Source organism: Helicoverpa armigera, chromosome 2 (assembly GCF_030705265.1).
Source record: "Helicoverpa armigera isolate CAAS_96S chromosome 2, ASM3070526v1, whole genome shotgun sequence".
NCBI lineage: Eukaryota > Metazoa > Arthropoda > Insecta > Lepidoptera > Noctuidae > Helicoverpa > Helicoverpa armigera.
Window position 1 is genome coordinate 11,541,513 of NC_087121.1, and position 72,089 is coordinate 11,613,601.

Consider the following 72,089-nt stretch of genomic DNA (forward strand, 5'->3'; position numbering starts at 1 on the left):
GTTATCAATTAATATGTAAAATCATTTGTGAGACATTGTAATAGTTACTTGGTAGCTTATATTTTCTATTAAATTCTTTCCTTTTTAAGTAGTTTTAATAAAAATAACGCTCAATATAACAGTTAATGGGACATAACCACCTGCTTAACGTATTTATAATGTGTATGTTTATATGCACACATCTAACACTGTCAAAACAAATTAAACTTACGCGACTTAATTATAGAGGTGCGCACGAGTGGATCGTAACTGTATTATAATGATATGTATGAACTATTGTTACGGTATTTTAATTTTTATAACTAGGACTTGTTCTTAAGTTTTAAAGGAGTTGTTTCACGTAAAGCGTAGATTAAGTTTCGAAGACTATATCACACAAATAAGTAGCGTTGGTAAGTTTTGTAAAATTAAAAAACACATAATGTAATGATGGGAAATAAAATACAAAATATCTATGTTTCATTCAATTGTTCAGAATATCTGAACAAAACATTGATGACAAAAAACATTATTTAAAAATTCAACCATGCTTGATGCTACTTTATAAGCAACTAGAAATGTTAAATTAACAAATTGGTGTGAATTCCGCACGACACAACATTGTGGCGTGGTGCATTTTAATTTCCAAAGCGTTGGCTAGTTCGAGTCTTTGTCGTTTGCGATGTGACTCCATCCCATACTAGGTTAGTTTAGGGTCACCATCGGAAGAAAGTTTAAGATTAAAAAGTTTTTGATCCTATGCAATCTAGACACACGGCAGTGTGTCCGCCAAGTTCGAGCAAAAAAGGCGACACACCGGCCGTGGGTTATATTACACGAACCATTTCGGGCCAAATTCGACCCCCCTGTAACTCAAAATCTATTTTATTTACGCATATCAAATTTCTAGTATCTGTTGAGACCCCACTCTCTTATCTAAAATACAAAATTTCATTAATATACCTATTGTAGGTCTTGAGATATTGACGTCAGAAAATCGCTATTTTTACTATACACTGATTCACTGATTCACTTATTCACTTATTCACTGACTCACTCATCAAAAACCTAGACCACTTCCAATGGTCGTATTGACTTGAAATTTGGCATGGAGGTAGGTCTTTATGTCAAGGTAAAGGGAAAAATCTGAAAATGGCCAAGTGTGAGTCGGTTTCAAAATAATGAAGGTGTTTTATACCCGGTGTAAATTTATACCCCTAAGGAACTAAAACGAACTAAATTTATCTATATTTATATAATATATCTTCGAATGGTACAAAGGTTTGTATTTAGTCAAAGTAAAGTAAAAATCTGAAAACGGCCAAGTGTGAATCACTTTCGAAAATAACGAATGTGTAACTTTGATCCACGAACATAATATATGATAACATGTCATGTCAGTCAGTTGGTAAATCTAGTCATAGTTAATCTAGTTCATTTCTTTGTAAGAAACATAGTGCATATTAAAAAATCTAAAAGATAGTATAAATGAGACATTTCTTTAACTAACTTCATCATAAGAAAAAAATAAAATAAACAACCTTACAAAAATAAATGAAATACCACCCAAAACAAAAATGTGAAAGACTGCCAAGTTCGATAATATGGGAATGCTTCGCCTATAAAAGAAGTGAGATCTGAATAAGTACCAAGTTCCATACACATACCTCAGTTAAAAATAGTTACTTTTTAATGATGATTACTTGGCAAGTTTTAATAGAAAATTAAATACTTGATTCATTGCGTTTAGTAGGTTTATAACAAGGTGTATGAAAACTTGCCAAGTAACATCATTAAAAAGTAACTATTTTTAACTGAGGTATGTGTATGGAACTTGGTACTTATTCAGATCTCACTTCTTTTATAGGCGAAGCATTCCCATATTATCGAACTTGGCAGTCTTTCACATTTTTGTTTTGGGTGGTTTTGATTAACTAAAATATATGTCAGTAGTAGTAGTCTGCAAATGCTGTGTAAGTCAGTAATTTGGTTTTGAATTGATATAATTAAATTTAGGTATCCAATTTGATATATCATATTTATCAAAAACATTTATATTATATGTACCTACGTAATTAAACAGACCCTATTCTCCTATATAATTTTAATTACTAACCTAGAAAAATACCGTTCACAAGTTAATTAAAGCTGAAGCTTTTACTACTAACTTGACCTTTAATAACTGCGTACATAAACATTAATTCACAGCTATATTCTCGTGTCAGCCCTAACAGTGACATTTCACACCTCGTAACAACGTCACATCGTCTGCTCTCTGTCAATTAGCTAGCTTTGGGCTATGAATACTCAATTACGTAGCCTTAAAGGGGTAGAACAGGGCAATATCCAATTATATTCACAATAGACTTGTGTTCGATTGTGCTCCGTCACACGATTGGGTAGGTAATAAGGATCTTTGCATATCACGGGTTTGTTAAAAGTAAATAAAATTGTGCACTAAAATAGTTTTAGTATGAGAAGGTAAGGGGTATATGAAGCTGTGAAGTGTGCGTTTTTTTATTCTTACTTATTTTATAAATCCAAATCTAATTATTTTTATAGAAAACACTTAGTTTTGACGACGATAAAACACAACATTTCAATCCATCTTTGCTTTCTATGTGTTTTTGCTGGGAACAAGTGGCGCAACGAACTCCCCAGCAACACATGTCTGTCTGTAGGATATTTTTATTCACGTTATTGCTTACGATTTGTCGTACGTATTTGTCAGTTGACTACATATATCTAAATTAAAAGTTAAAAACGTCTGTATTTTTATTGTACATACAGTCTGTGCAAATAAATAATTACATATTTTATAAAATTGGCCGCTTGTAACTCAATAATTCTAATTAGAAAGTAAAACCTCAATAATTTCTGATTAACTAAAGATAAACATCAATTACAATTTAATTATTCAGCACAATTAACCGTTTCCTTATTAAAACTTCGATTCAAGTACGTGTCTAACCTATGTACAATCGCAAACATTAATGGTTTATCCACTTACTACTTTTCCTTTAGCCGTATAGTGCAATCTGTAATAAAAAAAACAATGATCGAATAAAGGTATGGATTTGTTATTGACAACATATTGGGAATATACCTCTGTACTTTATAAATATCGAGTGAATGTTTTGGATTTAGAGCCGATTTTTCAATAGCCAGAAAACTTATCTGAGGAATAAATATGGCGGTTTGACACATTTTCAAAATGTCAAACATAGTCTTCCGATAAAAGTTATCTATCGAATGAAAAATCGGCCTTTAGTTGAGTAATTTCACGAATTTATTAAGCGACAAAATTACAAAGATACCAAAGTAGCTCAATCATCAACGTCCCCGACAGTACATAGGAACATTCCTAGTAAGTACATACTTAGACTTATCTAATCCGAATCTAGCGAAGCGCAGGCGCAGCTTAATAGTATTGTTTAATTGTATTCGCGAGGCTGTAAAGAATACTTATCGCGATCGACTGAACTTTATATGATATCTACTAATGCGAAATCGTGTGTGTTTGTCTGTCTATGAATTAAATAGCGAGTTAAACTGTGGGCGTTATTTTAATGGGTTGGTGATTATAATTATCTTATTAAGTATGGTATTATTATATTTTATTAAATGTACTGTTTAAATTATAATAACTGGAGGAATTTTGACATTGTTACTTATTTTGATTTGTCAAATAGAGAATTCTTTGCGCGTTTGTACGTAGGTATATACATAGTCCTACTTAATCGACTTTTCAGAAAAGGAAACTCACAAGGAAAAAAATAAAAATAACAACACTTAATTTAAATACATATAAGTGGATTGACTATACCTACCTTTGCAGGGTTTTAAGTTATTATCCGTATTTTCATTGAAAAGCATCGTAAATAAGGAGTAATATCAAGCAAAACCTGGTGACCTAACACTAGTACACAACATTTGAATGATACAAAGACTACAATGGATATTGTGCTTAGATTGATGCGTGCGTGTCGGCTGCTTATTTATTGTGCTATAGCTTATTGAAGCTTGGACACTTCAGCGCCACTGGGTGTATGGTCATTGTAGATTTTAAAAGCATTTCGAGAAGAAAGCATTTAGATTCTTTTTGATACCTAGATTTATTTTGTCGAAGAGTACGAGAGTCCGCAGTTAGAGGTGTTTTAATAGATAGATAGTTGTTAATTTAAAATCAATCAAAGCTTAAGAGTAGTAGTAGTAAAGCTTAAGGCTGTCAAAAGGTGTAAGTATTGTAGTTATTTCCGCTCGTTCCACTCACAGTTATTTAAGTAGATACAGCATCAAAACGCATTTTAATACCAAGCACCAGGATTTAGTACCATGTAATAACCAAGAGTATTACTAACCCACTTAAAATAAAAAATGGCATCTAATTCCTACCAGGACACTAACGTGCATTACATTAGCACGAGACCTTTTATAACCTCAATATTTCTATTCCCGCCATTTCATATGTCAAAGTCAAAGCTAGGCTTAGGAAATTATAGCGAACAGCCTCTTCGCCTGACTTAATCTGTGGTCTGACAGTTTATAAGTACCGCTTAATTTGCTAAGACAAACCCTTAAAGGGGGCGGGACGTTGGTCATCCATCATTGTAAGGCGGGAGCGATCCGCTTTGGGAGATTGTGGGAAAAGGGAGGGATGGCTGGCGATTTTTTGGCTTGGAACTTTTCTCTGAGTATCATCACAGGAACAAATAATATAGATGAAATATAATATTAACATGTTACAGCACGTTAACACTAGCGGATTTTCACATTCCAAGCGACAAGGATCTGTCATGCGGTTTCACGTGTCATCGTATGATTCGTTTGGAAAAACTGAGCGGAAAATCCGCTAGTGTGAAAGCGCTCTCAGTATATGTAGCTTTGTAGGATCGTATAATCTAGTCTTAAAAACCAGAAGCAGGTTTATTTAACGAGGAAATTACAAGAAATAGTTTTAACATGAAAATCAACTAAGATTAGTCAAGAACGCGGCAAAATCGTGTTCTGTCAAACTATAACATGTCTTGACACCATGACGTTCGAAAAAAGAATCCTTCAAGCAAAGGTGCGCGGCTGAATGGCGAGGTGTCTATGGTCGCTCGTTCCTGCTGCCCTCTTCGTAACTACTGGCAGCTAACACTAGATTATTTTCTGTTTTTTTCTTGTAACCGATCAACACTTGAAAATAAGCAATTACTTATTATCTGGTTGCTGGTCGTGCTCGCTTGGAACAAGAATGATCTGCGGTTCCAATAACTGACAATTAACATTCTTGCCTCAAATACAGGAACCGAAATCACATCCCTCCCTCCGCAAAGTTGGCATACGCTCCACTCACCTAAATTAGACCACATAATTGGTATCGTCTTCTATCAATAACACATTGATACCATAAAATGGAGTTCTGATAACATCATTAAGTACCGCAGGTTTATTCAGTGATTATAAATCATGTTCTTGTGAAGCGTGTTATGGATAACGATTGCTATCGGTTTGTATGTATAGTTTACGTAATGATAGAGGGATAAGCTTTCTTTTAACGTAGCAATTTTTTTGTAGATGGAGACAAGTGGTTTTTGGTTTTAGATACTTTGGTTTTTGGAGGTTTCTTAGTAATTAATTGTATTATATTTTGTTAGAAAAAAAAAACTATTATAGATGAAATAATATAATGTATTTTATAACATTTACCTACCTACCTTTTGTATACGTTGAAAGTTTTGTAAGGATTTACACATTCTTTAACCTTTTAACACTAGAGCTGTAATTTTGGTTTAACGCATTTAAATGCAGGATGTAGGACATAACTTAGCAAAGTTATATAAAGAAAAAAATACTTATAGAACTTCAACTAATAACAAACGACTAGCCCACAATCTATCTATCGCAAGCGCACCAAAGCGCACCTCTTATGTCCGACCGAAGCAATCGCGTTTACTTTTCTAAAGCCTATCATTAACTCCATCGCTTGATATTTAATCAGGATTCCATCAAAATTGACCACTTGATCACTTAAGTCGGAGGCAACCAGTTATTTTCACAATTTTCACACCTACCGCAGTCGGTAATTTAAAGACATAACTTTGACGAGATTGGGTAGTGAATGCTGCTATAAATATCGGTTTTGTATCGAGTCGCCGTTTCGAGATGAATTTAGATGTAAATATAATTTTATTAGTTGACTAGACATGTTTAGATAGAAGCTAGAGCAAAGTACTCGCTATGAATAGAATCTCATTCTAGTTCATCCGTGTGTACCTACAATTCTCTTCAAATATATATTGTGTGTCTTTCTGAAGCCTGAATAGGAAGACTTAGCGAATAGCAAAACATGAGATCTTTCTACTCTTTATAATACTTCATATTTTTCAATACAACAAATAGTAAATCGAATAAAATTAATCTTTAGTACCAACAGTTATTGCTATAATAGTCTTTAGGATAGCCCGGGGCAGTCCAGCTTTTACCTCACTGACAGCCTTATAAATTGTATTTTATCACGGCATAAGCTATCCTTCCATCGTGGTGGCCTAGTGGGAAAAGAACCAACCTCTCAAGTCTGAGTATGCGGGTTCCATTCCAGGTCAGGCACCAATGCAGCTTTTCTAAGTTTGTATTGTACTTTCTAAGTATGTCTTAGACACCAATGACTGTTTCGGAGGGCACGTTCAACTGTAGGTCCCGGCTGTTATTTAACATCCTTGGCAGTAAGTCTGACACCAGTCTTACTTAAGGGGTATTGGGTTGCCCAGGTAACTGGGTTGCGGAGGTCAGACAGGCAGTCTCTCCTTCTAAAACACTGGTACTCAGCTAAATAAGGTTAGACTGGAAGCCGACCCCAACATAGTTGGGAAAATTCTCTCGAGATGATGAAGCTTTTCTTCCGTACAAACTTAAGGTCTGTAAGCCTATTTTGGTATCAAAAAGATCGTGACAATTAAACTCCATGTATGTACTAGTTTTGTATTTCATTTGTAAGCTTTTAATTATGTGGCCCATTATTTCAGTTTTCATGTTTATCAAAACATTACATCTTAGTGTATTGCATATGTAAGCAACTTACAAGCCATTTACATGTAAAACAGACTATTAAGTAGGGTTGGTGATTGTTGCTTTCAGAAAGATATCGAGACTGTATGGTTAATTTCAATAATTTTATATCTAATAGTTTAAGGAATTCGGAAGCTTACTTTTTGTATGGCCAGAATATTTAATTCTCAGGAAATAAATGATAATCTACATTACGAGTCCTTAATTCCTTGTACCAAAATAATGCTTTAGGTAGTCATACTAATTGTTCTTAAATAAATATTTCTTTGTAGGACACGAGACCACATGGAAGTCCTAGAGTTTTAGAGCCCCAAATTCGTATCTGGGTACTGAGAAGCTGTAATAAAAATATTTTCAATTGATGACAGCCCTACGATCGTAGTACAGTCACGCCGGTGGTCTGCGGGTCCACGAACACATTTACACGCGCGCCCCCTAACACACGCCTGTTATAACAATCGCAATCAAACTGTACTTGCCTTATCATGGCGGATTTCAAACTGAAATTCTTCGCCTAACTAGAATAATATAACAGTCTCTCAGTCTAGACGAGCTATATAATATGTATTGCAGTTACTCAGTTGTTGAAGCAGCATGAAATCCAAAATTTCAAGATAAGAATAAAATGATTTAAAACTACAACTTGAAGTACTAGTAGATTCGTTTAACTCTCGTTCAATGTGTTTCGTGCTCTCTATCCGTGTTTAGCTATAATTATCTAAAACAAATAATTTTACTGAACTTATAATACTGAGAAACAAAAATGGTTTGTATAGATTAAGAACTTTTTGCAACCTGTCATTTATTACTTTGTTTTCTTACCTGCCAGTGTCACATCGAGATCATGTCATTGAAAAGTTTATAGCAAAAAGTTGATAATCCACATTTTTTGTCTGTATTATCGTTTTAATGTCATTAAATTGACGTTTGGATACGTTAAGAATGTATTCTTTATTGAGTGTGTTATCTTTTATGGACTGAGTTGATAAAATTAAAATATAATTTTTATCAATGCGCAATTAGTTCGTAAAAGGTGTAAACTTATTTTTTAGTTAGTCATAGAAAACTGCTGCTAGGAAGAACTTTTACATCAATGAAATAAAGTCCCCGGATGATTCCATATGTACACAAAACTCATTATATTTATATTGTTGACGTATGGTAATTTGCAACCAATTTATATGATACTAGCTGTTGCCCGCAACTTCGTACGCGGATCCTGTCCCTTATGCCAGCGACTACGAGGTCAGCAAAATCAAAGATCTGAATAGTCTGATATTGAATTTTAAGGGACCGAAGAGAAACGTTCTATATACTTAATTTTTGTACTTCAACAGCAAAAGCACAGCAGACTAAACAAAACGCTGAGAACTGAACCGCAATAGACGTGACCATAGGGATAAAAATAGTGATTCTAATTAGTCCGCATTTGTGTGTGGCAAAAATATTACACAAGTATTATTACGTAAAAAAACATTAAATAGCTGACAAAGTCGTGGTGACTTAGTGGAAGTCGTGGTGGTTTAGTGGGTAGAGAACCAATCTCTCAAGTATGAGCGTGCGTCTTTGATTCCAGGTCTGGCAAGTGCCTGCCAATGCAACTTTTCTAAGTTCATATGTACTTTCTACGTATATTTTGGATACCAATGACCGTCATTTGGAGGAGATGTTAAACTGTAGGTTCCGGCTGTCATTGAACATTCTTGGCTGTCGTTATGGGTAGTCAGAAGCCAGTACTTCTTACCAAGGGGTGTTGGGTTGAACGGGTAACCGGGTCGTGGAGGTCAGATAGGCAGTCGCTCCTTGTAAAACACTGGTACTCAGTTGCATCGTGACTGGAAGTCGACCCTAACATAATTGGGACAAAGGCTCTTGAGATAATAACGACAATAATAATGAGATATAGGTACCGCAGGACATCTGAGGCTGGGAGACGGGGAGTAGCGACCCCACGGGGCTATATATACTGAGTTCTCCAGGGAGAGTATACTGTCCCCCGTCTCCGGCCGGTCGGAGTGAATCATGACGGGGGTAGGTCTCACGCCTCTGGCTTGGCTTGGCCGTCCAGAGTGGAGTCGCTAGAGCAGGATTAGTAGCCCTACTCGGAGGGTAGGTAGGCCTCATGGTAAGCACAGGGAGCGCGTAATCTGCGTTTAAAGTCCACCGAGGTATCCTCACATTTTAGCACAAAACCGGGGATTGTCTTTTTTTAACGACGTCTACCGGGGATTGTCCTTGGGTTCATTTCTATAGTGTATAAAGGGATAATCGTCGGTTTTGTGTCACCATTTCATTAAAGTTGTCTCAAAAGGGCTTCAGCGAGTTGGCTTCGGCCCCACGTTTGCCTCCCAAAAATTCGGAACTCTATAGTCCCGAGGTCTGAAAGAGACATACAATATAATAATGAGATATAACGCAACAAAGTCGGAGAGTGGGGCTCGTGACGCCACGTCTAGGTATGTAAAATTTGTACTAAGCAGTGAATTCAAGCGTTGTTGTATCTTCGTTATTATTTGTTTGTGAGAGAGAGAAAAGAAAAATACGTGTCTAAAAGACGGACTAATTACTTTTTTGATTCACCATACCTATTTCATAACATTCATTTCTATACATTTCAAGTGTAGTATTGCTCTTGAAGTTCCACATCAGGTGTTCCAGATTTTCGATGTTTATAGATACGTCAATAGAGAGTGCATCAGATTGAACCACTTTTGCTAAAACGTCATATCTTCATATACTATAGTCTAGCTGGGCTCCTGGAGTTCCACATCAGGTGTAGGTGTGGTTCAATTTTTATAAGTCAACAGAGAGTGCTTATCAGATTGAACAACTTTTGCTAAAACGTCATACCTCTATATGCTATAGTCTAGCTGGGCCCCTGGAGTTCCACATCAGGTGTTTTAGATCTTCAATTTGTGTAAGTCAATAGAAAGTGCTTATCAAATTGAACAACTTTTGCTAAAACGTCATACCTGTATATGGTATAGAGAAGCTGGGCTCTTGGGGTTCCACATCAGGTGTTCCAGATCTTAAAATTTATTATCTCAGCTGAAAATGCTCATCACATGAAACAATTTTTGCCATGGCACCATTTTTGTATCTCTTATAGTTTTGTTGGTCTGTTGAAGTTCTGCATCAGGTCTTCAAGTTTCGAAGATAAATTATAGCCTATATGTTGACCAGGCTTAATACTGATACAACAAAGAAAAAATCATTGAAATCCGTTCAGTAGTTCGGAAGATTAGCGTGTACAAATCTAAGAAGATGTATACAAACTTTCATCCCCTATTTTATCCCCTTAGGGATGGAATTTATCAAAATCCTTTCTTAAGGGTTGCCTACGCCATAGTAGCTTTATGCATGCAAAGTCTCAGTTCGATCGGTTTAAAATTGACAAAGTTTCATACAAACTTTCATCCCCTATTTTATCCCTTTGGGGGTAGAATTGATCAAAATCCTTTCTTAGCGGATGCCTACGTCATAACATCTACCTGCATGCCAAATTTCAGCCCGATCCGTCCAGTGGTTTCAGCTGTGCGTTGATAGATCACTATGTCAGTCAGTCAGTCAGTCACCTTTGAGTTTTATATATTTAGATTTCGTTTGATGATAGAAGCATGAGATAGTTCGCTTATGAACCGAGTAAAACTATAAAGAACAGCTAGTAACTAACAGTAAAATAATAAAAGCTCCAGAAATAGAACACTAATTATAACAACACCGAAATGGATATTGAATAAGAAACAATTGCAAACACTTCTGAGAAATATCTTTACCGTTTAAATTAAAACTTCAATTACGGACATAAAAAATAGATACAAAACAAATACAATTACTTACCTATAATAATATCATAACAATGACTATGAAGAAACTGCATTGTTGACCTACAAGAAAATAATTTAAATTGTGTGTCGATAAAAAAATAATAAGTGCACATAAGAATGATACATGAATTAGATATTAAAACAAATAAATCGCCAATGTTTGTTGCAGTGTTAATTATATTTTAGATGAACTATAACATATTATTTTTGATAAGCTAGCATCGGAATTGCATTTAGATGATGCAGCTGTTTTTTGCGCAAACGCAGTATAAAAAGTTACATACAGTTATTAAAAAGATACATAAAAAAATAATACTTATGTACTTATAAAATCCCTTTTTGAAGACCCGATTACTTAGTCAATCTGCTAGAAGATACTATATTTATTGAACTCCGAAAGAAGAAGACAATCAAGTTCCCGATTTGTACGTAGATGACTTATCTCTTAAACCCGAAATCTACACTTTTGTTTGGACCTTAAATCCCTTAAAATAAACCAGGAAAATTATGGATAAAGTCCTAAACACATCGATATATTGCATGACAAATGCACAATACACATCTTCCATTCTAGAATAAGAACTGTACGTACATAAATAACAAAACACAAACAAATCCTGAACACGTTTATATTCTGTGCACGTACAATCCGCAATCACGCAAAACTTTATTAACTCTTCAATATCCATTTCCAATAGAAGCAATCTTGGGCCATTACTATTCTTTATAGACATAGTTAAAGGCATAAATTACAGCCCATATATTATCTCAGAATGGCTAATGTAAACGAGGATCAGGCCTCGTGCACGGATCGGAAGCTATGACAATGCCAAACAATTTATTTTAATGGGCATTTATTAAGTTGGTTGTATAAAATCGTTGGTAACTCGGCGGGTGGCTGCATGCTTAGATTATCTGTGTCATGCGCCGCGCGGCTGAGATGCGTATCGGGTGTATTCGGCTTTATTCGGCCCGTATCGGCAGCGATGACAATGGCGAACAAATGCGATCACGTTCGCTCGTACGTTGTCTAATATATGATTTTGATGTTGCGATTTGAATATTGATTTTAGTTCTTAATGATTGTTTAGAATTGAATTTCTCTGCTTAGATTTAAATGGAGCAGAATCTGTTGTCCATTTATGAAAACTATCTTGATCATCCGAAATAGGTTGCTTCTATCTTGGACAAATATTTTCGCAGTCTTTGGTCATTCCTGTCTCCAAAAAGAGTTTAGTTCGTTGCCATGGCAACCAGGGTTGGGCATGACGTGACCTGTCGTTATAGCAAGTCTCAAGTAAACTGGTTCCTCTGATACACTAAAGGACGGATAAGATAGCCAGGAATGTTCTGAACTTGGGAGTTAAGTCAAGAGCTTAGTTTGGAAGCGGATGCTGTTAAAACTTCCGATTATACCCATTATAGGTAACAAAGAGATCCTGTGTGGAAGTATAATTTGGTTATACGGGATAAACAAAACTAATCTTTGTAGGGACTGCTGTGAAGAGGCCAGTTAGAGTGAAATTATGCGATAGGTAGATTTGAAATTGTGGATTTAGGAACACTTTAGAAAAGAAAAAACTTAAAAACAGGAAGGCTTTATATTTAATTTTCAATCATTATTCTGAAATTAACTGAAAAGTACAAAAGGATACATCATGTTTCGTATTAGGGAGGACCGAAGTAAGAAAATGACAGGATCAGAAATGGATCCAAAGGAACTTAATATCAGTGCTCTCATCTGGACAAGCCCCTAGAACCATTTCGTAGCGCCACACTTCGTATTAGGAGCTAAACTGCAGATTTAACACTTTTTGCTTGATGGATATTTGCACACTGTTTTACAAACAGCAGTCATGAGCGCTTCACCATAATATTCATGTTTTATTACAAAGCCTACATGGATGTAGCCCCTGCTTTCTTTATTTCCACCTGTAATAAAATTAAAGTATCTGTTTGTAATGTCTCAGAAAAATCTTTAAATAGGTACTTACTATTGAAATGTTTGTCATGTCTTTTTGTTCATCTTGCTGTCGCAAAATACCTGCATTAATGAATTAGGCAAAATATAATAAAGAAAACTCAAGGTTCCTTAACTAGATAGTGACTTATTCTTCATCAAATGACAAAAACCTATTTTTTTTTATGGTAATTTGTCAAGATTCTCCGACACCATCCCGCGACCCCCTACCACTTGCGCCGCACCAAACCAACAGCAATTTAGAGCCGATACGAAGCGTTAGTCTGTCCGAACTGGTGCTAACTCATGCAAGGCGAGCAATAACGCCGCATAACTCAAGGACACAAAGGTTTGACGTGATAAACGTTCTAGTTCATTCACTGGCTTCGGTATCGCGAGGCTTTTGTTCCGCATTTGTTCTTAAGCAAATGGTAGGGGATATTGGATTTTGATGGCGGGTGATAGGATATCATTTGGTTAGGTAGTGGTGCTTTGGTTATAAAAATTGCATAATTTAAGATCATTTTTGATAAATGGGATCTAGAAGGGGGATGTTTTACTAAAAGGGGATAAAACTCTAAAACAATTTCGTGAAAATTGCGAACCTTAAATGATATAGAGGAAGTGACCCAAACAATGAATGGATTCAATTGTCAACTTGGCTAGAAAGACTTTTACCTGTAAGACAACACCAGACAGAAGAGAGAGGAAGGAGAAAACATGTTACCTCAAAGAAAATTGGAATAAAGGCAGAAGGATGGTAACGATGATATGAATTGTGCAGGAGGTCACTGGATAAAGAAAGACTCTTCTCAAATGTAAGCGATTTAGTCGACATAACTATTTGTTTACTGACCTTCCATATCTTCAGTTTGATCAAATACCTTACCTATTGTATACCACCTAATACTAGAACTGCCAAAAGCCATTGTCTGTCTTAATAAGTCTTGTGCATACAAACACTCATAGAAACAAACCCATACATTTTGGATCCAAAACAATGAAACCAACACACAAGACCAAAGAGTTCCTACTCCATATGACACGGCTGAACCACTTGACGTGCCAACAAAGCTTAACAAAGCCACAGTATAATAAGCCACAATAGACGCAGGACCACAAAACGACCGCCTGACCATAATTCGAGCCGCGATGTAAACATGCTACAATTTGCTACGTTTACCTATAACATGTTACAACTTGACCTTAAAGAGGTCCTGTTTTTGTCATGAGCGGAGCGGGTATAGTTTTTATTGACAAAGATATAGGTAACTGTTATTCATTTACACCCGACAAAGTTTAATTAGAGGTGCCACGGTAGATAAGAAAAACAACATAACTAAATGTTGTTAACGAATTTTTGTTCAATTCCTGCCTAATTAGTTTCAAGAATTGCAAAAAATGAAAAATTGAAAAAGCAAAACTTTCATAAATGTTGAGTAATTAGTTAAACTCGAAGGTCAGTGGTGTAAGAAATTATGATAGGTGACAATAACAAGTTATTTAGATACTACAGATTCTTCAGATGCAAAAAGTTATAAACGACTCATGCACACTCATGTACTGAGGGTGCAGTTTATTCAGTCTTAAATTGACATAAAATGTATGGACGCACCCGAGCGGTCGACGGGTCAACATCTCCCCGTGGAGAGGCGAAACACGTGTCGAGTATCCAAAGCCTCGAAAAACTGTCTCATGGGAATTAACGCTACATATTTTTCCACGCATAGTTACGCCTGATTCCATAATTTACCTTAAATTGACATTGATTTATCAATACATCGATACCGCTTATCGCAGTGCAGTGAAAATCTCCTAACTTCAAAATACTCCATCTCTTACTCTCTTCGCTCATACACTAAACTGTTACCCTTAAATCCATCGGTATTACCGGCGCACACTTCCCCATTACATGGCGGCGGTCCCCGCTGACGATTTGCGCGCATTTGCGCAGGAGTGTGGTAGCTATCGACCTCTGATGGCACGGGTTAGCGGCTGTGAGGGCTGATTGCCGGCCACTTAGTGAAATAGCTGTTTCTTTCATTGTGAGAAGGTTAACTTGAGCGGTTTGAAGAAAGTATTGGGTTTGGATGTGAATGAGCAGTCTTGGTTGTTGTAAGTGCTGATATCAAACTTTGCTGGTTACTTGAATGAATCAGGCTAGAAATTATGACTATTAATTTACACTTAATTTCTATAGATGCCCAGAGACTCAATAAAAAGAAAATGAGGTTTAGTATAAAGAAGAATAATTAACAGGACTAGAAAACTAAACAAGACTTTCAGACAAAAAGGGTCATTAAATCCAAAACTGAAAATCTTTCCTTCTTTGAAGGAACCCTCTTCGTATACAATATTGTTTCTCCATTCCAAGAATGATATAAAGATCCCACAAACCAACTACAATATAGACACAATATGAAATTCATACTTAATAAAGAACGAAATAATTTATGTACTGGATACATTTGCTGTACTGGATTGGTGAAGTAAAACACTGCTCGGTCGCTTTCTTCAGTTCTGTTTATTCTTTAAATGTTGCCTGCCGACTGCTTGAGCGGCTTACAATGGCTCTCATTTTATACAATTTTGGGCAAACTATTTCTAAAGCTCTGATTGGACGACCAATCAGAGCGCGTTAAATTAGACCAATAAAAAATATTTACAAATTTCTTGTTTCCACTCTTGCTTCTTATTGGCCCACGCGTTTTGGCGTGCGGTCTGGGCCCTAGTCTTCTTTATAAAGTGAATTTAACCTAGTCATTGTACAATTTTAAAGTATCTTACAAATGTTATTAGACTATCAAACAACAAACATTAAAACATTAAGATATAAATATTGAAACATAATCACTTCGATCGTATAATTATTCACGACACATATTGTTCCGCACTCGCGTAATTATTTTACGATTCGTATTGTCCCGCACATCACTCCCGCCGTGCGACTGAGTCGTATCTCATTCCGGTGCGGGTGCGTCGTCTGTTGACAGGGGCAGGATCACCAGCTTTCTCACCGGCCGACGCAGCACTCCTCCCTTGGTCTGCACGTCCACCGTCCGCACGACGTCGTCGGGGCCAGGATACGTCGCGACGACTCGTCCTCGTAGCCACACGTTGCGGGGCAGGTTCGGGTCGACGATCTGCACGAGGTCATTCACCTTGACCTCTTGACCCCGGCCGTGTGGCTCCCGCCGGTGTTGGAGCTCGGGAAGATACTCCTTTACCCAGCGGAGCCAGAAAACATCGGCGAGTCTCTGCGCGGCTCGCCAGCTGGATCGGAAAGCTGCGTCGCGCTCGGTGAATGTGCCTGGCTGTGGCACGCGCCCCGGGCCCCCTAATAAGAAGTGATTAGGGGTCAGGGCTTCTGGATCTTCTGCGTTGACGGAGACGTGTGTCAACGGGCGGCTGTTTACTGTGTACTCTACTTCGGCGAGTAGAGTGGCGAGTACTTCTTCGGTGGGGTGGCGCTCGTGCAGTGTTGCTGCGAGCGCGTTCTTCACGGAGCGCACCATGCGTTCCCAGGCGCCGCCCATAAACGGTGCTCCAGGCGGGATATAGCGCCAGGAAATGGTTTTCTTGGCTGCTTCCTCCGCTGTGGCTGCGTCGATTGTTTGTCGTAATTCTTTGTCAGCAGCTTTCAGGTTGGTGCCGTTATCCGACCAGATCTCGGTCGGACAACCTCGTCGCGCGATCATCCGCCTGACCGCCATCACTGCTGAGTCGGCACTGAGCGAGCCGGCAACTTCGAGGTGTATGGCTCGCGTCGTGAGACACGTGAAAATGGCCACGTATCTTTTTTGTCTGGCGCGTCCGACTGTCACGGAGAGGGGGCCGAAGTAGTCTACTCCGGTGAATGTAAAGGGTCGCTTATGGTGAGCTAAGCGACACGCTGGCAGGTCACCGGTTCTCGGGTACGGCGGCGTCTGTGTCTTCATGCGGCAGAAGAGGCACTGTTTGATAACTGTGCGTGTTATAGGACGCAACCGCAGCACCCAGTACTGTTGGCGGCACTCGTTAATGGTTGCTTCGACGCCGGCGTGATGAAGCTGTCGGTGAACTGCCTTTATCCATAATTTCACCGTCGGGTGCTCTCCGCTGACAACCAGTGGGCTTTTGACATTTTCCTTGATGTTTTCTGCTGCTCGGATACGGCTGCGTAGTCGGAGCGAGCCGTTGACGCACTCGACGCTGAGTTGGTGCAGGCGGCTTTCCTTGGCGATCGATTTCCCGCTGTTAAGACAATCGATTTCTTCTGTGAAGGTCTCTTCCTGTGTGGAGCGCATCAGAAGTTCTTCAGCTCTTATAAGGAGGTCAGCTGTTACAGGGCGTAGGTCGAGTGTCGATTGTTTCTTTGGTCTAGGCGCCTGTTGTTTTCCGTCGCAGTTCTAGTTCTCTTCCACGCAGGATCCGCTTCTTTGTTTTCTTGGTTCGTCGGTAGTTGACCTTTTGTGTAGTTGTCTTGCAGAGGTCGATGAACTGAAGCACGCGTGCGGTTGCGTACCGGAGGCGGTCCCAGTTGGAGAATTTCGTCGGGTCAGGCAGACTCTCGGCTAGTCTGTGTTTTCGTTTGTTGCTTATGTGATGCGTCCTTTCTTCACAGTTTTCTTCGAGCGTTGTAGGCGGTGCGGGTTCTGTAGGCCACGAGTCTTCCGGTAGGTATAGGAAGTCTGGCCCTTTGTACCACCGGTGATTTTTATCAAACGCGGCTGGCACGTCTCTTGTTGCGTCGTCGGCGGCATTTTGTTTTGTCGGTATCCAGCGCCAGTCATTGACCTTAGTACTGTCTTCTATTGCTGCGAGTCGGTGGGCCACGTACGGTTTATATGACCGTGACCCCGTTCTGATCCATGTGAGTACTGTTCGGCTGTCGGTCCAGAATACCTTACGGTCGGGTTTTTTCTCGTGTTCTTCGATTACGGCGTCGGCGAGTCGAGTACCCATGACTGCGGCTTGCAACTCCAGTCTGGGTATACTGGTGAGCTTCAGTGGCGCCACTTTCGCCTTGGCCATGATAAGGGATACGCCGATTTCTTCGTCGGAGGTCACTGCCCTCCAGTACAGGACAGCTGTATAGGCGGACTCGCTGGCGTCGCTAAATACATGGAGCTCGAGCGTGGAGGCGTCGCTGTATTTCAGGTAGCGTCGTGGTATGGTTACGTCGTGGAGACTTTTCAGCTGTCCCATCCATGACTCCCACTGCTCGGCCAGATCTTGATCTATGTAGTCGTCCCATGCAGTGCCTCGGCGCCAGACTTCTTGGAGCAGCTGTTTTGCCCGGATAGTGACAGGCGAAGCGAACCCCAGCGGATCGAAGAGCGACATCACGATACGCAAGGCTTCCCGTTTAGTTGGTCGTTTCCCTTCGACGAGTGCTGTAGGTATTCTGGCCATGTTCAAGTTGAAAGTCAGCTCGTCGGACTTCATTCTCCAGATGACACCCAGTACTCTTTCGGTCTGTTCTTTGGTTTTATACAGCTCCAGGTTCCCTGTTTGGGTTTCTTCTCCCAGGGCTTCCAGGAGTGGTGCTGAGTTAGACTTCCATTGCTTCAGCTCGAAGCTAGCCTTCTTGTGTACTTCACGCACACTAGTAGATATGCGTATGGCGTCTTCCAGGCTTCTAAAACTGTCTAGGTAGTCGTCGACGTAATGTTTATTTACAATAGCAGCTGCGGCCTCGGGGTGAGTGACCTCGTGTTGTTTGGCGTTCAAATTCTTCACATAAATCGCTGTTGACGGTGAACTTGACGCCCCGAATATCAGAGATGTCATTCGGTATTCTTCCGGAGGTTTATCGTCGCGGCGCTCCCCGCGCCATAAGTACCGCAGCGCGTCTCTATCTTCAGCTCGTAGTTTCACCTGCATAAACATTTCTTTGATGTCTGCTGTGACGCCGATGAGGTGTTGCCTGAAGCGCATGACGACGCCCGGTAGAGACTGAAGTAAATCCGGGCCTTTCAGTAGCATATCGTTGAGTGCTACACCTCTGGTTTTGGCGGCGGCGTCGTGAACTACTCGCAGTTTGTCTGGCTTCATGGGGTTGATGACCGCGAAGTGAGGCAGGTACCATGTTTTATCAGGAGTTTTCTCACGTGGCGCGGGCTCGGCGTAACCCTTCTCTATAAGGGCTTCCATTTGTTCGACGTATTTTTTCTTAAGGGCGGGTTCACGGTCGATCTTCTTCTCTATGTTGTAGAGCCTTTTCAGTGAGTTTTCATAGTTATCGGGTAACGTGATGTTTTCCTTCTTCCAGAGCAGGCCGGTTTGATAACGCGTGTCGTTGACCTTTTCTGTTTTCTGTTCCAGTATCTGAAGCGCTTTTTCCTCTGGATCTGATTTTGGTCTCTTCGGGTTAATGCAGAGGGCGTCGACTTCGAAGTACCTCTTGACCAGGCTTTCTAGGTCATCTTCTGCTTCTGTCACGTGAGAGACGAAGTCGATCTTCCGGCCGAGTGTTGTTGTTTGACTGCCGTGTAGTACCCATCCGAGTGGCGTGAGTGATGCCACCGGGTGGTTTTTGTCGCCTCTTCTTGTTTCTTCAGTGATCAGAAGATGCCAGTTGTCCTGGCCAATAAGTATGCGGGGCTTGGCGTTGGCGTACGCGAGGTGGTCTTTGATGTCAGATAAGTGCGGACATCTTTCCACCAACTCTTGAGGCACCCGCTGGGAGGACACTTGTAGGTTTCTTATTGTTCTCGCCTGTACTGTTTCTTCGCATTTATTTTTCCCCTTGAGGCCGATAGTAACTCTTCGTGACGCAGATTCGGCCGTCTTCATTTCATTTATAGTTTCTAGCTTCAGTGGATCGGATGGCCCTGTTGCACCGACGCTCGCCGCGACGTCATCGTCTACGAGCGTGACCGTTGACCCGTCGTCCATTAACGCGAACGTGTTGACGCTTCCCTTCGGTCCGTTCACCTGAACTGGCAGGATTTTCAGGTAAGACTGTTTCCTGACTGTCCACGCCGAGTTGATACTTTCAGTCTTCGATTCATTTTCTGTATTTTCAGTCTTTTCAGCTTGTTCTGACTTCTTGTCTTGATGAAGCAGTTTGTTGTGCGTGTACTTGCAGCCGTTGACCCCGCATGGCTGCGCACGACAGTGGTGAGTCTTGTTCCTATAACGCAGACATCTGAAGCAGAGGCGTTTGGACTTTGCTGTATCCCATCTTGAATCAGTTTCCATCTTCTTGAAAGTTTCACACTCGGTTATGTTAGTGTGATTTGTTTCGTCGCACACGAAGCATTTCGGCGTGTAGCGTTTTTCTGTGACGTTGGTGACTTGTTGTGTTTTCTTCGTAGGCGCAGTCGTAGATAGTGCTGCCACCTGTTCGGGTAATGCGTAAGGCCCGCATAACTCAGCTTCTCTCTTGAGATATCTCTCCAGTTTGATGAGGCAGGGATCTTCTTTTGGTTGCGTCGACGAGAAGTCGTAATAACGGTACCGTAGCGTCGGTGTTAACTTGTCCACCAGTGTCTTCGCGAGTTCCGGGCTGTGCATGTAGTTGTAACAACCCAGTGTTTTCAGTGTTGCGACGACGTTAGAAATCTTCGTGGCGAATATACAGATGTCTCTCGGCGACTCGGAGAGGCGTGGCAGGCTTCGAAGTGTTTCCATTTCTAACATGGCGATGGATTCTGGTCTGCCAAATCTTGACTCCAATGTCTTCATAACTTCTGAAGGGTGCGTGTTTGTGATGAGCAACCCTTCAACTGCTTCTCTTGCTTTTCCTTTCAGATTTCTTCTTAATCTGTTGATGTTTTCGACGATGCTGAATGTTGACTCAGACTCGTAGTAGGCGGCGCGGAAAGGCAGCCACTCTTGATGTGACCCGCTGAATATAGGTAGTTCGATGAACTTCGGTCGCTGAGCCGCCTTGACAGCCTTGGTGATTGCTTCTGCTAAGAGGGTGAGGTCGGTTTGTCCTCCCGCCGGTACTCGATGAGTTTCTTCTGGCTGCGGGGGGACGTCGCGGACGACTGTCGGTTGCGGCGGAGGGCAGTGTGGCTCGTTGGCGATGGCTAAGACGGGACGGGCCACTTGATTGTCCAACCAGTTGTCGACGCGGGCGTTGACCTCGGAGTAGAGGAGTCTTGTTCCCCTCTTCATCTTCCTCTTCTGTATCTTCGGCTTCTAGTGCGGCCAGGCGGGCTGCTGCCAGCTCCACCTGAAGGCGTAGCAACTCTTCCTTGGCTTTGGAGATTTTCTTCGACTTGCTGTACGTTGAACCCCCCTCACCCCCTTTCTTGCTAGGGGGGCGGGGAAGCGGCGGATCAGCTGGCTTCTTGTTTTCGGCGGTGTTCTTGACGATTCGTTTGACTGTTGAGGCGTCACCTTCACGGCGACTTTTCGACGTGGCAGCGGCAGGCGGCTTCATCAGCTGTTTCGATGCGGTGAGCGTAGTCGCGACGGAGGGCGGCTTGGCGGCCGCGGCGGGGGGGGCGGTGGCAGCCGGTGCGGGAGGCACGGCGGCGGCTGCTGTGGCGGCGGCGGCGGTCGAGACGCTGGCGGCGGAGGTCACAGTGGTAGGGTCGGTCGTCCCAGAGGCTGTCGTTTCTTCGGAGTCCTCCGTGGCAGTTGTCCTCGTCTGTGTCGTGGTGGCTTCCGTGCTGGTACCGGTCGCTGAAGTTTCTGTAGTTTCTGCGGGCGACGACGGTGCGGGCTGCGTGTTCGACGGCTTGCGGCCCCTCCCCTCGGAGCGTGTGACTGGCATCTTGCAGCTGACGAGCTTGACTTCGACGAGACGAGTTTCTTCACAATCCGGCTCGAAGGACCACTAATGTACTGGATACATTTGCTGTACTGGATTGGTGAAGTAAAACACTGCTCGGTCGCTTTCTTCAGTTCTGTTTATTCTTTAAATGTTGCCTGCCGACTGCTTGAGCGGCTTACAATGGCTCTCATTTTATACAATTTTGGGCAAACTATTTCTAAAGCTCTGATTGGACGACCAATCAGAGCGCGTTAAATTAGACCAATAAAAAATATTTACAAATTTCTTGTTTCCACTCTTGCTTCTTATTGGCCCACGCGTTTTGGCGTGCGGTCTGGGCCCTAGTCTTCTTTATAAAGTGAATTTAACCTAGTCATTGTACAATTTTAAAGTATCTTACAAATGTTATTAGACTATCAAACAACAAACATTAAAACATTAAGATATAAATATTGAAACATAATCACTTCGATCGTATAATTATTCACGACACATATTGTTCCGCACTCGCGTAATTATTTTACGATTCGTATTGTCCCGCACAATTTATGTGCAAAGTAATGCATCTTGCGCCGGTCGCCGCGGGCTCGCCGGTGATTTTACGCATTGTAATTCGTTCCCAGGCTGAGCTTATTGTTTTATATATTGTATGTACCTTTAAATGAAGGTTCAGCTTTGATGGTAGATGATGGCGAAAGGATTGGAGGTTAAAGCTTGTGCTGATCAAGTTGGGAGGATTAGATGATTTCCGCAACGCCAAAGATGGAGTTTAGAGAAGCTTTAGCTTTACCAGTTGTTCAGGGTGACTTTACTATCATAAATACAAACACTTCACATGAAAAGAGGTCATCTATGTAAAAATTAAGAAGGCTTCACAATATTTTCTGCTATCCCTTAATTGTGACATGACACTCTCAGATAAATTGGCTTTGATTGGCATTTCATCTTCATAACAAAAGGGGTTTATTTATTTCCCGACAACTAATAGGTAGTCTTTATTACATAAAACCACAATAAAGTTAGATTTCTTTATAAACAACAGTTCCCACAGCAACTAACCACATTATCACAGACACACATTACCGGACTGGTTTACCGCCACACTTTACCACCTAATCGAGGATGTATTGAGCACAATAAACAACAATTACAGCGAATAATGAATGTCCCACAAACGTCATTAGTCGTGTTAGTACAACGGCACTAATACAATAAATAATATAATGTTATAGGGGACGCGGATAGGTACCGACGGCTTCGGACGAGATATTGCTGGCTTGAGATCTACACGCTTTGTAGTGCCGCGAGCCTAGGGCTGCCATGAAGATGGTTTTGCGAAAAAATTGGCATGAACTCTGTTACAGATCTTTTATTTTTCGTGCATGCACTTTATATGTAAGAGCGCTCACACGCTTTCGTGAGATCTATAGTTACTTTGACTGTGTTGTATTTATTTTTCTGACCAGTGTCTGGTCATCTGACTATTTTAGCTGAAAGGTTATACGCACATTTAAGCTTGTTTAAAGACAAAACTTTAAATAGATATTATCATAGTATCAGTGTTGAGTTTTCCGCATTCATGTCAACAATTTCTCTGTAGGTATTAAACATGAAACAATTAGGTATTTTTAAAGATCGGAAATACATAAAAAGTTTTAATTGATCATTGATCAACACGAAAGTGAGCATTCGTAAACTACATCTACCACAGCAATTTAGTGATCCCCTATAAATTCTACAAAAAATCCTAATGAGAACAAACGTAAACCCTAACGACACAAAGTACAAAATAGCAGCTTGATTGAAGTGAGTTTATTGCATTAAATTCTCGCGGTGTCAGCCCTAATTCCGAGTGCATACGATACGGGACGAGCTTTGTTTTGTACTGCCACAGACTTGAGAACACGGCAGATAGGGATTGATATAATTTTATTGTGAATATCTTATATTGTCATAGTTTTTTCGGAGACTAAGGATTTATTTACGTGATGAAATGGGTATGAGATAATTATTTGCAAAAGCTGTTGACATTGCGATTTATTATTATCATAAATTAATTGATTTCAGGTCAGATTTTTAATTTATTTTGGTATCCCGCAGTACCTTTGGTTAGATGACTTTAGAATTCCTCCGATACTTTTAAAAAGCTATATCCTTACTCAAGTTCTTCAGCTACCATGACAGATTATACCATGACAGATATTTACGGAAGAATAAGCAATATTCAAGCTAGTAGCAGACCACAGTAATTAACAACCCAAGCAAACCAATCATTTTCGTCACCGCTAACCCTCCAGCTAACCAGCCACCTGTTATTATAATTCGGTCGTCTCTATCTAACCCTAACTCGCCGGCTGCCAGCTATAAATATATTTCGTAGTGCACGCACAACAATTAAATTATCATAGGGAAGTCACCGCACGCGACCCCAGAGTTATAGCGACGAGTGGATGCCGACAGACGTAAGGTAAAATAGCATAAGTGCAGAAACGAGAAAAATAATCGTGAGTTTTTTTATGTTGCAAAAGAATAGGTTGGAGTGTATGTTAGAGATGTGTGTGTTTTGAGAATGTTATGATTGATTAAAATGGTGAATTATGACGTCCAAATTAATAAGATGAGGTTAAGTTATCATTTTATGCTGAAAAGTTTGCTAAGTTGGTTACAAATTGACAGTAAGCTCCTGTTTTGCTCTGTGTTAAAGTAGTTATAGGTAAATATTTTATAAATGGATTATTTCTTTCAGAAACTAAAGACAGTTAATCAGAACTATATTTTTAACCAGTTAAGAAACCCTAAACTACAAACTAAATAAACTTATAACACAAACGCATATTACTTTACACATCTGAAATCTTTCCAAAATCCTCAATTTTCTGCAACATCTCTGAAGAATCATCATCTCATCAAGAACAGTCATAACTTTCCCCTTACAATTCAATCGACTCCCACTTTTTATAAAATTCTAAATCTTCAACTTACCCCCCACGAGGTCCGCCCCCCGTCGTCTGGGTGGTTGACGTCAATTACCAGAGTTATAGCAAGGACGGATCGTGAGTCGGGTCCTCGACGCGCTTGTTCATGCCCTAGCAGGAATGCTCTGCGTCTGCGCATTCGGAACGTATCGACCGATTCGGTTGATGGACATATCATAAAGTTTGTAATGTTTTCCGTGTTTGGTTACGGTTAGTTAGGTTTTGTGGGATTTGGATTGTTTCCTGGTGACCCCAAAAAGTACCAAACTGCTGAATTTCTCTTTTTAGGTCTAAGATAGCGACACAATTTTGATATCTTGTTGCTTTTGCGTCGTTTGTGTTAAATTAATGGTTTTTCTTTCTTTCTTTTCTTTCATATCGAGTATATGTTGTAACAAATTAATTATAACAATATACTTAAAGATAACTAAAATCAAATGAATAATAAAAACCTTACATTGTGATTGACATTAGTGTCCCTTATAAATTGTAGTAATAGTAAATTGCAATAACTTTAACCAGTTTATTTATCATTATTTTAAAACCAATTTAAATTCACCCAATAATTTCCATCAACAGAAATCAAACAGCCAAACAGATTTACACTAAATCTCGTGAACATAAACATATGTTCGACCCGGTAGCCATCTTAGTTCTTTGCCCAATCCGTGACGAATACGTAACAAGCGAGTCAAAGGTTAGCCCCGCCCACCTGCGCACGCACGTCTAGATGTGTCTAATGTTATGTGTGGAAAGTGAATTCTCTATGTATCGGTAAATATGGTAAATAGATGCTTTTGTGGGTATTTATTGGGTTGCATGTAGTAGGGACGGTATAACAATGTAGGATGCTGTATATTTTATTGGGATTTCTTAAAAATCTGTTTATTTTTATAAGCTTGAGACAAACTCTGCTACTACGTCAAATAAGGTCATGAGACCTATTATATTAATATACTACAGTATAAAGTTTAAAAAAATATTCAGATGGAAGGAAAAAAAAAGCAATGTTTAGGTATAAAATCTGCTTTTATGGATGAAGAATTAGAACAAAGAAGGCAAATTGATAGTGGCGTTGCAGAAAACTTACAATACCATTTGTAAACGAGCATTTTAATGTGCTGTACAGTCGACGACAAAACTGACTTGCTGATAATAGAAAACAATTGTATCTGTAAAATTAAAACGAGGTTAACCTATTGTTTCATTAGCAAATATGGGTATTTGTTTTTTATAATATATTCAAAATACGGATTACTTATATGAAACATATGTTAAATTATCCAGAAAAATGTTCATAAAGCAACTTAAGCTAAGTTGAGCTTGTACAAGACCCACCTAAGTAGGCACCTATATTTTAAAACCAATACATTACATTATCAATAGGTCCTCCGATAAAATCTATCTCGCTCTAATGTTTAGTCATAGCTCATACTCATATCCTAACTGCTAGTCATCCAATTACTAGCCATATTAATAACTCAGACTCTGATAACGTAAACTAGGTTGTTTAATAGCTTTAAGGTGATATTACACTTGACAAAATATACCTTTAATATCGTTACATCACAAGACCAAGATTTGATGATCAGTCAAGATATTTTTTTTTCAAAACCATTACAGTAAAAATCATGGTAAACATTTTCTACTGTTAATTAACTCTTATTATAAGGTAGATTAAATAACGTTAGTTTCAGAGATCTCGTAAAGATGAAGTTTGCCAAATTATGTAGTAAGTTACAAAGATATCTTATACATACACATAACACTTGAAGGAGAATGAATAATCATCTTTAAAGGATTGCTTTTACTTTGAAAATAAAAGTCCAGTAAGTAGCATCGCTTTTAAAATTTTAATCAAGTGTTATGCACATAAATCGACCAACATCTTTACCTAGTGTCCAATATCCCTTAGATAAGTCCATAGTGAGCAACTAGCAGTATTGACGCGGCTTAGCATACAACTTAGTTGTATTACATGAGTCTCAGATAACTCCCTGATATGTTTTATACGAGTATTTAATTATAGGGATTAAGAACATTTGGAGTTGTGGCCAGCTGGATAAACGGTAGGGATATATTGAATTGGATTAGATGCCAAATATGGTCTAGTTTCGTAAACCAGATGGTTAATATTTAGTTACAGGATCCGGGTAAAGGATAAAGGATTGTGTAAATGAGTGCGGAAGAATGCTTTGGCGATACCCGTGCCCTCGACAATAGGTAATAGAAGGCAACACTGGGTGGGTTTTTAGCCGGTAAGAGTCCGGCACACCCCCTCCACCGACCCTAGGTGGAGGGAAGTCCATGATGATATTCCCCCTGACAAAAAAAAAAATTGTGTAAATGACATCATTGTATTTTTTTTGATTCGTTTCTCTTTTGACAGAGAACTTAGTCCATTATGTATGGGATCAACCAAAGGTAGAAGAATATTCTGATAACAATTTAAAGTTTCTAACCTGTTCTAAAATGCTACAGATTGTAACACTAGAGGCCTAAGACTGGTGGCAAGATAATTGATAGAGATAAACGTACAGCAAGCGTAACATTCAGGTCTCTTAGATACAGATAGATAGGCACCTGTCTTACTATGACGAGAATCCTTTTACTTTTTTGATTTAAAGGAATGACTGGACGGTCATCTGATGTTAATTGATAGACTATATCGGAAGCCAGTTAGATGGAACTTTGATTGAACAGAAAATATACAAAAAAGAAAAAAAAAGGTTGCTGTTCCAAAAAGTTTAGACGTCAATAAAACGGCCAGTCACATAAGTTCTAAAATGGGTTTAAAAAAAGATACTAGGCTAGCCTTCTTCCATAAATCTCGGATTTGGGTGTGAAACTTTTTTGCCACCTTATTTTATTGTTTTAAATAAACTTTAAAATACTTCTGTAACCACCAGTACAGCGCGTCGCTGCAATAGGTATCTCGTGGTGCGAGGAGTGACCTTAAAATTTTATTGTTATAACCACGGAGTAAGGAGTGATGAGCGGAGATGACATAATGCATTTAGGTCAGGCGCCTTCTTGTAGATCAAATGCATAAGTTATAAGTGGACTAACGATATGTTCAAGTTCTTTGAGATATCAGTCAACGATTTTTGGTATTACAAATAATAGGTGGGTTCCAAAGAAGGCCTATAAGAGCGGACATAGTAACGTTCCTTGTCCCCCAAACTCTCGCATTTTGGTGCATTTTCTAGGAGATTTTCCGTTCTGCCATCTCCGCTCTTTCTGTTCTCCATGGTTATAACAGACAGCTAGAAGTGCTTGAATGTTTTGTGTTAAGCTCGAGTTGCGTCTAATTGCCGTTTGCTTTTAACGTGGGATGTCTTGAATACTTGAGGGATTTTGATCTGAACGTGGGCAGTATTGGGAGTTATTTGTTGTTTTGTTCTGTAATGTATCTTTGGGGAATTAGAGGAGCTTGTGGCTAAGTAACAATCACATAAGTCGTTTTTTTTTTTTAAGTTAGGCAACTGTGATACTCAGCTGAACCCGGTGAGCTTGTTCCAAACCCGGTGACCAAATTCATTTTTCAAATTGGTCCAGGAGTTTTGGCGCCAGACCAAAAGGCAAAGTTATTTTTGCAGTTATTAGATAACATAAATGAAGATTGCTAAGGCTATGGTACTCTAAAACCATTATAGGGACTGAAATTGATCCAACCTTCTCATAATAACTGTTTAGAGACGACATCGATCAATTGTAAAAACCCAGACAATTGTCAACACATCATTTATCAACAGTTGACAATTAATCCAATTATGTTGGAGCAGTAATTAGTAATGCAGTCGAAATAAAAAGATGATTATTGTTAGATTGCAGGTCTGTGTCGCCCGGGGGGACCTGTTGCGTCTCGATGTCTTATTAGTATCGACGGTAATTGTCGCGATTAATTTGTTTAATGAAGATGAGGCTGAGAAGGTTTACTTTAATAAGTTATGGCGTATAATTTTATATGCTATGGCGAGATTCTGGCGTCACTGAGACGGATACAAATGTTACTAGTGGTCTACACTCTCTAGCAAACAATAACACATGCCACTGTGGATATAGAACATAATACAACATAAGGTAAGCACATTATTATGTACAACATGGTTCATTACGATATTAAGGCTTGTCAAATAAAATCCGACTGTAAATAATGTCATTTGTGCTTGTGAGATGAAGTCACACAGAGAAGTAACGGAAGAAGAGATGCTGCGCCGACTTCCAATTTTGTGATAATTTGCAAAAAGATGATGATATATTTTTAGGATAAAAAAGTGGTACTTCTTATATTGAATGGCAATATTACTCTTGTCATCAAGAGCATCATTATTGAAATATTGTCCTTTATTGAATGGATAGATGGCAGTAGAATAGTTGAAATAATGTGTACTTGTAAAAGGACAATTATGTTCGTAATGACTACTTTACTTAATGCGTACGTCGGTCATCCATTCGATAGCGAAGATTAGTTATGTCAAGTGAATGAAGGAAATGGGTTATGCCCTAAGGCTACGTAGGTACCTCCAACAGTAAGAAATATGTATTATCACAGTTATCATCATTATCATCAGCCTTTTTATCGTCCTACACTGATACAGAGAAGGATTGAGCGTGAAACGATAAATAATTATTTGTTCAGTTAATTAATTTAACAAGCAAATCAGTGAAGTAGTTGAATTAATATAATAATAGACGTCACATCAATATAAATTACTTAATAAACATCACGGCTGCTAGCATTATAGTTTTGGATTGTCTTAATTTACAGGAGATGACAGATTGCTATTTTGGCCAGACCATGGAAAACATAATGACTAGCGGAGATGTCATAACGCAAATACTCCTAAGAAAGTAACGAGCCTAAAGGGTTTTCGAAGGACTAGGAACATATTACTAGATCCACCATTAAACGAAACCGACAAATATTTTCAAAATAATATCACCAATCATTGACAAGGTTTTGATTATACAAGGAATCCGAATACCTCGTTAGTTCTAGTAACTGATCAGGCATACCGTACGTTACTTGATTTAATATTCAGAGATACTATTGAATGTACAAGATCAAACTCGCTATATCTATCAATTTGCGCCAATCCCAAAACCGCAGATAATCGTCCTAGGCGATTGTGCGCCGCCCTCAGCCCTGGAACCAATAATTTGTGAACATAAACCACAAGGTTACGCTCTAAACAAGGAAGATATTTGTACAATGCACAAAATTATATCCGAATGGAAAATGTCTAGATATCGATTTTAGATTCAAAGCTTAATCAGATTGAATCGATAAGTCGAACCGACTGAAGTATATCTAGATTTTATTTGTTTGTTTGTTCGATCGAGCTCATCAGAGAAAACTTTAGGACAAAAGAAAAAATATTTCAGTTCTAGTTAGATAGCCCAATTATCGAGGCAAACTGCTTATAACGGGAGGCGGGTGAAACCGCTGGAGGAAGCTAGTAAAAAAAAATAATAATAGCAGAGTTTAATATTCGCAATCAATAGAAGGACACAAGAATATCTTCAGAACAGCGTATTTAAGGTTTCTTCAGTTAACACTTAAATCCAGTGAAAGTTAGCGTACTGTTATTGCATTACAATTCCCATTGAAACTAAGTTCAAGCTTGCTTCGTCGCTGAGGTTCAGCTATCCTCGTGTAACCTAGACTTGTGTAAGGACTGTTACACACGGCACTCCTTCTGGGTAAGTATGGAGAGAAATAAAGAAAATCGTTTGTGCCTGTATTTCAGTTTTTACATCAAGCGTTTAACATATTGCGTTGAATCCAAATAAAACCGGGAATAGGCCAGGAAGAAGAAAAAAGTATACATATACTAGTGAATAAGCTGAGGCTGAAACAGATAGAACTAGTGGTTTAAAAAAATCTCGAACTTTAACCACATTATTTACAACTAAACTTAATCTGGTAACCACACCCTTAAAGGAAGGGAACCCTTAAAAAGGCCATTTACATTATTTTCTTAACTATTTGGGGACCAGTAGACCATATTTTTCTGGTTATTTAATACACCCCTTTCCAAAATACTTACAAAATCACCACATTAAAAACAAAAGCTACCTACTTCACATACAGTGTGAGCCAACCTTAACTCGCACACGGGCGCTTACCCGAACAGCTAACAATGAGCGAATAAATTAGCCAGCGGTTATTGCGATGTCTCGCTGATGGTGACGACTCAATGACTCCATGATATACTGCCCAGAATTGGTACGTTACGTACGCATTTACTTAGTTGTGTGAGTTTTGCGGTGCATTTTATCTATACTAAACTATACTTACCTACATATAGTAAAGTATATAGTAAAGAGGATTTTTTTTTGTTTTTGCCCTAAAAGCTCGGAAACCACTGAACCGAATTGAAAAGTTCTTTCACTGTTGGAAAGCTACACTCTTCCCAAGTAATATAGGCTATATTTTATTCCCACAGGACGCGGATGAAACCGCGGGAAAACGGCTAGTGGAAGTGGAATACAGCTTGGGTGGGAACGTATGGTTATGTTGCAGTGGGACTTTTGTTACCTTTTGCAGTAAGTAGTTGTGGAATTAAGAATGAAGGTTTTTTGTTCTGTAACAGTGGATTAACTATAAGTAAGTTTATCCTTACTATGGACTAAATTAGCCAGCGGTTATTGCGATGTCTCCCTGATGGTGACGACTCAATGACTCCATGATATACTGCCCAGAATTGGTACGTTACCAAGTATTTACTTAGTTGTGCTCGTTTTGCGGAGTATCACTGGATTGGTCATGTTTTAGTTGCAGTTTTGTAAGATTGAATAATGTTTCAATAGTTTTTATGGCGAAGGAGAAAAAGGGACAATAGGTTAGGAAATTCGGGGGTGCTAAAATATGTTTTAGTTAAAGTAGGTATAACGTATTATTGGCTTTTTTGTTTGTTGTATCATTGGAGTTTGTTAAGTTGTACCTACTAGTTGTTTTATTGCATTTTATAAGTATTTTGTCATACAGACAGACAGTTGGGTTGAAGAAGTCAGATAGTCGCTTCATGAAAAACACTGGCAACCGCATTTGGTTAAAATGTAGGTATGCCGGAATATAGTAGGATACCCCAATAGATTTGGAAAACGTATGGCCAGAGTATGATGACTTCGTTCGAATGACACCTTAATCAAAATCCATTACACAAACACTCTTCAATTAAACCCATCAAAACCAGACCCAATATCAGAAAATAATAAACTCACATTTATTACATCAGTTGGGGGTCAAACTGTCTATTAGGTACCGTCGGCTGCTAAATAAGGTCTATAATCAGGGTTCAGAAGGCCGTCTATAAATCTATGGACACTTCCCTTTGTGCGCGATTGTCCGCCTCCTACGTCACCTGCTGGCGGGAAATGATGGAGTGGGGGCACGGGAGATTGGCGTAAGTGGTCATTAAACTTCACTTTTTTTCAAGCAAGATGTAAGTTATTGTACCTACTACATACTATATTTATACAAACTAGATAATAATAAAAAATATATAAAAGTAATAGTAATCTTTAAAATATGGAATGGATATAGAAATAGTTTACTGGCATAAGGATTATTAAACCAAGTATCAATTTGCTCAATGTGATGGTGTTTAGGGAAATTTTAATATCAGCCATATAAGTAGTAATGCAAGTCCACTACAATTCAACTTTCTTCATCATCCTCATCATTCTTCATCATCGGAGGAGGAGCTCGTCACAAGATGTCAGACTGACAGTCGAAAATAAGTCATTCTATGATTGGTCTCCTATTAAAAAGAAAGAACTGAATCCAGCTTATTTACGCCAATCTTCACCAACCCTACTTAACTCTCAGAGGTGTGCATTCTCGTAAATTGAAGATAACTTTATTCATGTGATAGTAAAGTCAATGTAAATATATATTTTATGCATTTAATTGTCTATGCGTTAGATTTGACGCCGGAGAATGGTTTGGCAAGAATTTATTGAATGACTGTACGTATGCATTAACGCTTAGAAGTAAATTGTGCATTTTATATAGGTTTTAGATATTTGAGGAAGTTCTGATGCTTAGTCTCCATTTAATGTGGAAAATGTGTTATTGATTTAAAGGGGTTTGAAAGTAGTGTGTATGAATGTAAGGTTGGTTTTTGTTTGATACGAATAAAAATAGGTCATGCTGGATAGGTAGAAGCGCAGTTTTCTGATATTGTCTTTTTGAACAAAAGAAAAAGTTAATATTATTGGTGCCAAATATTGTGGAAGAAAACTTGCTGTCAACGGAAATGAAAATTGGGTTAAGGAGGATCATTTTCAAGCCATAAAAATAAACTCAATTAGTAGGTATAAGACCCAGACTCCTACTCGAGTGATAACGATATTCATCCTCAATTTTCACCAACACCCAAAATGGGTCGAAAATTCAAAGATGCTTAATGTTCACCCCATATTCCATTCAAAGCCCAGGTGTTCGTTCCACTTGAATAAACTTAACCCCTAACCTGGATCATCTTGAGAATACCAGTGGAAACCGAGGTGTGAACACCTCCATTTCTGGAGCCAAACAACCACATACCTTACCTGAAACAGAAACTCCCTGACGGTAGTCTATGCGAGGAATTTTGACACACTGATTGCAAAATTCAGAATACGAAGTGTAAGTAAGTTTATTGGAATACTAGCGGGTAGCTTCGGATGCACTCGGGCTATATAGGTAAGCCTAAAACTTTTACATGAATCATTCTGTCTATTGGTGAAGACCGCATGACAATTTGTGTTGTAGTTTGTGAGTTTATCTGAAATAGACTGATGCAGAGGAAAACTTTGTTTTGTAATATGTAGCGATAGTGACAAACTGTCTCCTCCGGCTTCAACCCGTCCTGACGTAGCTACTTCCTAGACTTGGATTAAAGAGACCTATACTTGTCACCACCTCTATAAATACCATTTTTTTACTCAAATACTTATGTATTTAATATTTTTATATTATATACTTTTATATTTAGTATTTTTTGCGTTGGATACTAAACAAACAAACCAACATCAACCTTTACAACATTATTAAATATTTGAAGCATTCGCTCCTCATAAATTTCCGGGACGGTTGGGCGGCGTTCACACCGTATAAGTATTCAATCGGACTGTAAATCAGTGGGTTGCACGCGTGCCATTGTATGTACAATGTACGGTGTGACAGCGGCCGTTACTCGCGAATATTTTACCGGTTGTAACTTCATCAGGCTCGTAGACTAGATTGCAGCTTTGTTTGCAGAATAGGTGAAAGCTAGCCTCATGCTAAGCTATAATATTTTCTCTCACTTCATTTAATGTGGGCTTGTAACTGTAACTCATATGGGATAATATAATATAAACACTAGTTTCAATTTTCTGGAATTATGAGGCACTGTTTGTTTTATATGTTCTTGAAATATTAGGTCTTTATGTTTGAATGTATCTGACACTGGTTTGATTAAAACCTAAAGCTCAGGCCATAAAGTAGAACTGAAAACATATAATTATTTATATCTATCACTAACATATACTTGATTGACATATTAAATCGTGATATGAAAAATATATGAATTTGTACATATTAAAACATGGTGTCCCTTTGAATCAATATTTAAACTTGACCAAGACTATCTTACTCAAACCACGTTTATTATTTTAGTTTGAAAGAATTGGTAACCTAAACACTTTATTCAAAATTCCTTCCCAATATTACATACCTGCTATTTACCCTTATCTCATTTCATCCTCTTTCAATCGAAAGGTTTTTCAATACTCCCACTAACCTCTAACGACGGAACCAAAAAATGCCCATCTATAGTTATGAAAATGGTTGCAATTAGATCGCAGAGCGGCGCGTACGCATTAAAGTTACCGTTTGGCACAGATAAGTAATAAATACAACAAACGTTTGAGAAGCAATCGAGTGAAAACCTTTTTGTTGAACGTCTAATAGAGATGTAGTGGTCTCTGGATGTTTGTTCATAGTTTTTTTTGAATGGATTGTTAAGATGTTCATCTGAGGATAAGCGTGATGCGGGATTGTTGGAAAGTGTTACCGCGGCCCTGAGACATAAAGGGCTCCAGAAGGAACATGGTGGGTTTTGGTCACCCACAGTGGGAGCGGTCATTTGATGATGTCTCGCCAACAAAAAGGGTAACCGCTTTATTATACGCCTAATTTCAGAAGCTGACATTAGTTTATGTAGGTCATCGACGGTTCTAAGTATAATTCGACTGGTTACCTACTACTTCTCGTCAATTTATTTTGTCGGCCCAAAGTTGTCACTTTACGATAGTCAAAATATACCAACGAAAGAAATGGCTGACGTCAGAGGAGCAAACATAGGAATAGGAATAGATGACGTGGAGAAAAGAAAGCATTTTATTAACCTTTAATCACACTGAACTTCATACATAAAACTTGCACTATCAAACACATGTTTTTAAATCATCGGACAAAATTCAACCTTATATCAACGTACTTAAGTCGAAAATTTGCTGTCGTTCACCAAATAAGGCGGTCGCATAACAATTTATGTCGAACAGTTTCATAAAATAGGCGTGTGGCACCTTAAACGCCGTAGTTTATAGTTTAATAAATGTCTTTATTTATTAATGTGGCTTTATGCTACCAGTGTGAGTCAGAATTCAAATATCTGCGAATGTTATGACCGTGAGAAAGTTTCGGAAATCGTAAACATCTTTCTCAGTTAAACATCTTTCTTAGGTATGAAAATTGCCTTATTGGAGATTCGATTGATTTGCAATAGGTTTACTAGGTTGATAATGATTCGATTGATGGTCCAAATAAAAAGTACTTATAATTTAATGACAGATTTTCTTTTAAATTATAAATACTATAAAAACGAAAATAAAATATTCCTAATTCTTATTTGAGTCCCAAAAAGTCTTTAACTGGGCACTTAGTGTTTCATATAGGCTGAATGCATAATTCCATAGCTACAACAATTATTTGATAAAAAATACATGTGGGTACATTAAAAAACATTCTTGCGATTATGGCAGTTACGTTACAAAATATCTATTTAAACGTCACAAATGTATGTCAAACAGTGATTTTGTTTTAAAACAAAGAAATTAAGATTTAAGTAATTGTGTTAATTATCATGAATAGGTCTACGTTTGGCAAAAAAACTGTAAGTTAAGATTTTTTATATTTAGTATTGGTTTATAAATATGCGTAAATGGCGTGTTGTTGTTGTTTGAAATTTTAATGTGCTTTTCGTTTCGTTCCCTAAATATGTATGATATGGATGGGTAACGTAAATAACAAAACTTAAGTTTAATAAATTCACGTTAAGTTTTTACACAATTAAGACACTTTGGGTGATGTATTTTAGGGGCATGTTAAAGTTGTTGTTTTTATCAATCTATTTCATCATACTTCTTGATCATCGTAAGATATATACTTATTATGATTTCAAAACTGTGAGTTGTTGTACAAAGTATTAATAATTTATCACCAAGGATCTGTATTTATACCAGGAATTTTGGTCAATGGGTCATCTTAGGGACGAATTTTGACTATTTATTTCGTCGTAATTATTTGATGTGCAAAACACTTACATATTACAAGCTACATTATACTTTAAATTCTCATTGTTTTCCACTCATTACAAACACCTTTTTTGTACTCATAAATAACTTAAAATTCTGTTCACATGTCTAACCACTCAGATTAGCTAACAAACATTTTTTATTTCATAAATAAACCTACCTTTTCTTGTCTATGCTTCAATTAGTTCCTAACCATACTTTGATGAAGCATATTTTTATTTTTTCAGACCATTTATTGTTTTTATTACGTCACGCGATATAAATATGAAAAAGATTTTCTTCATAAAACCTTGTTGGACATAAATGATATTATAAGAAAGTAATTACTGTCTATTATGTACGAATGCGGCAAAGTGACTGCCATAAATAATAATTGTATGAAAAACTATTGATTTAAATGACCTCAGAGATCCCTGCTGGGTAAATGTGTAATCCCTTGGGTTAGCGCGTAAGGGTTGCCTCGACTTCCGTCGCGGATATTTATGGTATAGTGTGATATAGCTCATAGCGTAGTTACTTTAAAAATATTATTAAAAAAATTATTTGCTATACATATATAGCTTAAAATATTAATTAATTTAGATGGTACTGTTATCATGATTTTTCCTGTCAATGTTATTATTCAACGCGATGTGATGAGGCTAAATTAAAACGTATCGTGATTAAGTAAGAATGTAATTTTTTTCGTGTCAATTCTAGGTTTTTTTTTGTTGTGAATACTGCACTAAACATATTGATTCTTATCGATATTTCTGTATTGAAAGGCTGCTTTGTCTCAGTCTCAACTGTTTAAATCTGGCTGTAGTTTACGGTTAACTTTTACATATTACCATTATTGTATAAACGTAAGTTGTTGAAACTGTCATCATTTTTGGGTGAACTTTATTGATTTGAAGATTACTTTCTTGAAGCGTATTTTGTATTTTTTCAATTAATCACACGGTAACTGTGCTTTACTTAGTTTAGATTCAATTAGCCAAAAAATAGTTAAGTCCATTTAAAGTTGTTACTTATGTCCATTATATTTCAGGGAGTATCAGACTATATTTTAGATATATTTATACTTCAGAGACTCACCTATCATACTGCAGTTAAATTGGCTTGCAATTATATTTTGATATAGTTTAGCTGTTTCTGGTGATGTTTCTATGATAATGGATTCTGTACATCATTGCATATTTACTACAAACAATTGTAACTTAGAAATGGTAGTTGAAACACTGTTATCGTGAAGGCTGTTTGGACTACGCGTATCTATATATCTATATTATTTTTGGTAATAAAAGTTTTTTTGTTTGGAATATTTTGTTTCAAAAAACATTTGTAGTAAATCGTTAGTGGATTTTGCCTTCTAAAAATGTATATACTTAAAAATATACTGAATATTCATATAAAACGACTTTTATCCAAAAAATAAAATTAAAGAAAATACATCAAGAACCCACACACACCCACAGTTTCGTACTTACCAATCGTTTACAAAACAAAACAAAACATAAAAATTGATAAATAATAATGGAATAGCGTACCCGCTAACAACTGCGCAGTCGACTGGCCATTTTCTGAGAAGCTCGGAGCCACTGAACATTCCCAGAAAACGGGCAACCGTCCGAAGAAACGTTATTATCCATTCCATGTATGTTTTACACTTCTGAGTATTTGGACTAATGTTACTAGAAAACTAGTTATGTTTCGCAGTAGCGCTCTCGTGAGGAGTAAAAAGGCCTGGCTTTACAGTTGAATGGGCAGCGACCCCGGGCGGATCGGTTCATAGCACCGAGGGAGCAGTTTCCTGAGCTCAGCAGGAAGATGCGATGGGGTGCCAGGGAGAAGGTGCCTGATGACGTGTGGGTGAGTCCTGGACTGCCAAATTTTTCCGACTGACCAAATATTTTGATGTCTGTGTGTGGATCTGATCCTGATCCTGATCCTGATCCAGGATCTGACTAGTAAAATTGCAAATATTTTTAATTTGTTCTGCGTTTTTTTGCGTAGGTATGTTATCAATATTAAAGATCTCTGATGCTCGCTGAATTTTTTTGAATTTGAACCTGTCAAATGTGATACTAATATCTAGACACTTGCTTATTTAAGTAATAGTCCTAAGTTTGCTGTAAATAGTCTATTGATAGAAAGATGTTGGCGAAGAGGTGATACTATGTCGAAAATTGTACTAAAAAAACGAAACTCGGGTAGACATTTGTGGAATTTGAGGAAAAGGGAAAAACGTAGTTGTCTTTTGTTACATCATGACACACAGACATATTTGTATATATCTATCTCTGTAAATACGCAAATTCTATGCAGAAATCTTTTTAGTCCCCTGTCGAGCTAATAGAACGGAAACAATTAACACCTTACTGTTTTATACTTTACAATGTATTAATAACTGTGTCATATTAGCCTTTGCTAAATTCATTAATTACCTTCATGTTTACATTACAGAATTGAGAATAATGTAAACATGTCTTTAGAACATAAACTACTCTTCTAAAAATTTTGCGTTACCTATAATAATTGTTATTACTAGACTTAAACTTAAATTGGAAACTCTTGTTAACTATCTAATTTGGTGCTCCAAAAAATAACAAAAATAAAAATTGTGCCATGAAGTTCATAGTTGAATGCCACTAGGAAACTAATTTTATTTTCCTCTCTCTTTACAAATCAGAAAAACAATCTGTCTCAAAACAATTTTCCACTTCAAAACTAATTTCACAATCTTCAACTATTACCCCACAGTATACAAAATACATGCAACAGAAGAAATACGCGAGTTACTTAGACGAAGCGTTTGGCCTGGAGCCGACGAGATCAGAACAGACCCTGGGTGAGGAGAACTCGGGGCGGCTGTGGCCGTGCGTCCCAAGGAAGAGGAGCTACCTGTCTTCTGCTGACAGCATCCTGGATCTGCCTACTTATAGCTATGCTGCTTGTATGTGTTTTTATCTGTTATTCTTCTTAGTTGTGTTCTGAGTAAATTATGCCTCCTAATCATATGTTCTTCAGAATTTTACCTGTATACATAGGCAGGTGGAAACCAAATCTCATCTCCGTTGGTCCATCGGGTTTGTCATAAGAGATGCTGAAACACCCATGTTCACCAAGAAAATATTGTCAGTTTTCTTAAAACAACTGTATAAATTCATAGTCAAAATGAATGTTTACACCACCATTTCAACAATATTCACCCACACATTATTTAATTAAAACAATTTAATAGAATAGATTGAAAATAAGATTTTATTTATTTTTATTTACGAAAAATAACATTTATGTTGTCAGGACGAAAAGGGTCTAGTTCAACAAACTTCTTAATAAATTAACTCGAACCATGTCTTGCCATCATCATCATAATTTAACATGTACTAATTATTCCCTATTTCCCCCTAGTTCCCGAGCTACTAGACTGGTCGAACGACAACATCCTGGTGGCAGCCCTGGGCAGGAACTACCACAAGTGGTCATGGCGCACGCAGAGCCTCATCAGCCAGGGTTACACCGACTACAACATCCACTGCTGCAAGTTCGACCCTCAGGGGAAACTGCTAATTGTAAGCTTTTGTACTATATTTCATAGTCTACAACATCACTGGCATAAAAGAAAACTTTCACAAAAAAGGTTGACTTCAAAAAGCATTGTAAAGAAAAAAATGTTGGAATCTCGTTTTTACCTTTTCAAACGATTAATATACCTTAAAGTTATCTTAAGTCTGACAAATACAGTACTGGAACCACATCCAAATCGGTTAATCCAAACGCGAGATAATAATGCGTTCGGTTCTTGAAATATAGTTTGATATCTATGTTTAGATTTCAGGCTGCTTTCATTTAAATTGGTTCATTTTCTGACAACCTTGACTTGGTATTCTAAGTCTTTGAAAAAATTTGCACTCATGAACAAGTTCCTACGTTGTGCTGCAAGTCGTATTAGGATTATTTTACTAGGTAGGTACTCAGTATAACAACTTAAACCTATATACACACCCTTAAAACAATAAAATGAGTACGACACATCAAGCATCTTAAAGTCCCATTTTCTCAGCTTGATACGTTTGTCCACAGGTGGGCACAGATTGCAGGACCGTGGAAGTTCACAACACTGTACGCAGCAAGTGCATCGGGGTGAACTACTGCCAGAGCATAGAGGAAGGACCACCTTGTTCCGTCACAGCTATCGATTGGAGCCCTACTGGAAACTCTTTTGTTATGTAATACTAGCTTTTAATTATTTACGAAATCATAATTTATACAATAGCACAGACACTGGCTTTTTCATTTAGTTTTGTGTGTGTTCACGACAATGCACGAAGCAAGTGCATCGCGGTGAACTACTGTCACAGCATAGAGGAGGGACCGCCTTGTTCCGTTACAGCCTTGGACTGGAGCCCTACCGGCAGCTCTTTAGTTATGTAACTAGCTTTTTCATTTAGTTTTGTGTGTGTTCATGTTCGGCTGTCATTGAACATCCTTGGCAGTCGTTACGGGTACTCAGAAGCCAGGAAGTCTGACGCCAGTCTAACCAAGGGTTATCGGGTTGCCCGGGTAACTGGGTTAAGGAGGTCAGATAGGCAGTCACTCCTTGTAAAGCGCTGGTACTCAGCTGAATCTGGTTAGACTGGAAGCCGACCCCAACAACATAGTTGGGCAAAAGGCTCGGAGGATGATGATGATCCTGCCTTACGTGTGATGAAAATAATAAAAAGATTATAACAATAGAGAACTTACATCAAATGTCTTGATGATTTATGAAGATATTCTTGTTGCGATAGGTATATTTTTAGGTTACCACGACCATCTCGTACATGCGCATATCTATGCGCTGAGCGATTCTGGATTAAGTTTGGCGAGAACTATACCAGAAACACATAGAAAGTGGTGAAGGGCAAGCATTTTGGGGGCTGTCTTTTGTAAATTTGAACAGTCTACTTTGAACAAATGTCTTTTTATCTTTTTATTATTTCTATTCTACTCTCAGAGGCTGTTCCCAAGGCGTGCTAACCACGTTCACCCGTTCAGCCAAGGTGATCACGTACCGACACGTGCATAGCAGCGCGATCCTCATAGTTCGCGTGTCTCCTGACGCGCGATACGTCACCGCTACTGCTGTCAATGATGATGATGTCCTGGTGTTCACCTGGCCTGAACTCCAGGCCTTCTTGAGCTTGAAGTCCGATTGGACCATTAAGGTGAGATTTTTCATGTAAAGCTTTATGTATGAACTGGGGCGGATTGAGAAAGGCCGTTAGATGTTGGGCCAAGTAAACAATCTGACGGTATAGTATTATGTACTGGACTATGTATTGTGGTATTATGTAAAATATATTATTTTCTAAGAAATTTCGAATACTTTGATTCTCTATCTTCTTTGAAATTGGCAGACTCAAGCAGGTTTTCGGCTATAGTTTATATCTCTCGCGGATCTGTTTTGCGGAGAAACTTAAAAAATAATGCTTTGTGATGAGTGCTTACGCCTGAGACACCGTTTTCAAGAAGAATCAAATGATTCCTTGTAATTTATCCAACCATTAGGAAGCTATGACAAACCAAACCTTCTTGGCATTTTCGTAAAAGGCAGAAAATCTATCAATGCCACATTTCCAGGCACTAAACTGGCACCCGTGGCGCAGTGCACTACTCGGCATCGGCGCGGTCTCGTCTGACTCGAGCGCATGCGTGGCGGTGTGGGAGGCGCCCACTGGCAAGCTGCGCAAGAGGACACTGGAGAGGAAGCACTACAGCCTGGATGCTATGCTATTCAGTAAGAGGACCGGCGAGCTGGTGCTCAGCCTGTGGAATACAGGTGAGAGAGTAGGAAAGACCAGGTGCTTAATTGAAAAAGAAATGATGATGATGAAGATATTAAGATAAGCAGACACCGAAGGTCAGTTTCGATTTCGGATAAAATCCTTCCTATCTTTTTGTAAATTAAAACTAAATTAGATACCAATAATGAGAGATACAATTACTACCCACTACCCACAAGATCTCAACTACCTCTTTCAACTTCTTGCAAATGTATGAATTACATTGACAGTCTTTTCATGTAACAGACAGGGAGTCAACGACCCCGAAGACATGCTCTCAGCTGGTAGTGATGAGCGACTCGGACTCCGTGGTGGACCAGTGGGGCGAGGGCCGGATGGGACTGGACCGCGTGCGGACCATGGTGTTCAGCCCAGACGGGACTAAACTTGGTAATGTGTATATCATCGACCGATTCTTCTGCTAGCTTTATAATTTTCACTAAATATAATGCCTGCCCGCCGACTGCCTGCCTGCCTGACTGGAAGCCGACCCCAACATAGTTGGGAAAAAGACTCAGAGGATGATAATGCCTGCCCGCAACTAACTTCCTAGCAAAGACACGCTCATGAGGCTCACAGCTCACGCACTTTCGCCTCCCGCTGATACCCAAAATTGTTACTTCGCCAGCAGCAAGTTTGGTACAAACTATTCCTGGGTGTGTCTGATCTCATCATCGCAATGTTTTTACTGTCCCATTGCAGGGTTGCGGCTCTTTTCATACAAAGACATTATTTAAGTACTCATTCGAAAGACCCAGGTTTCTCCAAATAGAAAGTTACATTGGTATTTGATTAACCAAGAATTGAATCCGCATATGCCCATACCTGATAGGCGGGTGCTTTATCAATAATATCTATCTTCCTCAGCGACGGCTACAGCTGATGAAGACCTGATCATCTGGAACTTCCTCCCCGAAGACAAGAGGAAACGCAAGACGTCGTGCAAACGCTTCAGTGCGCTGCCCGTGTATCTAGACAAAGTGACGCAAGGCACCTCCTTCCGATAGTCCCAGTTCAATTGTATTAATTTATTGCAGAGTTTTATGTGAATTTGTTTATATGCTAATAGATTTTATTATTTGATTTCGTTTTATTGATTTCACCATGACATTTTCGGTAGCACTATATAAATATTTAACTAGTGAAAAGAGTGCCTGTGGAGTTTCTTAATGGTTCTTCTCTATGAGACCTGATCGACCCGTCAAAAGAAAAAAAAAAAATGGAGTGAGTAGGTATATGAAAATAAATAAAATCTTTTAGATATTAAAACTTAAAGGTGAGTCTCACCGTTATGTATTGCAATGCATAAAAATATTTCATAATTGCATTGTAAAATCTGCGACAAATACTACATAAAGTTTAATTAGAAATAGGTCTTTTAGGATGGCCTACGATCTTAAATGAGCCGCAAGACAGTCTTGAACAGTTTGCGTGCATCCATACTGATGCAAAACAGGATATCCAGCACTAAGTTTGGTAAGCAAACAATGTAAGTATGTTAGTTTTAACAGACTTTCAATTAAGCTGATAGTTATAGCCTTTTTATAGAAAACTGCTCGATACCCGCAGAATTGCATAGCTCAAGAGATCTAAAACGGCTGCCAATACCTCATAGTGCCCCAGTATGATTGATCGAGAGAACTAGTTCTATTACCTGGACAATTAACCTTTCATACCTACTTGATTAATAGGAGGAAATTGACGCGAAACCCATATATATGGCAACGAGAATTCAGTTAAGAATTTTTAATCAATTTCGAAGAACCACATACATATTTTATTCATAATTAATTTGTCAGTCCCTCAGTTAATTGTGGAATAAATTAGTTTAGTAACGTTATAAACGTTAAAGTAACTGTTTGTTTGCCTGTTACGTTTTCGCGGTTAAAACTGTTGGGGTTCAATTTTTAAACTGGTTTTCATGAAGATCCAAAAGGTTTAATAATAAAAGGTTTAAAAATTTTATAATCAGGTACTTAAGAATTTAATTGAAAAATTGTTTTAAATTATTATTCAAAAGTATAGTCCTCGTTTGATTTCAATAGACAGAATAAGATTTGTTTTATATCTATAAAAAAGTCGTGTAAGTTACACTACTTATAATTCAAGAATGGCTGAATTAAAGATGAACATTAGAGGGGAGGAGGCTTAGACCAGGGAGAATTTCATAGGTTTGTTACCACCAGGCTACGGGTAGCAGATATATAGGACGTGGGTGAAATCGCGAGCGCGAGCTGGTGTTCGATAAGTTAAAACTCCTGTATCAAAAATGCGAGATTCAGCTCTTTTTTCCAAAACAAAAATCACATTTGAAATCGACACCATAATTTTTCAGACAAATGACTGCAATCTCAAATCCTTTGAGCCACATCTCCGTACAAAGATCATATGATTAGCCCGTCTAATAACTCTGTATTAGTTACTCGCGTGCCAACTAATAGTAAATCAACTGATTGAACGCTACATTCCGACTGCTAGACTGATAACTGTAGTATATCTGTGTCTTTGGCCGTCAGTCAAATGTTTATTAATCGTTTTGTCAGATTTGTTACAAGGTATGATTTAAATTATTTTGTCATTATTGCAGTTGTGGTGGCCTAGTGAGTAAAGAGCCAACCTCTCGAGTATGTGGGTGCGATCCCAGGTCAGGCAAGTACCAATGCAACTTTTCTAAGTTTGTATGTACTTTCTAAGTATATTTAGACACCAATGACTATGTTTCGGATGGCACGTTTAAACTGTAGGTCCCAGCTGTCATTGAACATCCTTGGCCGTCGTAACAGGTAGTCAGAAGCCAGTAAGTCTGGCGCCAGTCTAACCAAGGGGTATCGGGTTGCTCGGGTAACTGGGTTGAGGAGGTCAGATAGGCAGTCGCTTCTTGTAAAGCACTGGTACTCAGCTAAAACCGTTTAGACTGGAAGCCAACCAAAACACAGTTGGGAAAAGGCTCGGGAGATGATGATGTAATTATTGCATTGTAAAGACTGGTGTGTTAGGATCAGTGGTAATATATTTATGTAAAACTTCTGTGCTAAGGAGTTCAAGTTCGATCCTTCAGGTGGTTCATATTGAAGTTAGTCTAGTTAGTTAGTGAGCCACAATTTATATTGAAGTAAAGTTTGTTTAGTCTGGATTTCATTAATCCAAACTTTTGATTTCAAGATCTCTTGTGGTCCGCAAATGTATGCAAATTCCTATACGAAAAAGTTTTCAAACTAGTCACAATATGGGAGATAGAGCTCATTACTTGTAGGTAGATAAGTCAAAGAACTACATTTTTAGTAAATTAATCAATGTTTAACATTTATACACAAGAGTTCCGCTAAATTGCAACAGATGGCGCTTTTTGAAAGATTTAATCGTATTATATGAAAACAGCAAGTTAATAGGCCATTTATTGAAAAAGGCTATAAGCTACTTTTATCCTGGTGTGCGGAGTTCTTACGGGTCGAAATCGCTGGCGGAAAATAACTAAGTATAATTTAAGGTATTAAAATATAAAACAATACCCTTGATAGTCGGGAAAACCATAATCCTAGGCACCTTATACGTATTTAAACCTAGAATTGTAATAAAAAAGGTGGAATAGACGTTTAAAACGAATTGTAGGCATCTTCCAGATCTATTAAAATATATGTAGAATTGAAATTAAATGAAATATTAATTAATTCTACTTCAAAGGTTTTACAAACTCAATAAGGATTTTATTCTCCCCAGGGGTTCTCAGACCGCGTTATTTTTTTCTAAAAGAATGTACTTCCTAAGAATTTATTAGGGGGAGTAGTTCCTAGTATTATCTACTAATTATCATGTTACTTTGTAACGTTAAGCAGACATCTTGGCCCTTTCATGACACAGCTAATGATTTCAAAATGGCGTCGACATTAATTAGTATGTTTATGAAATTATTTTAATATCTACACCAAAAGTGGCTTCGATATATTTATTTATTTTCATGAAATAATATATAATTTGTAGATTGAAAATAATTCATGAAACAAAAAATAAAAAGGATTTTTATATTACTATGAAAAAAAAAACAGAAAAAAATGTGTTATATATCGGGTGTGTCGTTCATAATCACATTAAATGAAATGCACAAAGAAAAAAGAAAATATACACAAAGAAAAAAGAAAAATACGTAAAAATAAAAAAAAACATTTTTCAAACAAAGTAAATAGAATAAAAATGTGCGAAAATTAGAACACCATATAGAAGTCAGTCATTACAAACAGCTGAAATTCTCCCTTGAAAACTGACAGCTGTCAACTGATCAAAACATTCGATACTCCTTTAACTTTATCTTGAACTTTATCTCTGCTTTACACATGATGTTGTAAATTATGAAAACGAAAAATGAGTCCTGTGGCTAAACCACTGAATGGATTATGTTATTTTTTTTACAATTCGCTATAGAATATCACGAAGTACATATGATAGAATTTAATGTGATTATGAACGACACACCCGATATATATATGGGTGGTCTAGTAAATAGAAGAGAAATGTACTGATAAGTTCTAGGTATTCATAGTTCGTTATGCTCAATAGATAGGAATACTCTTCTCTAATTGCCTTTGGGCTTTGCTATTTAAGACCTTGTCGGTCGATTTTCAACCTTAAGGCTTGTGCTTTAAGGTATAATTGTGGACTGGCAGATATTTCTAGAATAATGTTTCTATTCTCATGAAAACAATCTCAGGAAAAATATTTTTCTAAATACCTGAGCTTTGTGTGGGCCAGAGTATTTACCATTCCAAGAGCAACAATTAGCGACATCTGTGGTAAAACTCAAGAACTAAGAGATAATTAAGTGTTTCTATGATTAATTACAGCCGTTTTATCGTCCCACTGCAGACTGCTGGGCACAGGCCTCCTCTCACACGGAGAAGGATTGAGCATTAATCATTTAATTTATTAATTAACATACAGTTTTAATTAAAAAGGTATTCTTCTTATGAATTAGAGAAAATAAGGATATGAGCATTGTTTAATGTTTTCACTTGTAATAAATAGGTCTCCTAAAAATAAATAAACGTACCTAGTTAACATCCCCACTTTGGTCATTGGCGTGGCTGCCGAAAATTTAATTTTGAGATCGATTCCCAGACAGAGTAAATGCCTTTTTATGTCGTTCCAAAAAGTGGCTCCTACAGGTACCTAACAAACGGCAGGAAACCAAATTAAATTACAATTAGGCCGTTAAGTCCTTCTTAGTCGTCGTATTTTGACCCAAACATCTAGTCATCTAGCCTGACGCACGAAATTGGTATGAGGTGACGATGGCAACAATGCAAGTCGCGTGCGCAGCTCAGGTAAATCAGAGTTATTGTCTCAATACTATTAATGATTACTAATTGTGCGTGACTTTCTCGAAGTCAAATTGTTCACGCAGAAAGGACCAGAATTTCAGCCTCATTGTTTACCGACTTACCAAAAATGAGGAATGCTTTTCTTTAACATCAAATATTTAAAACTCTTGCATAATCAAGAAAAAAACCAACAATGCCTTGATTGTTATGATCAGTTTGTCCGTTTTCAAACTACGAGTAATTAAGTCATACATAGGTTCATTCAAGTTTCCATATACAATATTTTGTAACAAATAACATGTATTTTAGTCTTGAAGGTATATGCCAATATAGCCTGAAAATAAAGGTACGTGTTTTCATTTAATTCGATAACCCTCCTTGCCCTTTGGGTAAGTTAGCCATTTATAATAATTTATATTTATTCATTTAATAAACGTTAAATAAATATACTAATCATCCATCTTGCTTCTGAAAGCACAATTATGAACATATAGTCATCAGCATCATTAAAGTAAGGTTTCTCTTCAAACCGTTAATTTGACATCATCACTATTTCCTACTGCAATATACATTAAGTTCTTATCTGATTTGATGGCTGATTACCTTGATTAGCCCTCAGGGGGTGAAACTAGTCTTCAAGGGAGTTTTAAGATCATAAAGACCAAATAGACTACTGAGACAGAATATAGGTAATCAATGGAATAGATGACAAGATAGTTATGCTGTTTTTTTGATATTTAGAATTCAGTAATGATTTCAGGTCAGAAATTTATCTGTGTCTAAATTAATGCCTGTTACTTATGTCTGTTTTGATGAAGTATAACTTATTTTGACCTTATGATCTTGCTGTTACCCACCTATGGGTATCTTAAGTGATAAATAAGTATGATATATGCCCTTTTAAACCAATTATTGATACACCATAAAAGGTATATTATATTCAATACAAAATACAATAGCTATTCTAAAACACAACAGCAATAAACGTAGACTACTGAAGTCGTGTGTTTACCCTTTAAACAATATAAACTGAATTGGTAAAACTATTAGCTATTTTAATAAATTGATACCGATATTGATGCTAATTATATTCCTACGGTAAACCAGCCAATGGGGAGGCGTTGCGCTTTCTAAACGACCAATTAGAGCTCTTTATAGCGCTTTACATATAAGGAGACACTTAAATTAGATATTAAAAGACCACACAGGTTCTTAAACGATTTGTTCCTAAAGTAAAGGCCTGAAAGTATACTGCAAACTTTTAGTCGGCCGATAGTTTGTTTCGGCTCATAAATCAGTATGAAGATAAATGGTAGTCGCACGTTACAAAGATCATTTATTTAGTCGGTTTCAGACTTACTGAAAATTAAAAAAAATATGCTGACCATCTAATCAACTGTGAGTAGTTTGTAGTGTGTATTTCCGAATCAATAAGTAACTTTCGTTAGTGCGTTCAAGAGTTTACACTTACTCAACCACGTTAAAACATCTCAGCTGATAGAGATGAAATTTCGTATAGATGCAGTAGGTAACGTTTTAAACCGCTAATTAATAGTCTCACCCCTTACGGGACGCGGGTGGAAACAAGTTCTTTATATTATTTAACTGCAAAGGCGCAACTGTACTAGCAAACGTTAATTAGTAAATTACTAATTAGCTAGAAACTATAGAACTGAGCGCGGTACATCTATCGTGCTAAGTCTTAATCAATAGAACTAAGTTAATAATTAATTGCATTAAGAATAATTGCTCTTAAATTCAAGAATTAAGATTTTGTTTGATTACTAAATTAAATGCTGGAATGTTCCACTGGCAAGGGCTTATTCCTTACATCGAAAATACGTTTTTACTTTAATCTGGCTTCTACCAGCGGTTTCACCCGCGTCCCGTGGGAACTTCTGCAGGAACATGGATAAAACGTAGTACATAGCCTTCCAAAATAAATAGGCTATCTGACGAAAACCGTACAAATCGGGCTTGTCTGAGACTATCGCATCTTTATACTATTAAGTAGACATTAGCTGTCTTACGTCAACTGTATTTTGAATGATTTACTTATAGGCACAGACAGTGGCGGATTAACCCTATAAGCACAACAAGCACGTGCTTGGGGCCCCTGTTCTTCAGGGGCCTCCATCCTCTGCTGGCGTTTCATTTTATACCTACATTTTATCGGGATTCATCCACAATATATCCGAAATCACAAAGCGCGAGCAGTTCGGGAGTGACCCTTCATACACCCCCGCCTCTAAACTTGATTGGTCGCAGTGCTGTTGATTGTTGTACGATCGCAGTGATTTTTTTTTCAATTGTGCAGTTGTTATACAATTTTTTTTCGGCTTCTACTCATCGTTGGGCAAAAAATTAATAGGCAACGATAGCGTTCCGAAGTCGCTATCGTACAGCCGCTGTAACTACGAGTGCAATATAACAAACATATCCGAAAATTTTGGATGCTTCAGATCAGTGGTCCTGGTGGTGGTGGGCTGGTGGTGCCTGGAGGCATTCCAAGTGGTCCGCGGACCACCAGTTAAGTCCGCGGACGTTGTTATCGATCTTACGTTATCCATCTTACTTGTCCAACAGAAAGAAATGAAGGTTTGAAATGTAGCCCTTTTACGAAATTTTAGTTCTGAGTCTTAAAACATAATCAAGATTTCCCGCTCGCTTCGCTCGCGTTTTCAAAAACTATATGTCCTCGTTTTTACATTTGTCAACAAATTAAAAGTTAAGTACGTTTGGGCTACATTGTACGTAATTTTGGTTCTGAGTCTATAATAAAAATAATTAAAATTTCGCGCTCGCTTCGCTCGCGTATTCAGAAACTATGTGCCTTCGTTTTTGCATTTGTCAACAAACAAAAAATTAAGTACGTTTGGGATAAATTTTACCTCCGTACGAGTCCGAAAAAAATTTCGCGCTCGCTTCGCTCGCGCATTTGAAACTACATGTGCATCATGCTCGCTTTGCTCGGTCAATTTCTTCAACCTTCTATTTCCATTTAAGTAATAGGGGGTCTACACAGGCTCTGTGCTTAGGGCCTCGGATGCTCTTAATCCGCCACTGGGCACAGAGTTTATTTTAAATGTACCATCTTATAAAACGTCAAAATCGAAGTGTACTGCGGATTGTCTTCTGTTTACGGAGGTCAGTCAGCTGCATCCGGCTAGAGTCGAGGCCGACCCCAAAATTATTAGGAAAAGGCTAGGCAGATGACTCGATTTTTTTCTGTCTTTGTCGTTTATTATACATTGTTAACATCTCTATACTGCAGTCTACAGTATAATTTTAACTAAGATAATGATAACAATTACCCTTAGAGTAATTATTGAGTTTACCTATACATATAATTAAGTTAGCAGGTAATTATAAGACACGGGATGAACTGCAATTAAGTATAAAAGAAAAATAAAAATTACCATCTGGAGTGTACCGTTGATTGTTATTTAAGTTTATTTATTTTTAAATATTCTATACTAGTAAGTATTATAAAGCCGAAGAGCTTGTTTGAACGATCTAATAATTTCTGGTAATATTGGAAAAAATAATTCAGTATTACTTATTAGCTTTTTAATTGCGGAAGGTTACGGGTGATAATAAGAATCAAAAGAAAAAAAAAACGAAGAATCAAGTTAACAGCATAAAACGACGTCGCAAGGAATGACCTCAGAAACGTAAACTTTTGCAAAAACATCGCTAAAAATCGAATTTAAATCGCTTCATCCGTAAAAGAGGTTGCCACAGACAGACATATATAGTGGGCAAATATAACTAATGAATAAAAAAATAGCCCTCTTTTTCTCTGCGGTTAAAAACTAGGCGTTTCATACAATTGATCTTAATTCTTAACGAAAAATCGTCTTTTCCCGTCCTTTGTCTTTCTTTAACCTCGATCCTTCTGCATCGTCTGGGAATCGAGCCCCTTTCACAGCACCTACTAGTTACACCAGCAGGGTGGTTAAGGCTATAATTTACCATGATATAGTGTGCATATCGATCGATGGAGTTGTCAGCACAAATACCAACTGACGCCCGTTTGTAATTAACGTATCGAGGCTTTGACAACTGCTATTTTAGTTTTTTTGTCGTAGAAATATTTTGATCTGGGCGTAATTGTGGCTAAGTGAAGGTGGGTATGTAAGTGATAGTATTTTAGCTATTTCACTGTCTACGGTGCAGACACAATAGTTAAACAATTGCCCCCTTACTTATAAAATCTCTAATCACCTTCTAAGCAACATTTTAACTAATTACTACTTGAAGTTTTAAGTAGTGATTAAATGTTAGTTAAGACATGAATAAGCAACGTTTATAAGTAAGAATTTTCTTAAACAGCCATTAAGTATTACTTATATTTAATTCACGTTTATAAGTAAGGGGGTTGGTGTGTATCATATATGATTCATAGGACAGGGTAGTTATTAAGGTATATTAGCTGTAGTCAGATAATGGATGGGTGGTGCCTTTAGAGGAGATACAAGGAACTCCGACTTTTATACCTGTTAAGTTATCAAGGGTTTACTGATGGTGAAGGAAAACAGTGCTGGAATCTGGTCTTGACAAATTTGAAATCGCCATAAGCAAGCGTGGTGATTAACGCTTAGTCCTTCTCTGTGAGAGAAAAGACCGATCTTCTACAGTGGGACAAAAAAGGCTGATGATGAGATGATAAAAACAAAGGGTTTGCAAATTTTATTTTTACTTTTTATTACCTTTAAGAAGTTCAAATATTTATTATACTATGATTATTATAAATAAATCTAAAAATAAAATATAAAAAACACACCATTAGCAAAACAAAAACATAGCCTACATAAATAGTGTCGTTGAATCAAGTTTTAATTTAGCGTGGAAGTAATCGATTGATCAATCAAGTGATTGGAACGAGTTGAGCGCCGTTACTCGATGATGAATATTCATTCATTTGAGTGACATTCGTGATGCTGCGGGATGCTAGGGTCGTTTACCTTGGATGTTTTTATAAAAATAATAGTTCTATTAAATATATTTTTTAGGACTGTTATTTTTACTAATAAAAAAAGCGAAAGTAATCCTGTTCATCCAGCATTCACGCCAAAGTTTTACACCCTTTACTTTTGTTAACTTTACCCTTTACGTTAAGTGATATTGATACTTTGTACTTTTGTAATTGTTGATACTTTTAATCCCATACGTCAAGTAGTTCCCTCGGGACGTGGGTGAAACTACAGGTAACACTTACTAAACTTGTCACTATTATAGGTATATTTATATACGTTTGTATGTAAGTAGATATAAAATTGTATGTATATTTTGGAAATCAATGTATAATAATTAAAGATAATTAAAGTAAAAATGTTGGTTGGCGTTCATTGAGGTAGGTCTATGTTCAACAGTGGGGGATAATTGGCTGATACACATTGGCTGATGACAATGATGATGAAACATAAATAAATAAAATAGTCAACAATTCTACAGAAGAGCAGATATTCAACAAATCCAACATTGTTGGTACTTGAGCACGCAACACAAACTTAACATCACCGCTTAGTTAATAACACATTGCAGTCGTACAGCGCCATCTGTTGCATTTAGCGAGAACTACGTAGACTTGTAATTATATGCGATCTATATCATTGTGTAATTGAAATAGGTTATGTAATAAAAAATGATTTGATATTAAAAAAATCTTATGTCTTTGGAAAATATAAAAAAAAAACAATTTGAAAAGTAGGTACCAATATAAACAATTTAATAATTTCTTGTTTATTTCATTAAAGTAAGATGACAATGCCCTTTAAGAATATAAACTAAGCAAGTATGTATTTATTTTTAAAACTCCATAATAAAAATAATTAATAATCGTAAGAAATGAAAAGGGCAATTCTTAAATTCAACAAATAATCTGAAATGTAGTGTCTAGATTTTTAAAGCTAAATATAGAGTATTTGCAATACACAATCCCTATGAAATAAGTTGACAAAAATAACACACATCACGGAGTGTGTCAGAAAACAAGATCTTCATATAAAAGACATCAACGCGTTGTGCTACACTGTGAGTTCAATTAAATTGGTTAATAACCAATTACAAAGTTATGGTTAAACCAATTAAAATAATTAAATTATGACTTATAACAGTTAATCAATTGAGTAATAAAAAGAGGCCTAGAAAATAATAAGAGCCTAATAAATCAAAGCGTAATCGGTTTTTTAAAAAGGCAGGAAACAGTGCTACGAGCGAATAAATTAGTAATAAACATATTAATGTAAGAGTGTCGGACGTATATTGATGGTCGCGCCATTACAGATGTGTTAGGAGTTAGTGAATTAATTAAATAAATATAAATCTTGTGTTAAACACGACAGCCCCACTTCCGTAGGCACACTAGTGCACTTGTCGCGATACACACTTGCGCACGAGTTGAAAAGGATTAGAGAAAAGATGTTTGAAATAGTTCTTAGGCTCCTCATTCGTTGCGGAGACCGCGGGCAGAGCGCGCGCGCCTAGAGTACTTGAAAAAAAAATAAAAAACAAAAATACGATATACCAGTTCATTCACGGTTCGCCGGCTGTGAGCTTTTTGGGTGCAACGACCTCCTTGTTATATCATACTGCTGTCATTTTTATATATCGAACGTCCTTGCGATGGCGCGAACAGCTGACGAGCCCGCCATGCCAAATTAAAAAGTTAAGTGTCCAAACTCCTTGGTGATTTGATTTGAAATAAGAATCTGTGTGATTTGAAAAGTGCGCGAATGTTTTTTTTTATTATTATTTTTTTAGTGAAGTGTTTTGTGCCAGTGTTGTGTTTAGTGAAGTAGCAAAGAGGTAAGTTGTTAGTTTGTTAATTTATAGTTTTATGGGCGGTCCTGGTTATTTGTTAACACTTTGTTATTGAGTTTTAGTGTTTTTTCAGCGGCTAGAAATATGTTCTTGTTATTTTTCAAAGGTTATATTTTTTTAACCAATTGATCTTTGATAAGATAATTTACTAAGGTATTTATCATTTTAATAGTGATAAGTTGAAGATAAAACAATACAGTTTCATTTTCAAAAACCAACATAAATAGAAAATCAACAAGTTCATCAATAAGTATAATTAATTTTAACATGTTTTCACACTTAACTACCTATTTAACAATATACAATGTGGGGTTACCTGTCAAAACTGATAGGTTTTTAGCCTAAAGTGGTTTAAGTTATATTAACTTATCTAAACTAACCTTCAGTTATTCTGATGAGAGCAATAATCTTACACCCTTAGGGTAGCTTTGACATTTACGTTTTTTTTTGCATTTTTTTTAGTGTTGATTCATAGGTTAGGAATAATTATGAAGACGAATGAACTTAGTGTATTATTAAGTTCCTGATGAAGACATTATTTTATGAACTGTGAAGCAGTAAGGGAAATAGCTCTATTATTATTTATTGAGTCTACTTGCTCTATATTATTCTTCCAACCCTAATTTGTGGGGAAAAGGCTAAGCAGATGATTGATGATTATGACTCTATATTTCTGTATATTTTCGTTTCAGTTGGAATTTTGTTTTAAAGTTCATAATAGTGATGTACAAAATTCTGTCTTTAGAAACAAAATGACGAAACTTACTCACTTTATCAATTTTCTGTAAGACAATGTTGATGTCTTTCTCTCTATTAAAAATTATATACCTAGGTTTACATATACACAATTTTTCACTCTCTGACTTCTAAGTGAGCATAATTCGCTATTAGCTCATGATTTCAGTCAATTTCTCTGAAAAACACTTCTCCTAGCAGGGTAAAAAGTAGCCCTTGTCCTTTTTCAGGGTCTAGACTGTCTGTGTACCAATTTTATTTTAAATCACGTCAGTAGTTTTTGAGTGATAGCAGGATATAGAGGTACATAGACAGAGTTATCTTCACATTTATGATTTGGATATTTCTAAAAATCGATAATTATTTGAAGATTACTCTACAAGCAATTATTAGTACTTATTTTCTAAAGTTTACATGTTGAGCTCACATTTGACTTAATTACCTACCTAAACTAGTTTATAATGAGAAATAAATGCATTTTAATTGAACTGTTGGCAGAAGTAATTACAGATTTTCAGCTGCCCTTTGCTGGGAGCCTGCTGATTAGCTATATTTGTTTTATTTATGTTTAAGTTACAATGTCATACTAAGTTATATTTAAGTTTGTTTTAAGTTATCTTCATCTTGATGAACTGATAGAGGTAAACATTATTTTATGTAGTGTTATGTAGTATCCCAAAATTCGCTGCTGTGTTTGATATATTTATAATAGACTGTCCTGTGTCCTTTCTCAAGTTCCAAACTACCTATTTCTGTACCAAATTTCACACAAATCGGTTCAGTAGTTTAGGCGTGAAGAAAAGACAGACAGACAGAGTTACTTTCACATTTAAATATTAGTTTGGATTAATGATGATAATAGTAATTTTGATTATTTGAGATTAAAATAGTAATCTATGTTTTTGATATTCTTCTTTATCCGTAGGCCAAAACTAATGTTGAAAAATAATCGATATACCTAAATCCAAGTAAAAAAATTGTATCTTCGTTTTACTTTGATATCCAATGGGTCAAATACGAAAAGACCTGAATATAACTTCAGTTAACGACACATTTAAGCTATTGATTTGTTTAGCCATTCTTATACTACAACATTACACTAAACTTTAGAAAGAAACTTTTTGCCGTCCCATCGGGCTATGAGAGTGAAGGAATAGTGAGTGCACCTGTGTCTGCACAAATGCTTGTGCACTATAATATGTCCTGCGCAGTTGGCTGATCTCCTTACATGAGAACAGCCGCCGTAGCCGATAGTCGCCTAGGAGGACATACAACTTTAGAAATATAAGCGCCACCAGAAAAAGTCAATTTGACATTACACTGCGAGCAAAAAAACCGACCAAAAAAAGGAACAACTAAGAAATATCTAGTCCAAATAAATGCTGAGTCAGAATTTAATTTAAATCGCTATTGTATTGAATGCAGGCGTAATGTACATGGGGCTTGCGCGTGCGCCGGCGTGAGCGACGATGAATTGGACTGGTGAAGAACTGAGCTGATGGTATGAATGTTTGGATATCTTGAAATTGTGACTGAATATATTAAGGAGGTTAAGAAAAGATGCAAAAGTGGTTATGTTCTAATGTTCCTTTCATGGATTATTTTTTGGAGTCTGAATTTCTGGTTCTTCTATTCTCATCCTATCCACCCTTACCTATCATTACACAAGTGTGTACATATTATAAAACAGACATGCAACAAGTTTTTCTATATGTAAAAATAACTTTTTTTAGTAAATAGAGTTAAATTAGAGAAGTAAGTATCACTAGATGATCGCTAGCCCATATAATTAGCCCATAGAATTATTCGGTGCAAAAGTGATCGAATATAATGTAAAGCGTTTTATACCACTGACCATCTTGTCATGATGAGTTCCTCCGTGTTTTGGAAGGCACGTTAAATTGGTGGATCTCATATTGACATCACAAACCATTATATAATCGGTTAGGAAAAGTTAAATGTTATTAATATAACGGTGATTTTAATATCTACTTAATAGATGTACAAGAGTTTATTCGATCCTTTAACATCTTACTTCTAGATTTTCAAATGAGACTATTATACCATCATGTCTAGTCTATTGGTGTTGTGGTATTTACTTATCATAATTATTATCACAAATATGGTAATCTAACAACATAACCTACAATTTACTATGAAGGTAAGCAATTGATTGACATTCAACTTTATTAGATAATTTTATCTAAAAAACCTTATCATTTTGTCGAACATTATAAAAATGCAATATTATATGAATCTTACAATGTAAGTTGCCCTAAGGATCCGCTAGATGGAGCTCCGATACTCTTCAGCTATTAAACTAGTTCGGATACACATCCAAAGTATTACGCTGAACGATATTCTATTAAAGATAGTTACTCGAGTAACTTAAACTTATGTTGTAGAATAACTTATAAGTGATCCTCTTAAGGTCGTATAGTTAAGGATTATAAGAGTTTTTTATAAATATTATAATGATAGTAATTTCACGTTGTAAAGTAGGTAATGCTCGTGCAATGTAGGTTGGCGATTTCAGACATTAAAGTCCAGTTTTTCTTAAGATGTTTTTCTTTACTTTAATTCAGTCAATTAGATAAGCATAATTAATACTAGCTGTTTTCGTGAGGTTTCAGCCTATATAACTCGGGGAAAGTTTAGCTTTCTTCTTTTAATTTTTCAAATAGGGTTAGTAGTTTTGAAACCTTTTGGGTACAAAGAAAGGACAGAAAAGTTCCTCATTATTATGTTAGTACAGCTAAGTAAAGATTTTCTTAATTTTTATCACATTAATTTTGCTGAATTATTTTTTTTACTTTTATCAATTATTTCCCTTTAAATCTCTCCATCCATTTAAATTTCTACAATATGTAGGTTCTTCAAATAGAGATATAAGCTGGGACATTATATGCGCGGCGGGGGTGTGCGCAAGAGTTAATGTCAACGGTAGTTGATAAATTGCCGCCTAACCGCACATTATGGAATCAGTCTTTGTTTGCTTATTGTTTTATTTGTTATTTATTTTGTTTTGTTGTGAAGATGAACGGAGCTTTAGATACTTGCTATTTTTATTAAATTTTAAGTAATTGTTTATGAAACTTATATGGTAGAATGAGATTTAAGTAATTGACAAAGTTGAAATAACCCCTATGTTGATTCTAACAGAATGGAAAATGTTGCTATGAGTTCATTATGCGTGGTTTTTAATAGTTTTAATTATGATTATAGTAGTCTCTTCCTCTTCCTGATCCGGTTTAAAGTTATTTTATTTTGCTATTTATATTTAGCAATATGTATTTCTCTCCCATTTCTTTGTGTCAGACGTCATACTAACACCTAGTCCTCTTACAGGCAATAATATAAAAAAAAAACAAAATAAGATATTTCCATTACATCATTAGGTATATCAAGCAAAATTTAATAGCAGGCAAGATCAAAAATCTCTTCACATCATGTAAAAGATTAAGACAGAATTCAGTCTGAACGTTTTAATTGAACACTTGGCCTTCAGACATCAAAGAATTAGTCTCGCATCAAAGTCTCTGAATACAAATTGTGCTCAGCTTCAGAAAATATCGCCCAGTGTTTGGAGGCGGAGAATTTCAACATTATGAATAATTTAAATCTTCTATGTGATATTAATATTATGAAGTACGATCACGACTTGACAACGTATGAATCGTGTTCGGGTTTTGTCAAAGAAATAAAATAATTGAGAATATTCCGGGGCTTTTGAATTTACTTACTTGGTATTTAAGTTACTTTTATAAGTCAATATTTATAACTTATGTTATATCATAAAGCTGAAGAGGTTCTTTGTTGGAACGCGTTTATCTTAGTTCAAGTTCTAGTAACATTTGAAAACCATTTCAGTTTCAGATAGCCCATTTATTGAGGAAGACAAACAGCTTTTTAATTTCGGTGCGAAGAGTAGTTCCTATAGGATGCGGGTGAAACCGCTGGTTTAAGCTAGTTACAAAGTTAATGACATTATTATAACCAAAAAAGCACACAAATAAAATCCTTAATTTATATTTAGCACTCATTCCAAATTCAAAAACCGGCCGTAAAATCCAAATTTATATTGAGGCTCACAAACCGGTTCCCTGGCAAGTCTTCGAATATAAATATAGGTTAATTACCATTAATGAAAATATACCTGTTGGAATTTCGACCACCGACCGACATATTGACAACGATACCATCGTATCATGCGTAAAATCAGGTGTTTCTATATCTTCCTATCTATCTGAAGTATACTATGAAACAGTTTGGGGGGAAAATAAATAATAACAACCGGTATGTAAAATATCTTAGGTCAAATAATTATCTTGGTTTATTCTACATTTTTCAACACATTACAACTTCATCAAATTAAATGCGAAGATTTTTGAATTTTATGATTGACTATAAATATTTGAGGAAGAAAAAGCTATTGCCATATTATAAATACTTAGATTTTATAAGATTTGATGTCTGCAGGCAATATATCGTGGACAATAATTTCAATGACTGAATATGAAATCAAACTTGGACCAAGACATGTAATTGTCATCTTTGATAAGTGCAATATATATATAAGTAGATAAGTGCGACACAATGAACAAAACCTTAAAGTTAAAGATAAACTTCCTAAATACTGCTACCTGTTGATAGAAAAAACAAAAGTCCATTATCCAATCCATTTACCAATTAAACTCTCAAACATCTTCCTTCCAGTTTTTAGTATGAGTCGTGTCGTCAGCTACAACACAAAGGAGTATGAATCATCTCTGAGATGTCAAAGACACTAAGATCTGGCGATGATCGTTCGTGCGTGACATCGCGCCGGTTTTTGCTTATATTTAGACTATTTAGGGTTCTGTGGGCTAAATTTGAATTTGGAATATCGATTTGGAAATGTAAAGGGAGATACATTTTGATGATATAAAAGAGAAGGTTACTGGTCAATTCTGTCACTTTTGAGTAATGCAAGGTTTTCATTAAAATAACCAATTTCTATCAGTAGCTTAACCCGCGTCCTATGGGAATTACTTTGCGGACTCGAATAAAAAGTAGGCTATAGCCGTCGTAGCCGTAAACTGATGAGTTGATCATAATGTTATTTACTATAAAAATTATATAACACAGTAAATGATTAAAAATATATACAGAACCCGATATTTAACTTAGGTTACTGGCTTGTCAAAATTTAAAAGCTTTCTACTTTTTATAACAAAACGCTGTGAGTTCTATGAATTTGCACTATAAATATAACTTATTTTAATGCCATGATATTCTGTTGGATCAGTTTGATGAACAAAAACATGATTGCATAAATATTAATGGTTACGAAGGGACAATGGATTGTATGTTAAATAAAAAGGTTTTATTGTTTTGGATGTTTGCAATATCACGCCCAATGTTGATCAATTTGGTTCATTTGCCACCCATAAAGGTATTTGTTCGTCAGTAGATTAGCAACAAATGACAGCCTTGGTGACTGCTTATCTATAGGTAATACTCTAGGTATATTATAAAGCTGAAGGGTTTGTTTGAACGCGCTAATCACCGAGAACTACTTTATACTGGACGGAATTGCAAAAGCCTTTCAGTCATAAATAGCCTATTTATAGAGGAAAGTTGAAGGATATTTTGTAACCGGAGCACAGGTGAAAATATTGATGGAAGTTACTTTTCAATAAAATGAGAGTCTTTACATAAGAAAGAAAGTAAGTCTTTACATAAGATAGTTAAGAAAGTATGTTTAAAGTTTTGTGAAAGTTTATAAACTGTTTTTTATTTTTTTTATTATTATTTTTTTTTATTTTTTTTTGCTATATTTTTATTTGTAAGATGTTTTATTATGCCTGTGTTTATCATTTGTTATCTTGTCTGTTTATTACTATGTTTGTTACTTGTGTGTTAATGTAATTGGTTAGTAAAACCGTGTTAACATAAATAAATAAATAAAAAAAATAAAATAATAAAAAAAAAAGGAATAGGTATACTCATATAGCCGTCGCCGTCGGCTCTGTATCGTGGCAGTTGGCATAACAATCGATTTTATCCTATTTGTCGATTATATCCTCTTAGCCTTTTTCTGCAATCGTAAAAGTTTGTAGAAACGAAAAATCTATGAGACTATCTGTTTTATAATTTTTATAGTTTACTTTTCATATATTTTTTTACCATCGTTTGTTTATACACCCTGGTTAAGGCTTAAGGCTAGGCATCATAAATTATCGATACATTTTAATCTACATCGATACATGTACTACACTATTGTAGTTGTCACACTGCACTCATAAGTATCTCTAACGCATTACTGCACGAGTTAGTGCCGACGCAACAAAATGCAGTAAGAATACATCGCACCATGTATTTAAAGCGAAGAAAAAACAAGCTCCTGCTCTATTATAAGGCGCTAAGTTTTTGCTTCAAACTAGTGTGTATACAGATTTAACTAAGTCGTAAATCCAGAAAAAACTGACTTAAATAAATGTAGTTTCTGCCCTTGATCATAAGTTTTTTGTTTTAAGACATGCCCTGTAGAATTCTAAATATCACAGTTAAGAAAGAATTAACCATTTTTCTAACCCCAGTGAGCATACTGACTACTGACATAACATTTACCAACTGGCCCAGTTTCCCTGCAAGCAAGTGCACAAGCCAACGCTTCAACACTCACTTTCCTCACGTCTTGGGTGGGGTGGGTACATAAAAACCTAACTATGCGTTTTATTGGGCGGTCTCAAAGACGCGCAGCCGGGCGGAACCGACTCCCTACCACGCACGCCTCATGAGTAGGGGGTACTATCGAGGTAATAAAATGGTTTATTTTAATTATTTCTGCTGTCCCGCGTTTTGTGGGCTGAAGTGTAAGGGAACGGTGGGGAAAATTGTAGATGATGGTCGATGCGTTTGTAGGCGGTTACTTATTGCGAAGGCAGATAAGGACGAGAACACACCGTCGACAGTCTGTCTAAAGGTGTGACGCACTGTGTGGTATTGTCACGCACATAAATGTTTCATCTGCAACCTTTGATTACAAATGCTAGCTGTGGATTCACGAGCATTACTCAGTTCCTAACCATTAGTTTTTACACTTTGAAATTTTCGTGAAAATAAATAAATTACATAATTATGCGTGTTGAAGAATGTTTTGGAATTTACAATATTAATGATTTGAAAAAAAGTACTTTAGTGTATATAACACTTATATAACGTATATAATATATAACGTAGTGCATATACATAATAACGTCGTATATTAACTTAGTGTAAATAGCTGTCTTTGTAGAATAGCGTATTGACGGATTTATGATCAATCTCTGCTTGATTGGAGATGCATACGTGCATGCGACTGAGTAAACGTTGCTGCATTGCGTTTAAGTTACAATGGACACTTTTTAGTGTGACACGCATCTTGAAGGAACGTCTTCACTCATGTAATCATCATTCAACAGCCTTTTTATGGTCCTACTGCTGGGCACAGGCCTCCTCTCACATGGAGAAGGACGTCTTCCCTCACAGTTAACCAATATGTTCTTCTGACATAAGGTGGTTTGATATATGTAAATGTCAAGTTTCATTAGATCCATTCAGGAGTTTTTGAGTGCGAGGGTCAAACATCCATATACACAAACTTTCGCTTTTATAATATTGATAGGTAAATAGGATTATTAAATACTTTAATAATGTTTTTTTTTTAACTCAGTTTTGTAAGTTAATTGTAAACCTACTGAACCGATTCATAGGTTGTGGTGGATTCAATTCAAAGCCTATTCAATGGTATACCACTATGTGTTTATTTTCTATAAAAAAGCGAGTTATTATCGTGGCAAAACATTAAATGGCTATTAAACTGTAAAGTCTTTGAAGGATTAGTTCTAGGAAAAGTGATTTGTACTGAATAAATTAAGTAAGTGTTTTGAATCAGTTTGTTCGTCGATCACGTACAGTCGGGGGCAATAATAAGTTTTTATTTCGCGTTTTTGTAAAATGTTATCTTTATGTACTATTGGGGGCACTCCCGGCTGCACAATAGGTTCCGGTTTGCTTATTTACTAGAAAAATATTACTTCCTTGCTTTGGCCTAATGATCTTAAATACATGATATTATGCTTTCCTAAACGGTTAAATCTGCAAAGGGTTTTCTTTGAGTAGGGCCGTAGGATTTAAAACGCAAAAATTTACTAGCAATCCTACCAAAAGTCCGCTGTAATATCTATATGTTTTTAAATTTAGTGACCAAGTCTAGGTGGCAACATATAAGTAGTAACAAAAATAGAAAAAAGATCTTCATATGTCAGTGCGCTTAAAAAAGACTAGAAAACTTGTGTCATAAAATACCAAATATGCAATAAAGATTGTATGATATACAAATCTGTGACTAACAATATCACAATTACATAAAAATCTCTATTTATAAGCAATTTTATAATTCATATTATAAAATACGTAATAAGAAATATGCATTTGTTAATAAAAATGTAAATCAAATGAATTCAAATTGACGCCAACACCCAAATATAAAAAGTATCAAATTAAAATCGTAATCAGAAAAAACTTTACGATATTACATTTATCTAAATAAGGATTATTTACTTTATTGCAATTTATTTATAGTGGATATAAGTTAGTACCGAAGTTACACTTAAAGTAAAGCAATAGTTATTTCCTGCGGTTTTACCTGTGTCCCGTGGAAACTATTCCCAGAATACTGTCCTGAATAAAACACATGCTATTTCACCCGGATATAGTGTTGATTCTCAACAATGAAATTTTGAAAATAGATTTAGTGGTTGCGATCTAGGTTATATTTGGTTGGTAGGTTTAGTAGTCGGTTTTTTAGGGTACAAACGAACCAACGATACATTTTTACTCATTATAATATTAATTTATATTAATCGTACCTCACTTGGACTAACATCATCTTAAAATACCCATTAAGTGGTCCTGAATGGTTTAGTTTGAAAAAGACTTAAAAGCGTGCTAGCATCAAGGGTCTCTAAAAACGGGTAGATTTATGGAAAATAACATTAATTGGTCCAGATATGCCTTGTACGGACTATTGACAAGACCTAAGTTATTAACGCGGGAATTAAAGACCCTGCACACTTGTGGAATCAGGCTGTAAAAGTAAGTAAATCTTTAAGTGAACCGGCATGGATGGATTTTAACATCTTATTTTGATGAATAAATTATGCTCATGTGCAGTGTTGTGTAAATTATGCAAATCATTTTTATGGCGGTATGTTCTAGTTGGTAAGGATTATCGATATGTATTTTTAACCTATGTATAGTTTATGTATATCAGAGAAAAATAACAATTTAACCAGGCATCTATACTCAATTTTTTCTTTATTAATTATGGTTGTACTACAGCTGTCCTCTTTCGTAGTGCGTACCTAGTACCTATGCTTATTTTTCAAAATTCACAACAACAGCAACAAAGCATGCAATTTTCAGCGACCGCCAGACCGGTGTAAAAGCTCCCTAACATTCGTTTAAGCGTATAGGATTCTGTGCACGTCCTCTTAATATTAATTAACGTAGGCTTGAGGAATTATCTGCACTTCATGTGGGTTAGTTTACTTCAACGAAATATATCTTTGTATACCACGTTATTTACTTGCGACAGGCTTTTTAACTGTCTATGAATGTCAGATTTATAGAAATTACCTAAGTAATAAGTCTATAAAAAAAATCCGTTTTGTTGGATTATGAAGTTTAAATAAAAAATGTTTCACAATGCTGTTTGAATAAGCATTGGGAAACTCGGTAGCTGTTCCTTGCGGTTTCGTGTATGTTCACAGGATACTAATTCCCGCATCCTAATAAAAGGGAACGTATTTACTTTCTCATGATTCATGATTACCAAATCTCATTCAAATCGGGTTTAGTATTACGGTGTGCAAGTGAATCAGACAGTCGAAAAAAAAGTAATTTTCGTAGTTATGACATTAGCAAGGATTAAGTTATTACCTTTGCAAAATATATTATAAATTCCTATACAAATAAGAAATTCCCAACATTATCAAAATTTTACTGCAGACAAACGATATTGAAACAGGAAAATTTCAATAAAGCGATCAAATAAACCTAAAACAACTTAAAGTATTCAATGTATAATAAGGTGTGTTAATACCATGTGTAATAAAAACAAGAATATAATAATATTTTAATAATCTGGACGAAGAAAGAGCTTACGGTACTTTATTGAAATTATATCAATTGCTATCAAATAATATCAATGATAGGGTTGTCACTAAGTGAACGTTTTTTTAGGCCTTATTTTCTCTGATACCAGTCTTACCAAGGGGTTGCCCGGGTAACTGGGTTGAGGAGGTCAGATAGGGCATTCGCTCCTTGTAAAGCGATACCCAGCTACATCCGGTTAGACTGGAAGCCGATCCCAACATACATAGGTGGGAAAAATACTCGGAAGGTGATGACGAACATGATGATATCTCTGATATAAATATTTGCAAGCATGCTTGCTTAAATTTCCTTCACTTTCGGCAAAAATATTTTTTTTATCTTATCTATCCTACAATGATTAGAGTAAATTATATTTCTAACATTTTTAATTTGTGCCTGTTCATTACCTATTAGTTATTTACTTTACATTTTTTCGCGAAAACATACCAGATGTTTATGTCGCAAACAGATGTATAGGTATATACATTTACATTATGCTAGCAATGGTCGGGCAGACGCACGCATTTATTACGAAAAAAATTGGTGGAATCTTGTCATAACATTAATTTTCGCCAACCCTAGAAATCTGAAGCAGTAGTAGATAAACATACGTTGTTAATCCAACACTTTACTGCTGATTACAATCTGCATACGTGTTACAATTATATCTGTTACGATTGATAAAAGATTATTCATAAATAATACCTATTAATTACTATTGCTGGTCCTAATAGCAGATATTCATGATTATTTCATATTTTAATATCTAAGTGTATAGGAATTAAGATTTTACGCCTCTTTATTACTGTATTTATATTATGCATTTATTTCTATAACTTCAGTTTGAAATCGCAGTTTATAGTTAAAATCTGTAAAGGCTTGATAACATTATCGACTTAATACGAGGTCCTAATGCAGTGCAACTTCTTATAGCAGATTATAGTAATAGAAATGGTCCACAGAATCCCTTAATAAACCAATAAACGGGCTATATAACACTGAAATTACTTTTCAATACTTTTGAGTAGTTCTTGAGAATAGCGCGTTGATGATGTCCTCCTAGCTGACTATCGGCTACGGCGGCTGTTCTCATGTAAAGAGATTAGCCAGCTGCGCAGGACATATTATAGTGCACAAGCATTTGCGCAGACACAGGTGCACTCACTATTCTTTCACTCTCATAGCCCGATGGACGCTTCAAACAGTGTGTGAATCCACAGGTTATAGCTAGTAGCCTAGAGTACCACCAAACTGCAGACTAAACAGTCGGCCGATAGTTGACTCGATGGAAAGTTTTCAGTCGTTCTGACATCGGCTAAATACCTGATAATTGCAATGTGCGTGCGGTAGTAGTACGGTCGATGGATGGTAATTCATCTTCATACTTCTTTTTCCCAGCAAAAACACATAGGAAGAGCTGAAGGGTGGGCATTTTGGGAGACTGTCTTTTGTATTTTTTTTAGACATTCCAAAAGTGCTGTTTTGCAGCCAATTTTGAATAAATGATTTTTGATTTTGACTGATTTATGATCAAAAACAAACTATTGGCCAACTAAAAGTTTGCAGTGTGCTCTTATAAGACAGTTCACGATCAGACCTCGGTCATGAATCAAATGTTTTATTGTTTACTTATTTAAACTGACTTTAAGAGCTTTTTGATCATTTTCATATGAAAATAAACTCATAAAAATATTACGGTTAGCACTTTTTTGGCGCTCCTTGCTCGTTCAGTTTTATAGTTCTTGTTTTTGAACTAATGGTTTTTGCTGTAGCTGCTTTTGATGATATAAATATAAAATATTTTTTAATCTCTTTTTGCTTGAAGTTATGGCGTCATCCTAAAAAAACCGGCCAAGAGCGTGTCGGGCCACGCTTAGTGTCTTATATTCTTCTTTTTTCTAGAGGACGGAAGGACTGACAGGCATGATGAAACTATAAGGGTTCTTAGATTGCAACGGAACCTTAAGAATAGCTCTCAATTTTGCTCTTTTCAGCACAGTTATCCTTGTTCGTAAGTAAAAATCTCTGTGTTAATAAGATCTAGTTTCTATTCAAATAGAGACATTAACATTAAAATCTCAATCGTCTCATTAGAATTAAAATAAATTACTAAACAACTTGATTAGCACTTAATTTGGAATCGGTATCACCGAATATGGCCGAACCTTGTTAGGGCGCAAAAGGGATGTGCTATCCAATAAAAATATCGATACCGGGTCGCAATTCATTTAAAATTTAATTAAAGGCACAATTAGCCTACACTGTTAAAAAGACATCTTGTTCGCAAAATAAGTTTGGCAAAAAAAGCATCAAACAGCAAAGATCATAAAATATGCTATATTCGTTCAATTTACTACCAAATGTTGCGATGGCAAAAATAATAGCACATAATATAATTAACCTAATCGCTTCCTTACGATTTCAGAAAATACAAGAATCAAAATCGATTCTCTACCATTTATCGAAACATTCTTTCCCATCCCTACTCCACCGCGCAGGCGCAATACTTACATTACGAATAATTAACACGTTCGCGATCATTAGGAGATGTCGTCATGAATGAATGACGACATCTCCTAATGAATGAATTTTAATGTCAATATGTATGCAAAATACTATGTTGTGACTGCATAAGGAATTACAGAGAAGATATGCAAAAAATATTTTATGATATGCAAATGCGTCCTTGAGTTGGTACACAGGTGTTGAATATTAGTTTTTTTATTTACGCAACTAATAATAGTTGTGTAGTTTATGTGTTTATGTAGTTTATATTAGTGGGGCCGCACACGCAATCATTTGCATATTACAAGCGTTAAAAAAATACATATGCTTACTCTGTTTTTAGGACTTATGCAAAACTGAAAAAAATTAACTCCTGTATCAAGTGTCACAAATAAAGCATTTTTAAACGGTTTTTTTTATACATTTGCTTACTTTGAACGGTTTAGCTGTTATGCAAAACTGAAAAAAATATAGCCCTGTGTAATAAGAGTCATAAATAATCTCCAGTTTTTGCTGTTGAGTTTTGCATATCTGAAACAGCATTTTTTTATGTATTATATTGACGTTATTCATTGATCGGCAGTTATGCAAAATTAGAAAAACAAAGTTCAATTAAAAACTACATAGTATGATAAATAATGCGTGTTATTTTGCATACAAGAAGTTTCGAAATAAGATGATTACTTGTATTCAGTAGAATCGTTGTCGTAGGTTTTTAATTTAAGCTGGAAAAAATGCTCTTTGAGCCAGTATATTAATGACTTATAACTGAACTAGCATAACTTATATGAATACGTTTTGGATGAAAGGAAACAAGCAATAAATCGTTTTGCTTTTGTTTTATGGTTTAACAGTTAGTCATGCTCACTAGCAGTTAACAATACTGCCCTAGAATTGTTACTGTTGTGGTATGCTAATAATGCAATTTACCTATATTTAGAGACTGATTGTCAAGTAATTTTTTGCACCTTTCAGGAATTGCATAAATATCACAGACCTACCTAATGCTACTTTGATGATAATTTAATAGTAATCAGATTTAAATTTAATAAGGATATCGATAAAAAATCTGCTAAACTTATGGAGCTCATTACCAATAGGTTCCCATAGTTTTTATTTATTTTAATCTTATTACGAAAGCAATCACGTTTGCAATATGCAGTATGCATCAAATGTTAGGACCGCCTCCCGGTCTGTCTCAAAATGGCGTCAGATCTTAAAGATAACATACAATAGTTAAAAGAAATCTGAAAAATGATGCTTTCAATCGGCAAATTAAGTGCGTAACTTCCATAGAGAGCATAGATTAACGAGTTTTTTTTTACGATAAGGCACACGTGATTAGCATGCAACGAAAGCCTCTGCTATATATAGTCTGTATCTCTTGCTAAAATAAAAAAAAGTTGTCAAGTGTGAGTGTTAATTTATGGCGTGTTCCGTATGCAGTTTGTTTATGGGATCACGTTTACATAATGAGCAGTGGATGCTTGTGCGTTCGGTAGAGGATCAGTAGCAATTTTAATGAAGTTTTCTGTAAAGCAACGATGCTATTTGAAGCAATTATTATCATCTTATCAGGCTTACGTGTGCTGTTTCTTGATCAAATAATGCCTACGACTTGGTATTATTTTTAAGCTTGTTTGCTTTTTTTTCAACAGTTTAGGTAGTAAGTAAAAATACTTCAAGTTTTGTAATCTACCACAGTGCATAACCTCTAGCAAATAAATTAAATGAAACAATTACTCAAAATCTTCAACAGTACTAACCGTACAACTAATACAGTTATTCTAGAACATTACAAATTAAATAAATACCCAGATGCTAATGACATAACTCTCGTGCGGAACCCCAAACCCGCTTTCCATAGATCACTGTAAAGTAATTAAGTCATAGCGTCAACTAGTCTATGCCTTAAGCGATGGCGGGAAAAAACCTCAATTAGGAGAAGCCATTTCAATTGATTTGTATTAACGAATTCTTTTCTATGGATATCTTACATCTTATTTAGTTAGAATTTGTGCAATTTCTTGCTGATTTTTGTAGCTTTTATGGGCTTGTTAATTAGTTGTACTTATTTGATGGTATGGGTACTGATATTATGGATCTATTTAAGTTACAGTTTTTTCACCCTTGAGTTTGTTTCAGTGTCAGATCTATATCAAGTTAGTCAGGTAGAAAAAAACCGACTTCACCTCGTATTTAATTTGAGCTGTAAAAGTTTTGTTTACAGCCTATTTGCAAAATAAATGACATTTAATTGTGCTGCGCGTTTTTGTAATTTAAGCCTAGTAACATTTTAATCCTTTCCATATTCTTTCTATACCTAGATAAAAAAAAGAATCTCATGATTCCTCTTTTCCATGCCACTAGCAGCAAACTGGCCAGTCTTCAACGAAAAACGCCAAACTCTTTTCACAAGACGAGTAAAGACACGTGCAAAAACTAGTTATTATTCAAGCAAAAAGGACCAGGTTTTTAGTGTGATGTTATGCAACGAGATACCGTTGTGGAGATCTTTTTTGAGAAAGACTGGTTTGCAGGGCCGGTATGCAGGACACCAACCTTTTTCAAGAAGTTATTTTCTGATAAACATTTAAATCCTGTGGACGTGATATGTCGCGATGAGAAGCTTGTTGGTTCTGCTTAAAAAATAATTCTTAGTATAATTTACAAAAGGCCTTTCTTTTTCAGTACTTAAAATCAAAGCAATGAGAACGGATAAAATTGCTGTGTCAATTAACAGATTACCTATTTAACACCAAAAGATTTTTTCAAAATGGACCAAAGAATAGCGCTTTCAACTGAACAAATTCCTCAAATTTATATGTACACATAATATATGTATAATTCCCAAAATAAAGCACAAAAAAATTCGTACTCAAATTGCTAATCCAACTTTAGATTATTTACCTCCACTATTTCTAATGTAAAATTCAAGAACTACAGATTCTGACCCCAGGAATGCAATTCCTGGAAGATATCCCAGGAATTCTTAGGCAATAATATATATTTATTATAAGAGTGTTTAGTTCGCTCTGACCCCGGTATGATTACCCGTTCCGTACTGCGGTATCTACTTAACAATAAAATTTAAATACAGCACAAAGTACTGGTAAGACTGTTACATACAGCTAGCTAAATATAGCTTGAATGTGGATAAATGGACAGGGAAAGAAAGAAATATTGATTGATTTTACCTCAGAGATGAAATTAATAAGAAAATATTGGATGTTAGTTTGACAAGTGACGGGGAGGAATGGAAACGGACAACATTTAGAACCGATCTAATGTAAAATTGGGGACAAGTCAGAGATCCCTATCAAGAAGATAGTGAATCTGTAAGTGAAAATCAATTATTTTCACTATAATATCTTATTTATTTTGTCAGTTACCTATGTCCCACATGATGAAAGGCAGATAAACTGTGTACTAACGAGTCGGATAGTTATTGATAATTTCAAGGAATATTCATTCAAATATTTTGTAGCATTAATAAATATTTGGAATTAAATATTAGTTATTCTGAATGGAAAGGGTTTAGTTCCAAAACTTCCAAATTGCTTATTAAGTTCACCATAGTACGGGTAAACATTCATTTATAAGTATCCATAGTACCTTTCCACGATCGGGGACAATATCGTAGCTAAGTATATCGTATCGCTAACATTGTGAGGCAGGCTTTGAATTCAATTTATCGTTGTTTATAGGGACGATACCGTTGTGGACTGTCTCGCTACTGTTACAGAAATAATGTGCAATAGTTACTTAGTTAAAAATATTTGTTCTTATAAGTATAATTCTTAGTTGAATGTGCTAAAATATTCTATTAGAGATTGGAAAAATCTTTTAGAAGTTATGTTTTATTTACTTATAATTCACGAACTATAAAATGTATTTTTATTTAAAGAAAAAATACCATATTATATACACAAAATGTTGCTTAAATTTTATCTTTTAAATTAACTTCCCCGGGTAATTAACCAAAAATTACTCATAAATGATACATACTCTCTTCTACTTCACACTACTATTATTTTAAAGCACTTAAAATGAATTTTCATACATAATAAAAAAGACGAACTCGATTAAAGAAATAACATTTATTTCGGTACCAACAACTCCTACTGTTTTCAAACCGACCGGTTTCGTCCACCGAATTAATTTCCACCTAGATGTGTCAAATTGTTTTTTATGACTTCAATTATAAGTTCGATACATTGTTGCAGAACACTGTACACAATCATGTTTGTAAAGAGTACGTGAGGACCTGTTTTTGTTCGCGTGAATCAAGTTTAAAAAGTGCGATAACTGTAATGTATATTTCACTGGTTTTGTGAGGTTAGAGTGTAGAATGAAGTGGAGACGCCTTAAGATGTACCTATGCGTAAAGTCTGTTAATTTAAGAGCCTGAGCGACATAATACATACACACGACACAATTGTCAAAGATGACCATGCTACACTTGACGCACTAAGTACGCGTACCTATTCGAGTGGTTCGCACCTTTGGCGGAGGGTCATTTTGGCATTTTGTTAGCAAGACTTGCATTTAACATGTTTTTTTATGAGTTTTCCATTAGTCGATCCTACTTATTTCCCTCTAATTAAAAAAGAAGTAGCTTCCAAGAATCCTACCACTAGTCATC

General features: G+C 36.4%; 2 protein-coding genes across 2 annotated transcripts; one reads left to right on the plus strand and one right to left on the minus strand.

Annotated features, from left to right (window-relative positions):
* Nucleotides 1–15,323: 15,323 nt before the first annotated feature.
* Nucleotides 15,324–21,532, minus strand: LOC135118744 (uncharacterized). The gene is given in 4 exon segments (XM_064041522.1): nt 15,324–17,192; nt 17,195–17,253; nt 17,256–20,840; nt 20,896–21,532. Coding segments are annotated over 4 exon segments (5,787 nt in total). The 3' UTR covers nt 15,324–15,686.
* Nucleotides 21,533–35,521: 13,989 nt separating this feature from the next.
* On the plus strand, nt 35,522–42,966 carry LOC110378534 (protein cortex). The gene is made up of 9 exons (XM_049843535.2): nt 35,522–35,657; nt 37,816–37,929; nt 38,821–39,013; nt 39,472–39,632; nt 40,144–40,289; nt 41,057–41,267; nt 41,683–41,881; nt 42,132–42,275; nt 42,753–42,966. The coding sequence occupies exons 1-9, from the start codon at nt 35,628–35,630 to the stop codon at nt 42,890–42,892; spliced, it is 1,338 nt and encodes a 445-aa protein (XP_049699492.2). The 5' UTR covers nt 35,522–35,627; the 3' UTR covers nt 42,893–42,966.
* The last annotated feature ends 29,123 nt before the right edge of the window (nt 42,967–72,089 follow it).

Excerpts from the sequence above, each read along its gene's own strand:
- LOC110378534 (XM_049843535.2), top strand. The coding sequence starts at position 35,628 with ATGAATAGGTCTACGTTTGGCAAAAAAACT. Across the intron at positions 37,930-38,820 it reads AGGTGCCTGATGACGTGTGG|TATACAAAATACATGCAACA; the intron begins GTGAGTCCTGGA and ends ATTACCCCACAG. Across the intron at positions 39,014-39,471 it reads TACTTATAGCTATGCTGCTT|TTCCCGAGCTACTAGACTGG; the intron begins GTATGTGTTTTT and ends ATTTCCCCCTAG.